The following is a 72089-nucleotide window of genomic DNA, read 5'->3' as shown; positions in this document are numbered from 1 at the left end:
GGTTAGTAAAAACCATGAATTAATGCTTTGTCTGTCTGCAGACAGACGGCAGGCGAAAAACCTTTTAAAATTCGTGTTTTTCTAGATGGAGATTGGCTAAGCTAACGCAGTATATGCCCCGACCGTCCACACTCACAACAACGGCCTATACAGACATAAATTAAGCAGCGACTGTATTCACCATGACACAGGCAGTCTGTGGTGTGTACTTGTTTAACTTTTGTCGAGTTTCTGAACATATATAAGGAGCTGTGAGCTCTGAGTGCTCACAGCTAACGGCTGTGTTGTGTTTCTGGATTTCTCATTGAAGATGACGTCACGGCTCCGCCTACACTGCGTTACTACCCAGTTCCTAAACTGTAATGGAAGCGCAGCATGAAGTGAGTCGGCCCTGTTAAGGCCCAACGCGGCCAAGCCGTACCGAGCCGTACCGAGTGTGGCCGAGGCCGACCGTGTAGTGGAAATGCGCCATTAGTGGGGCACAGCAGCATCAGATCTGCGGCTCGGATGAACGGCGGGGTGGTGATATTTGTGGACACCGAAGAGAAAGCGAACAAGGTGGTGGAGACCGGGATCGTTGTTAACGACACGTTCATTTCCGTGTCTCCACTAACCACTCCTGCTACAAAGATAACAATCTCAAATATCCCGCCGTTCATACGGGATGACTTCCTGGTGAGAGAGCTGTCTAAGCACGGGAAGATAGTGTCCTCCATCAGGAAGCTGTCCTCGGGCTGCAGATCTCCACTGCTAAAACATGTTGTGTCTCACAGGAGAAGTGTCCTCATGATCCTCAATAAGAGAGACGAGGAACTCAATCTGGTGCTAAGCCTGAGAATGGATGATTTTAATTATGTTTTGTTTGTAAACTCGGGGACTGCCAAGTGCTTCGGATGCGGGGAGGAGGGGCACTTGGCCAGAGCGTGTCCGGGGAAAAATAAAAAACAGGGGGAGGAGGAAAAAAATGAAAAACAGGGGGAGGCGAAAAAAAATAAAGAACAGGAGAAAACTCCAGAAGAGACTCCTGATGAAATGACAGCAGCGGGAAACCCCACTGAGGGGCCCCCGGAGCAGGGTGAGGGTTCCTCAAAGCCCCCAAAGCGGGCTGAGAGTCCCTCAAAGCCCCCAAAGCAGGGTGAGGGTTCCTCAAAGCCCCCAAAGCGGGCTGAGAGTCCCTCAAAGCCCCCGAAGCAGGTTGAGGAAAACTCTGGGGAAAAAAAGACTAATGGGGAAAATAATGAAAAAAGCGACCTTTGTGTTGATGTGGGACAAAAGGTCGTCCCTAAAGAAACAGTGGAGACGGCAGAACTCTCTGCATCTGCTGCATTCAAAGAAAACATAGAAGCTCAAGTTTCTACAAAAAAAAGAAAACAAAAACAAAAAGAGAAAGAGAATAGCTCTCAGGCCAAGAAAGTGGCAGTGAGTGAGGAGGGGGAGAGAGAGGAGGGGAGAGAGAGGAGGAAATGGTGGTGGAGGAAGAGGAGGTGAAGGAGGCAGAGGAGGAGGAAAGTGAGGAAGATTTGATGGAGGAGGACGAGGAGGATGAAGAAGATGAGGAGGAAGAGGGCTGTGCTGAGGCCAGCCAGCCTCTCACCGACTCACAATTAAAGACTTTCTTAGAAAAACTAAAAACAAGAGAGGAGTAAAAATAGAAGAGTTTTTTACAGACAAGAGCTTGTTTGTATAGTCTGTAAAAGCTCAGATGCATCTCTTCACTGACAAGGAATGTTTCCGTTTGAAGGTCCTGAAAATGAAGATACAGAAAGAGATTTTAAATGAAGAGGAAAATAACATGTACGGCACTTAGTATGCTGGGTTTTACATACGTGTTGTTTTTAAGCGGTGTGTCTCTCCTCACATCCTTTTTAATGAGTGATTTTAAAGTCTGCACTTTAAATGTCAATGGAGCTAGGGATGTGGGGAAGAGGGCTTGTGTTTATGAGCTTTTAAAAATAAAAAAGGTCAATGTAGCAATGCTACAAGAAACGCACAGCGACACTTTAAACGGGACAGACTGGAGGAGGGAGTGGGATGGGGAGGTGGTTTTAAGTGGTCTTAGCAGCACCAGTGCAGGAGTGGCAGTCCTGTTTGCTAAAGATTTTATCCCCAAGTCCCACACAGTGGAGGAAAGAATAAAGGGCAGACTGTTGGTGGTGAGAGCTAACTTTGAGCTTTTTAATCTGGTTTTTATCAATGTATACGCTCCTAATTCAGGTCCTGCCAGAGTTCAGTTTTTAAACGAGCTCAGCGCTGTTTTAAGTGAGTGTGAACCAGAAGAGTTTTTATTTTTAGGGGGAGATTTTAACTGCACACAGAACGACGAGTTAGATAGGAACCATAGGGAACCTCATGCTGCATCCAAAAGAGCCATGACACAGTTAATAGCAACACATAGCGTATCAGACATATGGAGAGAGCATCACACACATCACAGACAGTACACATGGGTCCACTCTAGGGAGAACCTTTTATCAATGGCTAGGCTAGACAGGTTTTACTGTTTTAAGCACCATTTGAATGTTTTTAAAAAGTGTGCTATATTGCCTGTTGGTTTCTCTGACCACTCCCTTGTATTGTGTGATGTTTTTATTGCCAACATAAAAAGCAAATCTGCGTAATGGCATTTTAACACTGCTCTGCTTTTAGATACACATTTTAGAGAGGTTTTTATTTATTTTTGGAAAGGTTTTAGAGAAAGGAAGGGGGAGTTTAACTCATTGAAGCAGTGGTGGGATTGTGGGAAAGCCGACATCAAGCAGCTTTGTCTTCAGTACACTCTCAATGTTTCTCGTGACATCACCAAGTCTATGAGAGATCTGGAGATGGAAATAGTGGAACTGCAGAGCTATGCAGAGTCCACAGGAAATCCAGGTTGTATTGAAGACCTAAAATCTAAAAAAGCCATTTTGGCAGACCTGCTGGGTTCCAGAGCACAGGGGGCGCTGGTCCGGTCCCGATTCCAGAGCGCTTCCCTGATGGATTCACCAACAAAGTACTTCTTCAGTCTGGAGAAGAAGAACGGGCAGGGCAGGCTGATCCATGCTCTGAAGTCAGCAGGAGGGCAGCAGCTGACAGGAAACAGCCAGATCCGGCAGAGAGCGGTGGACTTCTACTGCGACCTCTTCACCAGTCAGTACACCGAAGATGAGGGAGGTTTTAATCTGTTCTGCAGGGGCCTACTAACAGTCTCTGAAGAGACAAAAAAAGAGCTGGACGGGCCCCTGACTGAGGAGGAACTGTGTGCAGCACTCAAGAGCATGCAGGGGGGAAGGCCCCTGGAATAGATGGCCTCCCCCCAGAGTTTTACAAGACATTTTGGGACTTTTTAAAAGAGGATCTAATGGACCTTTTTAATGAAAGTTTTAATGACTCTTTCCTCCCTCTGAGCTGCAGAAGAGCTGTTTTAACCCTCCTTCCGAAAAAAGGTGACCTACAGGAAATAAAGAACTGGAGGCCCGTCTCTCTGCTGTGCACCGACGACAAGCTGTTGTCCAGGGCCCTGTCCTCCAGGCTGAGGAAGGTGATGGACCAGGTGGTAGACCGGACCCAGACCTACTGTGTGCCCGGCAGGTCAATTGTTGACAATGTGTCACTAATTCGAGATATTTTGGAAGTCTCTGGTTCATTGGGTTTCGACACTGGTCTGGTTTCATTGGACCAGGAAAAGGCTTTCGACCGGGTTGAGCACCGTTACCTGTGGAAGGTGTTGGAGAGGTTCGGCCTCAGCCCGGGCTTCATCGCCATGATAAAGGTGATGTATGTGAACATTGAGAGTGTGCTTAAGATAAATGGCGGTCTGTCTAGACCTTTTAATGTGACCAGGGGGATAAGACAAGGCTGCTCGATGTCAGGTATGTTGTACACACTGGCAATAGAGCCCATGCTACACAATATCCGCTCTTTTAATGAGGGCCTGTTTTTACCTGGTTTTGATACACGTTTTATTTTATCGGCCTATGCAGACGACATCATTGTGTTTATAAAAAATCAACAGGATGTTTTAAAGCTAGGGCAGGTAGTGGATACTTTTCAAAAGCTCTCCTCTGCAAAAGTCAACTGGGCCAAAAGTGAGGCCCTAGCAGTGGGGGAGTGGACTGGTGGCCTCCCTCAACTCCCAGGTGGGTTGACTTGGAAGAGGGGTGGCATCAAGTATTTGGGGGTCCATCTTGGAGATGAGGGCACACTGGGGAAAAACTGGGAAGGAGTTTTAGAAAAGGTGGAGGGGAAACTAAACAAGTGGCGCTGGTTACTTCCCCACATGTCCTACAGAGGCAGGGTGTTGGTCATCAACAACCTGATAGCATCCAGCCTCTGGCATAAGCTCAAGTGTGTGGACCCCCCCGCTGGTCTTTTAAAAAAGTTGCAAATTATTATTTTAAATTTCTTTTGGGACAAGTTGCACTGGGTTCCTCAGTGCACGCTGTACCTACCAAAGGAAGAGGGGGGGCAAGGGTTGGTGCACCTAGAGAGTCGAGCAGCTGCTTTTAAACTACAGTTTTTACAAAGATACCTGACAGGAAACGATGATGTCGTCTGGAGGCCGGTAGCCAGCACCATTTTAAGGGGGGTAGCAGGCCTGGGTTTGGATGCGTCATTGTTTTTAACAAACTGTGATTTTACTCGTGTGTGTGTTTTGCCTCCGTTTTACTTAAGGACTTTTTAAAGTATGGACACTTTTTAAATGGGCCAGAGTGGGTCCCGCAGCATCTCTGTTCTGGCTCCTGGAAGAGCCTCTGGTGTGGGGGGCCCGGCTGGACGTCCAGGACAGCAGCACACCTGCACTCACTGAGAGACTTCGGTCCGTTGGGGTCGTGAAGCTGAGGAACATCGTGGATGCTGCAGGTCCTGGACTCCACAACACCGAGGCCGTGGCCTCTCTGCTCGGCCTGAAGTCGGCCCGCCACACCAGAACCATCCTGAACGAGTGGACTAAAAGGCTAACTGATGATGAGATGGAGATGCTGCGGGAGTATTCTAACAGGAAGGAAACCCCTGACGAAGGGGACCCTTTTCCAGACATTGGGATTTTAGCAGACCAGGATGGACTAGAACCCAGAACTCATTCAGACATTCACATGCAGAATGGAAAAGGTTTTTATAGACTCTGCACTCTGGCCCTGAACAAACAGAAACTAAGTGAGAGGAGAGACACGGTGTGGAAACAGAGGCTTAACGTCCCGGGGGGCTGTGAACCTGTATGGAGGCTCTTCTACAAACCTCCACTGAACAAGCGGTCTGGAGACCTGCAGTGGAGGATCCTCCACGGGGCCCTGGGCGTTAGCGCCTTTGTGTCGAAAATAAACCCCACCGTGTCCTCCGAGTGTCCGTTCTGCACCGACAGAGAGACGATCACTCACTGCTACCTGGACTGTCACAGACTGAAGCCTCTTTTTAATGTTTTAAAAACTGTGTTTTTAGACTGTGGGGAGGTTTTTACAGAGACTGCTTTTATTTTTGGTGCTGGCTACAAGAAACAGAATGCAGGGAAGTGGGAACTGTTGAATTTTATTGTGGGGCAGGCAAAAATATCAATTTACAAAAGCAGGAAGAACAAAGTGAACAGTACAGCAGGTCAGCAACTCACTAACATGTTTTTATCTTTGGTAAAGGCACGAGTGAGAGTAGATTTTAGATTTCACTGTCTGATGAGAAGTATGGAAGAGTTTTTAAACCGGTGGTGTTTCACTACAGCTGTGTGCTCTGTGGTGGGGGAGGAGCTCGCTTTTAACTCTGTTTTTGTGTGAGGAAAAAAGGGGAATTCTTCTCTCAATGTATACAAGAAAATAGTTTTAATTGTTTGTTGAAAATCTAAATAAAAGTGTTTTTTAAAAATAAAATAAAAATCTCTCTCTCTCTCTCTCTCTCTGTGCTCGGGAACAGCTGATTGCTGCACAGCGATCAGCTGTCCCTCCCTCCCTCAAGGTGTGTGTGGGTGTGTCTGGGTGTTTCTCAATCGCGAGTAAAGCTGCTTCAGAGCCACTATTTCAAGCATACTATGTCATCGAGTGCCGCCGAAGTACTGTTCCAATCTCCAGCATACTTGGAAATCTACCGAGCCCGGCGTACTCCGTTTGGAGAAATATCGAGGCTGCACATGTGTAGACTCCGCGGTCTTAAAATCCCCACAATGCTTTGCGCACGGACCAATTTCCCCAAATCTGTGGCGGAAGATGTAAGGCGGGGCCTCTCATATGACGCACACCTGCACACTTGCTAGCCTGTTCCACCGTTTGTTTTCCAAATGTCAGGAAGTATTCTTGACTCGCTTCTGAAGCAAGATGCTCTGCAGACATGTGCTACCAAGCAAGCGTACTCGCGATTGAGAAACACCCTCTGTGTCTCATTCACTGTCCCTCAGGTTGTAGCAGATGCGGTGACTGCAGGCCAAATCAATTAATGCGGCATATATTGAAGGTGTTCAAAGTTGCACCGGTATGAAGCGCAGTGAGAACGACGCACCTGTCAGACCAGACCTTTATAGTCTATGTGTCAGACTAGCGAATGGGCACATTTAAATTTCAGGAGAATAATGAAGATGTTGTTCCACTCTCCGTTTCTCACGAGACCAGCGCGCTGCTGTTTACATTAGTGTGGACTGGACCGACTGAAACTGACGGCAAGGTTAATTATTGTGGAAGGATGGACCCCCATCCTGCAAAAAAAGGCAGCGAAATGTGCTAAAATCACTGATTTATTCAGAACCCCCTATGGTATAGAATGACGAAGCAGAAAGTAAGTGAGCGAACATTATGAGCCACATTTCTTTCTATATTGTAGCCTGTGTGACTGGAGACTATAAGGCTACACAAAACCCATGTTCTCCTTATTCAGTTCCACTATCAGATGATGCTGATGGCCCTGAGGGAGAGATGCAGGCAGAGCTCAGTGGACAGAACTGGCAGGTGCAGAGGAAACTGTTTCAATAGGCTATGTCTATGAAAACACTGAACAAAACAAAGGAAATGTAATGACAACAGTATAAGCAAGCTATGTTCATGTTCTCTCAATAAGTTACTATAGTTATTGATCAGAGTTTAATCCATTTGAGGTCCACCCCCAAATAAAACATGTTCACATGGAAAGGTTCCCAAATACATATGCACACCTTTTTTAACAATATCCTATGTCCATATGTTTCTATTTAAGTAGTAGATTCAAACTGTAGGGCTATCACTAAGGGCAGCAACGTTGTAAATATTGACGATACATCCAGCAAAACGCCCCCAAACAAAACTAGTAGTGGCCTGGCTGGGTGTATGATTCCAGGCCTGACCTATGGTCCCAGTCCGGCCCTGCTGACACATCACACACCCGTACACTACACACATTACTGATGAACTGATATCACAATTGAGTTACTCTCTTTAAATAAATATACTGTAATTGGAAAATAATCATGTGTGGTGTCCTTGTTTTGTCCGTCCTTGAGCCAGGGCTCCCTATTGTTGTATGTAGGTTATTCTTGGTTTTAGAATGAATTCAGTAATGGTGTGTGTGTAACACAAACATAATAAATCATTGGATAGTGTTTCTATATAATAGAAATAAAGTAATGTATTAAGACTCAGTGCAAGTTATTACTTTCTTCCTTTACTTGGCATTCTTCAAAAATACACAGACATTGCAGCACATCGTTTCACGTCTTTGTACAGCCTTTCTCAGTAGTAGAGTAATGTGTTGGCGAACCTTTGTTTCCTCCTGACAGCTCACTTAAAGGTATACTCAATTCAATTCAATAGCTTTATTAGCATGACCTCAGTTATAACATATAGTATTGCCAAAGCTCTGTATAGTTGCAACATCTATACAATATATATATATATATACAATATATATATACTCCCCCTTGTGGCCAAAGGGGGACACAACTCTTGTCTTCAGATATGCTTGAGTGCAGCAAAATGTAGCACAGTGACTATTTTGTCAACTAAACATCATAAAACAATACATATTTTAGTAAACGGGACATTATTATCTCCGCACATTAACTCTATATTTGCTAGAAAGACAGTCGAACCCGGTGCATTTCTCCTTCTGAATGTGGTGCACTTTTGCAAGATGTTTAGACAAATTGCTCGTGTTACCGCCCTTACATGCTAAACTCTTATTGCACTTTTGGTAACGAGCATTGTCAACATGGAGACGGGTAAAGTTTAACCACACCTCGGAGCGCGTTCTCTCCGCCACCTCCGCCGTGTGTGTGTGTTGCTGCATGTAGCAGCCGCGTGTGTGTATACTGGCCCGCCCCCTCGCACACAGACGGGGGAGAGAGATCTCTCGTCTGGATTGTAAAGATCGAAAATACTAAAAATAATCATAGACGCATTTTGCTGTCTTTTTGCATATTAGAAACGGAGTTGGCGACACTAAAACTGCAATATAATGTTTGTGTAGCAATAATACATATGACATATATTTTTTACATGTCTCTCTCCAGTACCGACCGATAACGTCGGAGCTTAATGGTACCACGGTCTTTAATAATTCAGCCCTGGGGCCCGTTTAATACCGGGGCTCAGTACCCATCCCTACACATGACTGGCTCGGCGGCCACAGGTTGTTTATCCTTGACAGTCGCACAGTGGGCACACACTGAGAGTCTTTAATATTCAGCAAATGTGTAACCCTAACCCTAACCCACTGCAGACCTCAAGAAGAAATAAGACTTTCATTCACTCACGGCAAAACTTACTTTACTTACTCATTTACTCACGGTAAGAAAATGCACTCCCTATTCCATTGGCATGAAGGTGGAATCTTAACTATATCCAGAATAAGTTTGATTGGATCCAGGCTAGAAACATGTTTATTTCTGCTGTAAAGTTGGGCATTTTAACATGGGGGTCTATGGAAATTGCTCCTTTCTGCATCCATCCCCTGTTGGCCACTAGAGGAACTGCAGTTTGTGGCACTTCCTTCTGGGCTTCCCGGCTCTGCGCTATAACGCACTGATTGGCTGTGGGTGGGCCAGACGTGCATGTGCCCACCATGGATGTATAATAAGAACTGGATACAGCGTGGGAGGCGGGGCCTCATTCATTCCTATGAGAGTTGCTCAATCGCGCATGATGACAAAATGGCCCAACTTTTGAGAGAGCGAAACGTCACAGATTACCCGGCATGCCTGAGAAGTACCCGTATGTGCGCTCATAGCGCATGCGCAACTTTAAACATGCCCCCCAAAATGCTCGTTCACATCAAGCACGTCAATTTGCGTACACGTAACAGCACCGCGCGTTCATGACAGCATGGTAATGGGTTGTTATGATGGATTTGATATTAACGACGAGGCGGCAGTTAGCAGCTAGCGGCTAGCTAGTAATTATGCTAATTTACACATCAGTCGTTATGTACTTTTATATTACGCTGATGTAACAGGATCTAGTGATATCCAAGCAACAGAGCTTAATTTAGCATGATACTTGTGTGGGTTGTAGCCTACATGAAACCACTTGGTAATATATAAAAATATATGTATTTTGAGTTATGATCAATTGTGATTTAAATCTTTATCATTGTTCATTGTATATGTAAGTTATTTATATGTATGTAAGTTTTGTCTCGTGTGTATGTACTGTTTGTGATCGTTGTTGTGTCCTCACTCGTGGCCTGCACCTTGACGTGGTGAGTGGGCTTTAAACTAAGACAGGCCATTTATGTTTGAAATATCATGCTAACAAACCTGCAATTACAGAATTGAATGATAGTGGTTATATATGTTCATGTCTTGCTGACATTATTTGTTATCCTTTTCCGCATAGCCTCTCAGATGGATTCCTGTTTCATCTGTTGGTGTGCCACTGTCCAGTGTCTGCCGGCTGGCTCCCTCTCAGAAAAGTGCCATCTTCTGTCAACAGGAAGAACTGAGCCTCCCAACCAGCATTCTGACCATGAGTCTGACTCACTAAATGAAGCTCAGCGCAAGTTCTTTCAGGAAGACTGGGTATGTATACATTCACTCCGCAGCTGCTTATAATCAGCTCATCACAGGCGTTCTCTTTAACCTATTACATTCACCTCATTCTCCAGCAGCCAATCACCGAGCTGCAGCCAAACTTTAAAATGGTTCTCCTCTCTCCTGCAGTCAGCTGTGATTTCAGGTGTTCATGCTGCCGCCCGCCTCCTCCCCATCCACCTCCTCCCCATCCACCTCTTCTCCACCCACCTCCGTTCATCATATCCAGAGCCAGGAGAGCTAATCCAAAGACCTCATCACACCTCCTCTTCATCCCATCTCCTCATCAAATCCAGATCTTCATCATCATCACCAGTGTCTAGACCCCGGGGAGGTTCCCTATATGCTCACGGCTGCATTTCCCCCTTTAGATATAAGATTTCAGGATCGGGGTCTAATCGCCAAAGACTTAACATTTATCATATGACATGTGTCAATAAATGTTCTTTAAACAAAATGAAGTCTCTCCTGATTTAACTGTCTGGACCCCATCCTCAACTTTTTTTCAAACCACAACATGCCTTCAGAGGGCTTTCCTGTTGATCATAATTGGTGGATCTTTTAATCTAATAATTGCAATCAATATTATATATATTACCTTTTGATCTATATAAATTGTATTTACATTTGTTGTCACTATTTTTTCCACCTAGTTCTACAATGCCAGCCATAAGAGGTATACATTTCTTATTTTTGTGAATTTCTATATAAAATGCTGATTTTCTACCTGAAAATGCTTATGTATTTTTAATTACATTTTCGTAGAGCTTTGACTTTTTCAGCTGAATAAATATTATAACTAGATGGTTTTGTTCAGCATTGCCAGCTTCACTTTTGAGCTTTATGTTGTGCCCAGCATTCTCCTGTGCTCTGAAATCAAAATGTGGATAAGCATAACACAACACTAAAATAAACACTACAATACAACTTGTTATTTGACACACACAAGGTTGTTCATTTGTGTGTATAAATATAAAACACAGGCTATATATATATATATATATATATATATATATATATATATATACATATACAAGTATAATTAATACAACTGTTAATTTGATTAGAGCTTTGACACATATATCTTTATTTATATATGTATAAGTATGACGACTTCCTCGGGCGATATCATGGTATAGCTAATTAATCTGGGTCAAAACGTGTTGTGCCCACATGCAAAGGTTGTAAACTCTGGTTTATCCCTGCGTGGTATTATAGTAATAGCAAACAGCAACGTTCAACTCCTTTAATGGTATATTGCAAGTGCAATAAGAAGCTACAGGGACGTTAATCTACGTCGGTAATATTAACTTTATTTAATACAAGATTTACATCATACAGCCCATGTAGTATAATATTTTACAAATGATGAATTACAGCAAACATGTGCAATATATCCATTATTACAGCTCCGTGGGCTGGCAGTAAGGCGATATGGGTCCGTTCTTATCCATGGGTAAAGATAAACTCATGTGGTGCTGAACACGTCACATCACATGAACGTGCCGGGCGGCGCGGTCCCGTGGGTTAGATGCGCGTTCATAATACAGAGGGAAATAACTCTCAGAATAACGTTATTAGCACATTTTTACAACTTGAGGAACGAATGTTTTTAATAAGGGCTATACAAGTGTTCATACTGGGTAGTTTATTTAGTTTAAAAAAAATTATCCAACGAGTTACAGACCACTCTTTCCCCATGTAAGTCAATGGGAAAAAGTGTTTCCGGGCCTGGCAACCAAAAGGAAGTGTAGTACCGCCGTTTGGCCAGCACGAATATTTTCATCAGAGTCCGGCGCACTTCCTGGGGGCTTGGTGCCCACCCACAGCTACGCCACTGCTACGCGGAAGTGTTTTCACTACTCGCGTATAAAAGCCCCGCCCCCACCTTCACAGCTGGTCGATTTCAACAGAGGAAAAGCGTCACATAAATGTAAGTGCTCACAGCTCCGTGGGAATTATTAGGCTTGTTTGAGACAAGCGAGACCTGCGCAGACCTGCGCAATTGCGATCAACTTGCTAGTGCGTTGCATGATGGTTAGTCATTTTGTCCGACTTGCTCTGGAGGCTCGCCTATATGAGACGTTGAAATCTCGCGGGACAAAGACGCCCGCAGACTTGAGAGCGAGGCGCGGCGAGGCGGCGCAGTTTCTCTCCACGGGCTGCGGAAGCGAGATGCTTGATGGGAAACGACTCGCTGGTATCTCGAGCTGAGCGCTCATTGGTGGTTTTTACCCCGTGCTGGTGATGAAACTCTCTATTGGCTCTTCACTGTTTATTCATCATTCAATTCATTCTATATTTTATTCTGTAGATTGTGTACATTACTTTCCACTTTACTGCTTTTTGCACTCCTGGTTAGAAGCTAAACTGCATTTCGTTGTCTCAGTACCTGTAATATGTGCAATAACAATAAAGTTGAATCTAATCTTGAGCAGGAACAAATGTATTTACTTAGTACATATAACACATTTGTGCATTCTTTATAAATGCAAACCGAGTCAAGCCGACTCCGGAGGTGGAGGTATGCACCTTAAAGTTGTCGTTGTCGTTTCCCTGCGACTAGTCCCTCCCACCAGGGAAGCATGGAGAGACGCAAGGAAACCACGAGAAGCAGGGAAATTAGTTTTAAGAGCAATGGGACGTCCTTTCCTCCGGAGCGTCACGTGAAGCGACGTCCGTTTGTGATGACACCGCACAGCTGATGTCTGACAGCAGCTCTGTCCCCGTTGTTTTCACACACACCCCCACCTCTGTTAGTACACATTTACTGACATAAACATTTGTATCATCTGTTGTAGAACCAAATACTGTATATTAAATAAAATAAGAACTCATTCTCAAAAAAGATAAACGCCATTCTTAAAATGTATAAACGAACAATAGTTTGATTAATATTGATTAGAGAGAAGAAAAATAGATATGTTATCTATCAAAACCCAGTTAGATTAACATTCATTGGATTGCACACTGTGTTTGTTTGTGTGGATATGTAGCAAATGAACATGTTAAATAGCACTTAATGACTGACTGAATGGAAATGACAATAAATGAAAATGTAAAACGAAAAAAGCGATCATGAAAATGTTTCCAATAAATGAATAAAATTATTTTTGACCACTTTGTTGTTCAGATATATCACATATTTGTAACTAAATGATACATTAATTGAAACAAAACACAGTATGAACTGAGGAGTGAGTCCCGTGAGTTTCATGTGTTTTCTTCACTCCGCTGGGAAACTCTGCTCTCATGTCAAGAAGCATCAGATCAGTGCATGCGCTGCATCGTCCAATCAGTGAGCGATACACAGTAAGGGGGCGGGGCGAGTGGCTGAGGATTTCACTGGAGGATGGTCCGGTGGTTCCTCGGTTATCTCTCCTCCGTTATCGCTCCTCGCTCCGCGATCCTCGCGCCTCGATCCTCGCTCCTCGATCCTCGCTCCTCGCTCCTCGGTCCTCCGGAACAAATAAGCACCGCCTCAAGATGGCGCAGAAAAATGAACTTCTGGTGAGACCGAGGAGCGAGGAAATGACAAATAAGTAACTTGAGATCGACCTTTAGTCCCTCCCACCAGGGATTCATGTAGAGAAGCAAGGAAACCACGAGAAGGGAGAGGAAGCGACGTCCATTTGTGATGACGCCGGCACAGCTGATCGTCTGACACACACAAACACCCCCCCCCCCCCCCCCCCCCCACCTGCTGTTTTAGACCCAAATAAAATAAAATAACTACTCATTTTCAAAAACAGATAAAAGCAATTCTTAAAATGTATAAACAAACACTATAGTTTAATATTTCTTTGAGAATAGAAAGAAAATAATTGAGAGAAGAGAAAGCACAACAGAAATATTGTGGTTTACATAAATGTGAACAGATGTTGCATTATCGTAACGGTATTGTTGTAGGCATAAACATAACATTAAGTAACGCCGGGTTACGTATTGTCACCCTTGTTATATTAACCGAGACAAAAATGTCCACTGCAAAAGACTTTGATAAAAACATTATATTAAAAGGTTTTTTTCACAACTTTTTTGGGTTCAATCTTTAAAGCAACTTCCGCCCTAATAGAAAATAAGGATTTTAACCCTTTAAATGAGAGATCAGTTCATCCAGCAGAACCTGCAGCAGGGGATTTGGTGCTCTCTGCAGGTGAACTTTTCACACCTGATGCACTTTTCTTTTTTTTCCCAGTGCACATCCAGTGCAAATGTGATGATTCAGGCTGTGCAAATCTAGAATAGGTCTGAATTCCCCTGTTTTCCTGAGAACCAGGAAATACACGGAATAAAGACCCTTCTCTCTGTGCTGAGGCTGCACAACAGACACAGCCTGTTTCTGCACCAGAGCCTGAATCTCTGCTGAGAGGAAACCCATCTCCTCCTGGGAAGACAGATTTACCTCTCGCATGCCCATAAAAGGAGGTGGGATGCTGCAAAACTGGAGTGAATAGCCCCGTTTCAGCGTCCTGTCCATCCACCTTGTCAGTACACAGCTGAGGTTCCATTCCCCATAACATTGTGTTAATGGGCAAGCCCTCAGCTGTGGGGCCGCAGCTATAAAGCTGTGATACTCTCTGATGACCCGCTCCGCCGCAAAACTCCCCGTAAAGGGGAGATTCGCCCGTGGGGGGTCGAAGCAGAAAGGGCCGATTATTTATTGAGGACCCTGAACGCACCGCCGCACGCTCCCTCGTAATGCTATTTTCCTCACTATGGAAAACAGTATTAACCGGAGCTTTTACAGGCGTAGTGTGTTTTACTAAGGCCACTGAACGCACCGCCACGCGCCTCTTTACAAGTGCGGGCGTTGCTATCATGCAGTTTCCACTCAGAGAAAAAAACGGCAGATTTTCCACTGAGGTACCTGAACGCACCACGGCACGCTCCCGTGAGAGCGCGCGCTCCGCCATAATGCTGCTTCCTCTTAGGCCCCGGCTCCACGAGGACAAATACGGGTTGAATCCGCATATTTCTCATGCGTATAGCCCTCTAAGCTCGACGACGCCGTAAGGGAAACGTAGAAACAGACCCCGCAAACGACAACGGGTCCAAAGGTGGATAGATCTGGGAACGGAGCGCTCTGGGGGGTCCAACGGGGCCGTGGAGTCGCCTATACGGTCATTCGTTTTCATAGCCCCGCCTCTCCCCGCCTCTCCCCACCAGATTCAGATTCAGATTATTTATCTTTATCTCGATATGAACATAAACGCGAGTGAAGTCTAATCTGACAGGACGGAGACACGCAGCTCCTCCGGCTGTGAAGCAGCACACACTTCAAATCAGATCACCACCCTTAGCTATTTTAATTACCTCTCAAACTACCTAAACTAGTTATAAATATGTTTATTTTTACTGTCGGGTTTACTTACTGGATCAGCTGCTGCATGAGGAAGCATGAAGATTTAAACTTTAACACACATTGACCGGCGAAAAACTCTGCGCGGTTCCCTCCGCCCCCACCGCGGAGAAAAAACAGAAGTGCAGCCATGACAACCATTCTTCTTCGCTGCTTTTGTGGAGGAAGTTGCTGCTTTTGTGGAGGAAGTTACAGCGCCACGTACAGGTTCGGCATATGTACTGCAGCTTTTCCAGCGTTTGGATGTAAACGGAGCCGTCTCGTGGAGCTTGACACAACCCGGTGTATATTGCGTGGGGACGGAAGGTTTTTTGCGGTTGCATTGGCGTTACTCCGATGCGTTTTGCCGTATTTGTTCTCGTGGAGCCGGGGCCTTAGAGAGAAAGAGGCATTTAATCGGAGCTTCTTCTGTCCATGAACGCACCGTGGCCCGCTCTCGAGGGGGGGCCGTCATAATGCTATTTCCCTCACTATGGAAAACAGCATTTAACCGGAGTTCTTACAGGTGTAGTGTGTTTTACTAAGGCCCCTGAACGCACCGCCACGCGCCTCTTTACGAGTGCGGGCGTTGCTATAATGCAGCCCCTATCACTATAGTGAACAGCATTATTTGGAGTCTTAGCCTCAGGCATAGAATGTTTTCTAACAGAAAAACGTTGGTCATAATGTCCCTGTACCCGCACCGCACTATAACAGTGCTGTCTGCGGTTTATCACTCACCTGCGCACTCCCACTAGCCTCCTCCCTAACGGGAGCTATAGCTGGGGCGGCGAATGGGGAATTTGTACAGTCATCAACATGTGCAAGTGTATTGTGGAAACAAAGGACACTCAGACTTGGATACAGATCAACACCATCTTTATTTTAAAAGTTTTGACAGAGATCTGGGCATTAAATAGGCAGTTAACTCCGCGAAGATGGAGCTCCCCACCCGGGTGCTCTGCTGTAGCGGAGCCTGCCTCGGTTGGGCAGCCCCTCCCCGTGATTGCCGGTATGCCGGTTCCACGGGGTGGGCCGTAGAGGTGGAGGGTGCTGCAGCTACGGGACCCCCGTGCCGGCGCCTCTCCCTCCGCTTCACTGTCGTACTACGCTCCCTCCTCTGCATGGCATGCGAGGCGGGCTCGTAGCGGAGCCTGAGGAGGAGCCAGTGATAGCATGCGGCTAAGCTGGACTCTCTCCTCCTCTAGGCGGCTGACTGGGTGACCGAGGAGACCGACCCAAAGAGCCCCTCCGTGGACACGGGGGCTCCGAGGAGATCTTCTCGGTCCTTCTTAGATAGGGCCGTGAGCCCTGGCCACACGTGACGAGACGCCACTGTGGCCAGGGAAATCATCCGCCCTGCTGCGGTGGCCACGCCATAAAGCAGATTACTCATCTGACTAACAGCGTGGTCCGTATAATCGCTCTCGTCCTGAGACGGGAGGGCGGGGGCGTCTGCCTGAGGGTGATCAGGAAGACGCCAACACGCCAAGATTATCGAGGCCTTCGTTTTAAATGGCTGCTGCCATGTCGCCTCCACACACCGCCATACCCCTGGCAGCTGGGGCGAAACAAAGGTCGGCTGCACCGGATGCACCGGGCCATAAACCCCCGATCTCAGGCGGTTTACAGGCCTCGGTGGCAGCGGTGGGGGGAGCGGTAAACCTACACGCTCCGTCGCCAGAGTCATCACCGCTGGGAAATCCATCCGTGCAGAGCTGAGAGTTGGACCTCCGGAACCGGGGCCGTCTGGCCCCACGGCAGGGAGAACCGGAACGATGTTACCTCGCTTCCCGAATCGCCCATGTCCACGACGTCGAGATCCAGCTCCTCCGACTCCTCCTGCGGGGCAATCTTCTCCAGGAAGTGCTGCCCACGATGCTCCCTCGTGCGCCGCGGGATCGCCTGGCAGGCCGAGCACGCCGGCGTTGAGCCCATACCGTTCATCGCGTGGTCGGGCCCCAAACACGTGAAGCAGAGGGGGTGCGGATCGACTCCTGAAATCAGGTTCGGACAATTCGGGCAGGTCCTATGGTCCACCATACTCTCTCTCTATTACTTTCACTTCAATACGTCTTACGTCTTCTGTGGAATCACTTCCGCTTAGCTGAAGAGAGAAAGGATAGCAGTCAGGAGGCGAGGCCTCCTTTTATACGGTGTGATGCGCGCGCATTCAGGTAGGCCCGCCCTGGGCCGGCTACGTCTATAGAAGTCTCAGTGGGAGAATGCACGCGGGATAAGGTAGTACCCATAGAGTCCAGTAGAGGGCGGAGCCTGTGAGAGATATAACTGGCTTGAGCGCAGTGGCGTTTTCTCCCGGAGGCCAAGGGAAGACAGGCTTCCCCTGTTTTTTCGGATTGTAGTTATAATTTAAATAAATAAATAAAAACACTTTGTTTTGTTTCGATAATTCTCCTTTGCTGTGTGTTGCTGCCGGCCCGTCTCTCCCCCACTCTCATTGAGTATTTTACAAAGAGTGAAACAATCAGCGCCCCTCTAGATGTTATGGTGAAACAGTAGATTGCATTCACTGTTGCGAGAGGAGGCCAGTCAGATTGAGTTTCCCTTGGTGAAAAAAATTGAGGGATTGACCAATCAGATGAGGCCCACGTGATGCCCCTGCCAACCTGTGATTGGTCAGGGCCATGCCAAGGGAAGCCAGCTTTCTCTGGTTTCCCTTCAGAAGCGGCTGGCGATTTCACCTGAATAGATGAGATTGTTTATATTTTTTAGTTACTTTTGGACTACGGACTGAGCTAATTACAGAGACGAGGACTGTTGCTGCACTTGCCGTGTGTTAGAAAGGGAAGGGAAGAGAAGGTGGACTATCGCATGCAAATGTTTCTGTACATAATTGTTTTTGAATTCATGTGTTTCATACACGCCTACTGATACTTTGATGTGTACATAAAACTTTAAAGGTCTCCTGATTTACTTTGTGAATGAATGCTTCTTTTTTATTCATTACCGAATCTGCACTGCGCATTGAGCGGCTGGTATTGCATTTGGGGGGGGGTGTGTCTGCATAAATTAATAAGAAAATGCTTAAATTAATAAAACGAGAGTTTCGGCTGGAGAGTGCGTGCGGACCTGTCGGTTAGATAACAGGCGTGTGCAAGTCCTGCATCTGTGTGATAGAAATGTGTGTAAAATGATACCGGGCGCTGTAATCACTCATCTGGTTACGTTATTGACCACCCCCCCCCCCCAACCAACCCAAAAAAATGGGCTTCCCCTAAATTTATCCCCACGCCACGCTACTGCTTGAGCGCGCTCACAAAATAAGTGCCCGCGCTAAATTAGTGTCCGTGCTCCAGCCAGTTACTGTGGGCTTACGTGAGGCAGAGCACGTCCCTGCCTCACTTCTCATCGCTCCCCGTAGTTGTAGCGGAGCTCGGCAAATTAGCTGATTTTGACATGTCGCTGTTAGAAACGGAGTTGGCGACACTAAAACTGCAATATAATGTTTGTGTAGCAATAATACATATGACATGTGTTTTTTACATGTCTCCAGTAGCTACCGACCGATAACGTCGGAGCTTAATGGTACCACGCAGGGCCGTTTCTAGCTTTTTAGGGGCCCTATGCAAGATGCTGTTTGGGGGCCCTAGTTTTGACAGTTTTTTAACTACAATGGGGGGGATTCCAAAGCCTTTAAGACAGGGGTGGGGAACCTCCGGCCCCCGGGCCGTATACAGCCCGCGAGACCATTTGGAACGGCCCGCGAGACCATTTGGAACGGCCCTCGAGGTAATTTATAAACACACGCAAAAAAGAAAAAAAGAAATCTAGACCGCAAAAAAATTGAAAAAGCGAGTGTCTATTTTTCCTGGCCAAGGTCAGGGTCCTTGAACACAACACTAGCCTAACGTGTCATCACGTGGTATATGTCTGGTCTGACAGGGGTGCAGTTCTGCAGGAGAGCACCAGAACGCCGCTCCGCCACTTCCAAAAATTGCAGTAACCATAAGGAGCCGTACACATGCCGCAGTTTCTGCGTGGCTGTGTCTTTAGTTGAAAGCCCAGTGGCGATCTGTTCATCTGTCATACTGATCATACAGTCAATAACTTTGTTGTTATTAGCATCTGGTTAGCTAGCTATGCTAACGAATATAAGAAGCTTTTTCTCCAAGCAGTGAGGCAAAAGCACATCTTTATATGATCATTATAGTTATAAAAAAACAAGAGAATAAATTAAACAGGTATAAAATACTATATGACAGTAAAACAAAGTTGTTATTAATAAACAAGAATACAGTTTGAAAGGAGAGTGATTTATAAAATATCCATAAAGAAAAAGAAATCTGCTTACAGTTCTGTTTCATATGGGTGTTGAGAGATGTAGTGCACCAGATTGATGCTTTTAACTTCAACATTTAAAAAAAAAATCTTCCCGGGGAAGCATGCCCCCCGGACCCCCCTAGAGGAGGTGAGGACCCCCCCCCCCCACTTAAATCATGTTCACATGGAAAGGAAACTAAATACATTTGCACACATCTTGTGTCCATATCTTTCTGTTGTGGTGGTCATGCCACACCGTGCACGTGCATGCATGCGCGAGTCATGGTAAGATATCTGGATTAAGAGGTTGCTTTTTCTTTGCACAGCATGAAAGAAAGGCGAAATGAATGGGCTGTGATTTTAGTATTTTTTAGCAGAGGTCAATAATTTGTACGGCCCTCGGAGGATGTTGAACAAATTGAAATGGCCCTTGAGAGGAAAAAGGTTCCCCACCCTTGCTTTAAGATGATCTGTGGAGATGCATCAATCTGTTACACTTTAATAGGAAAACAGGCTAATTTCACGAAAACCAAGCAATTGAAAATTACAAAAAATGATATTAAAAAGGTAAACAATAAGGCTCCTCTATGTCAATAAATGCAAGAGATGCAGCATTTTCTCAACAATGTTTAATTTACATTTTTCATCTTCCTCAGACGTCACTCATTGGGCTGTCAGCCCAACGATGATTTGGACTTTATTACCCCAAAAACACAAGCCACAGCTTTGCTATCATTGCAGTTTAGTCGTGTTTATATCCTACATTGGATTTGTAAGCATATAATGCTTCACCGAACACAGGAGGGGCTTGGCTGTCTACAAATAAAGACGGCTCATTTTAATTCTCCCCAAATATATTGAGGCTGAACCTGAACTTTGAATTCTCTGCTCCCATCATAATCTTGGCGATCTTGTTAAAATTGTGAATGCAGAATTAGAAATACTATCTAACTGGTTTGCAGTTAATAAATTATCCCTTAATGTGGCCAAAACAAATGACATGTTATTCAATACAAAGTCTGAGAGTAGAAATGACTGCATTATACAGATTTGTAATACCGAGATTACATTTTTAGGACTGCTTGTTGACGAAAAACTCAATTGGAAGCACCATATAAATTATGTACAGACTAAACTGTCAAAAACAATATGTATTTTGTATCATACTAAGAACATTCTTGAAGAAAAGATACTCTTTATAACAGTCTATTTCTCCCTTACCTTTACTACTGCTCCGAAATATGGGGAAACACGTACTCAACAAATCTACAAAAAATAATAACATCCCAAAAAAAAGTATTACAAATAGTCTGTGGTGTTGGTAAATATGAACACATAACTCCCATATTTAAAAAAACTCAATCTATTAAAATGTGTTGACATAGTACAGCTTAAAACAGTACTGATTATGCACAACATTTTCCATAACAAAATGCCTAATAACATTCAAAAGCAGTTCCAAACCACAGCGTGAACATATGAATGTAAAAAAAGTCACTTGAAAATAAGTGTTCACAATGTTTATATGCAATTATGCATATATTATTATTCATTTGCCAAGTACATGTGTACATATGTATATATTTATATATAGTATTTTCATTTCCAAAAAAAGATAGTTGAAACTGCTATTGACATGTGCAGAAAATGACCCTATATCTAGTTTTCGTATATATATATGCATTTATTGTTTTCCTGCCCTAACTTTTATTGAATTTTTTCTCCTGTTTTCTTTATTTCTTTGTACTCCTTCATTTCTATACGTTTTTGACGCAATAATGCCGCTGTATTAGGATGATGCACGGGAGGGCTACTTTCCACAAGCTATGCTTCAGCCCTCCCGCTTCTACTAATTGTGTTCATCTTTGTGTGTATGAATTATACTTTTTTTGTTTTTTGGATGAATAGAAAAAAAATAAAAATAATAATAACTTTCAGCTTGGGGGCCCTAGTGGCCACGGGGGCCCTATGCCCCCGCATAGTCCGCCTATAGGAAGAAACGGCCCTGGTACCACGGTCTTTAATAATTCAGCCCTGGGGCTCGGTAACAATCCCTACACATGACTGGCTCGGCGGCCACAGGTTGTTTATCCTTGACAGTCGTACAGTGGGCACACACTGAGAGTCTTTTCATATTCAGCAAATGTGTACACGCTTCACTGCAGACCTCAAGAAGAAATAAGACTTTCCTTAACTCACGGCAAAACTTACTTTACTTACTAATTTACTCACGGTAAAAAAATGCACTCCCTACTGTATTCCATTGTCATGAAGGTGGAATCTAACTATATCCAGAATAAGTTTGATTGGATCCAGGCTAGAAACATGTTTATTTCTGCTGTAAAGTTGGGCATTTTAACATGGGGGTCTATGGAAATTGCTCCTTTCTGCATCCATCCCCTGTCGGCCACTAGATGAACTGCAGTTTGTGGCACTTCCTTCTGGGCTTCGCGGCTCTGCGCTATAACGCTGTGGGTGGGCCAGACGTGCATGTGGGTGGGCCCACCCACAGCTACGCCGCTGGGTGAGATATTGCTGACGTTGGTGGATATGAGCCAAGCAGTAAACTTACATAGACTCAATAACTTCTGTTAGGTCACCACTGATTGGCTTCCGCGAGAACGCGTCACGTGAATTTGACGCTCGAGTTGAAAAAATTGAACTCTCGCGTTTAACGCGGCACCGTTCAATCGCCTCAATCGCGTGATTCGCGCCGCGTCCACCGCTTCATGCTCGCCGTCGGAGCGAATTTGCGTCTGTCCGCGTCTCTGCATTGACTTTACCTGTAATCGCGCCGCCCCCAAACATCGCATCGCGTCCGGTGTGAACGCAGCATAACAGCAACCTGAAAGGCACTGTTTACCTTTCTGAGTGAAACTGGGGTGGGAAAAATTATTTAACATTAGGTCAGAAAATATCATAGATTTTTGTTTTGTTTTATTTATTTTATGTTTTTTGTTTATTTTTTTATTAGATCATAGATATATACGTCCATGGGCGTAATTTCCACTGGGGACAGGGGGGACATGTCCCCCCCACTTTTCAAAATCCCATTTGTGTCCCCCCCACTTTTTAAATGTGTTTATTATTATTTTTTTACGCAAGCGGTCATCGTCACGGAGGAGCGTCTGTGTGTGTGTGGCACGAGCGCATCTTGTGAGAGAGAGATAGAAAGAGAGAGAGAGAGAGAGAGAGAGAGAGAGAGAGAGAGAGAGAGAGAGAGACATAGAGAGTTACGGGGGTTGTTGTTAGCATTTGGTGCTAGCTCGGAGCTAACGGAGATTAGTAGCTGTTTCAACAATAAGGAGAGGGAGAGCTCTTTCCTGTCGGACTTTGAGAGACTGAGAGAGAGAGAGAAAGAGAGACAGAGAGAGAGAATGAGAGAGTTACGGGGGTTGTTGTTAGCATGTTTAGCAAAAATCCATAAAAAAATGTCATCTGTGGAAGGCGTAGTACCGTAGTACCAATCATTTTAGCCGGCCCGGCTAAAATAACTGGATGGCCTACCTGCCTGTCAGCCTTCCATCTGTGCACAAACTTATCTCGTGCCCTCATTGGTCATGTGCGCATTCGTGTGTGTTGGAGGGGGGGCTCTGTAAGGAAGTGGCAGATTTTTTCCAGCTGTGTATTTTCAAATTCTAGCGCACTCGAGCTGGTTTCTCCAAAATTACCTACCCCACCTTTAAGAAATCCTTCCAATGTGTACTATAGGTCAGTACAAAATAAAAAACACAGTTTGAAAGGGGAGTGATTAGTCAAATATGCATAAATAAAAAGAAAGAATGCAGACTAGGTAAGATAAAGATAGGAGAGAGGAGTTTATCAATGATGTGTTATTGGTTGTGATCATATTCTAATGGTTTTTTGATTATTGAAATATATACAGTTCTGTTTCATATGAGTGTTGAGAGCTGTATCCATAAATCTCTTAATGTTGCCCTCAAAGTGCACCAGATTGATGCATTTAACTTCAATTTAAAGAAAAAATCTTCCCGGGGTGCATGCCCCCGGACCCCCCTAGAGGATGTGAGGTCATCACAAATAAAACAGGTTCACATGGATAGGATACTAGATAAGTGTGCACACTCATTATATACACTACACATTTTTCTTGGATTTGTTCACCCCCTGTTTTGTGTCCCCCCCCACTTTTCAAACCAAAGTTACACCCTTGTATACGTCCATGAGTTAAGAGATGGAATGATATGATGATTCACACTCATGTACAATAGGTGGCGGTATGCACATTAAAGTTGTTTGCAATCCGTCAAAAACCGAGAGAAGAAGAAGAAGAAGAGGCGGAGGGTATCACTACCCGATCTGTCCCCCTGCCCGATCTGCAGTGCGCATGTGCGAGATGGTCCGCCATATTGGACAACTACATACGGCAACTCTACTCGGACACTTGACACAGTGGCTTTTGGCAAAGCAGAAAAAGAACAGAGAGAGATGAGTTATTGTTATTACAACGTGACTTCACTATTATTTAACAACTCTTTTTATTGGGTTCTTTTATTTGGGGTTAAATTGTCAGAATGAGTGAGAAATGGATTTAACTTCTGTTAGACAGCTATCATACTGAATAAATATTTACTGTGAATGTATGCAAAAATGTATGGCATATAGCTGTCTAACAGAAGTTAAATCCATGTCTCACTTATTCTGACAATGTACTTAACCCCAAATAAAAGAACCCAATAAAAAGAGTTGTTAAATAATAGTGAAGTCACGTTGTAATAACAATAACTCATCTCTCTCGGTTCTTTTTCTGCTTTGTCAAAAGCCACTGTGTCAAGTGTCCTATTAGAGTTGCTGTATGTAGTTGTCAAATATGGCGGACCATCTCGCACATGCGCACTGCAGATAGGGCAGGGCTGCAGATCGGGGGTCCTTCTCAGGTCGACTATTTTCATTTCCTCTGTCCTCGGTCCTCGGTATCACCGGAAGTTGATTTGTCTGCGCCATCTTGAGTAGCGTCCCATGGCTCTTATTTCTGCTGGAGGACCGAGGAGCGAGGAGCGAGGAGCGATAATGGACGAGCGATAACCGAGGAACCACCAGACCATCCTCCGGTGAAATCCTCAGATACTCTCCCCGCCCCCTTACTGTGTATCGCTCACTGATTGGACGATGCAGCGCATGCACTGATCTGATGCTTCTTGACATGAGAAACTCACGGGACTCACTCCTCAGTTTATATTGTGTTTTGTTTCAAATAATGCATCATTCAGTTACAAATATGTGATATATCTGAACAACAAAGTGGTCAAAAATTATTTTATTCATTTATTGGAAACATTTTCATGATCGCTTTTTCGTTTTACATTTTCATTTATTGTCATTTCCATTCAGTCAGTCATTAAGTGCTATTTAACATGTTCATTTGCTACATATCCACACAAACAGACAAAGTGTGCAATCCAATGAATGTTAATCTAACTGGGTTTTGATAGATAACATATCTATTTTTCTTCTCTCAATTATTTTATTTCTATTGTGCACTCTAATCAATATTAATCCAACTATTGTTCGTTTATACATTTTAAGAATGGCGTTTATCTTTTTTGAGAATGAGCTCTTATTTTATTTAATGTATTTGGTTCTAGAACAGATGATACAAATGTTTGTGTCAGTAAATGTGTACTAACAGAGGCGGGGGTGTTTGTGAAAATAACGGGGACAGAGCTGCTGTCAGACGAACAGCTGTGCAGTGTCATCACAAACGGACGCCGCTTCACGTGACGCTCCGGAGGAAAGGACGTCCCATTGCTCTTAAAACTCATTTCCCTGCTTCTCGTGGTTTCCTTGCGTCTCTCCATGCTTCCCTGGTGAGAGGGACTAAACGCAGGGAAACGACGCAAGTGAGGGACGCAAGGATTCAATTTAATCGACCTGAGAAGGACCCCGGGTAGTGACAGCTGTCAAGGGCCCTTTCTCATGTCATCAAATGTCCCTCCTCGACTCCTCGGTCCTCCGGTAGTGACCCGGAAATGAATTTTGGCGCGCCATGTTGAAGGACATCTCATTTCTCGAAATGCACATCGAGGACCGAGCATCGAGCGTCGAGGAGGCTCTCTGGAGGAGCTATAACCGAGGATACACTGATGGGTCCTCCACGGTCCTCCACGGCTCCTTCGTGGATGCATTTCCGGCAACAGAGATGTTTCAAAGAGTCGAGACGCACGGCCGGACTGATCTCAGCCAATGACAGCTCTGCATGCATCCCCTGGATATTATTTTATTAACTGCTTTCATCGCGACGCGATGTTTACAGTGAGAACAGCTGTGAGGTCCGTGCAGAAAGCAGAGCAGTGTGTATAATATATATCATATCACTCAGTATAACAGGCCTACTCTCTTTATTTGCTTTAGTTTAGTAGATATCTACAAACAAAGTCGATATTTTTCTAAAACCATTTAGTGCTTCACATAATAAAATACACAACGGCTGTAGGCTGATGATATGCTTTAGGAGCTGTAGGTGCGTGTGTGTGTAGGTGTGTGTGGTGCAGTGTGTGCGTAGATGCAGCGGACAGACAGGTCTCAGTTGGTTTGGTGTCCTCTGCTTACTTGTAATACTTGTAAATAAAACTTTTGGCCCGTCATTTATTTCCCTCATTGTAGCGACCAGAGAGGGGAGAGGGGGGGGGGGGGATATATCCAGTCTCTGATAGTGTTATGTTATTATGAGAGTGCTCTGTTTGATTCTGAAATTGTATATATTTATATAAATATATACATATATGTGTGTGTGTGTCTGTGTGTATGTCCGCATCTGTAGCCTGTTATTGTCTCATTATACCGCACTGTGAATGAATTAAAAGTAAATATATAAGTGGTCATGAACACATCTGTCCATCAGACAGAGGGCTGCTGTGCCTCCTGTCATCATTATTGGACGTCTCTTTAAAATGACCGCCCAGAGGAGAGGAGTTCTCATTTCTCTAACCGCCTGCTGCTTCCCCTCCTCTCTCCTCGGTTCCCCTCCTCGGCTCCTCCGCTCGCATCTCCTGTGGGCGGGACTAGGTCTCGAGGATTGGAGTCGAGGAGGGGAGTCGAGGAGGGACATTTGAAGACATGAGAACGGGCCAAGGATCCGTCTTGTGTAAAACTCTCGCGAGAGTTTGCAAGTCACGTGGCTGAATGTTTACGTTTGGCAGGCAGCCTTTCAGTTACGATCGTTAACATCAGTGGGCCACAGCAAATGATGGTGAGAAGCTAAACTATCTATTAATTATGTCAATTACAGGGAGTGTGATTGTTGAAATAGGGTGTTAGCGGTCTTGCTGTTCAAAGAAGACAACACTGTAGATCACCAACACTATGGTTTATTTTGTATTCACAGGCAAGTCAACGTTGTCGCAGTAAAAGTCCCAAGATAGCTCCTGGTGCAATAAAATGTTCCCTTTCAGTGTTTTACTATTATGTCTGATGTTTCTCTATTAATATTGCTGCTGCATTAATGTGTATGTTGCATGTTACTGCTGTAGATGTGTTTCCGAGCCGCTCCAACGAGAGTTACTACGAGAACGTGACGTCATATTTACACAAGACGGATCCTTTCTAGCCATAACCGAGGCGGAGGGCGGAGCTGAAGTAAAGATGGCGAGTCTTCAACAACTGAGCTGCCGTTACAGCTGGATGTGGTGAGTGTGTGTGTGTGTGTGTGTGTGTGTGTGTGTGTGTGTGTGTGTGTGTGTGTGTGTGTGTGTGTGTGTGTGTGTGTGTGTGTGTGTGTGTGTGTGTGTGTGTGTGTGTGTGTGTGTGTGTGTGTGTGTGTGTGTGTGTGTGTGTGTGTGTGTGTGTGTGTGTGTGTGTGTGTGTGTGTGTTTTAAAGGGCCCATGTCATGGCCATTTCCACTGATCATAATTACATTGTTGAGGTATACTAAAATAGATTTATACTGTGCAATTTTCCAAACTCACATTGGTTTCGCATACAGCATCTCTGTCAAGCATGTGTATTCAGCAGTATTCACTTTCTCCACTAAACGACTCGTTGGAGCTCTTGCCCCCCCCCTCCCTGTGAGCCTAGTGTGCTCCGATTGGTCAGCTCGGCCACTCTGTTCTGATTAGTCAACCACCAGAGAGGCTGCGCCCATGTCTAAACGGCTGCTCTCAGCCGAACATCAGTCTTATCATGGCGTCGGTACAGCCGTATATTTTATATACATATATATATTTTTAACTGTTATAGAAGAGTGTGACGGCCCCAGGGCCTTTGTCTTACGATGGGGTGGAGCTGAAGAGGCTAATCAGCGCGATCACGGACACCTGGCCGGAGCCGAGGTGCTAGCCAGCTGCCGGGAGTCACACGGCAGCCTCTCTCTCCCTCCAAGCAGCACAGCAATCCTCTTCCCTGACCACGTATCTCTGCATTTACCACAATAAATGTGCCGTGGTTTTGTAAACTCGTGTATCTCCTTGTCTTTCCGTTGTGGCCTACGAGCCGGTCATAACAAAGAGTAAGTTATTTTTACCCGTTATAAACTACTACTGTTTGATGAGAAATCAAATCATGGTTTGCTATATATAGTATTTCCATTAAACTTTATTTTTAGAAATGTACAAAATGAACGTAAATATACATATATACACGGTATATCGTCAATCACTCCCCGTTGTCGGCATCTTGCCTATAGCAGCCGGGGCTTTTTAGGACGAGGCCTCAGTGTGGTAGTCCGGTCCCCGTCATGTATTGTCCGGCAGGATCTGGCTGGACGAAATCAAATGCAAATCACAAAATATTAGAGAAACTTAGTTGTTTTAGATTCGTTAGTAGTAGTTGTGGTAGGAGTGTGGATCTATCTAATCAATCTAATGAACAGCTTGCCAGCTAATATGCTAACCTAGCTTTGTTTACCTTGGTAGCTAACGTTAGCTCGGAGGAACGGCAACTATAATGTAGAGTAATAAAACTACTATGAACAAAAGCTAGTGGTTCATATTAGGCTAGCAATAACGTGTTTATAATTGCAATGTTATACGGATAGTCTGCTACGTTCGGTCATACATTGTAACGGTCATGAATACATTGTTTTGCGCTAGCATACAGCTAGCCTCGAGCTATACATGCAGTATATGTACTGTCACAATGTACGGTAAATCACCCGGAGTATACTGTATGAGTATTCCGTGTGTGTGACTGCAGACATTCTCCTGCCATGACAAACATGTAAGGCCATCTGCTGACATTGTAGTTGATATATTTAAACGCTAGCAACGTAGCATCACAAAAATGTTTTTCCGACCAAACCTAGCTCTAGCTCTAGCTCCGTGTGTTAGATCGGTTGCATACACGCTACGCCAGCTATAATGTAATTACGTTTCGCGACTGACCGCACGGCAAATCACCCGGAGTATACTGTCAATAGGTATTTTGTGTGTGAATGCAGACATTCTCCTGCTATGAGATACATGTATGCAAGGCCATCTGCTGATATTAGAGTTGATATATGGAAACTCTAGCAACTTAGTTAGCACAGTTAGCACTGTGTCAATGGCTTAGCAGTCCAACACAGTTTACACATTTAAACAGTCTTGTTTGATAAAAACACAAATAACAATGCAAACTTACAGGTTGTGTACCCGGATCTTCCCCTGCTCTAAACGGTCCAAACAAGCTGTGCATATCCGGCCTCAAACTGGGCAATGTTTTGGAAGCTTTCGTCTGTGAAATGCCAGTTCTTCGAACCTCTGGAGGAACACGCCGCTGCTGGTGTGGCCATAGCTCTTCGGGATTGGTCCATTTCGTTCCGGGTACCGCATGACATCAGGCGGTACCCGGAACTAAATGGAAGACTCAAATGGGCAGTGACGTATCTCCAACGAGGCGTTTTGGGGAGGTATTTTCTGTGTTAGAGTTTTACTCGCTACAGGGTGTACTTTCAGGGTTTGTGACTCTGCACACCGTTTACATGCATAAAAACCTTCATAACACACAAGGGGACGGGTAATAACCGGAAAAGCATGACATGGGAGCTTTAAGCATGTTGTCTTTCAATATTCTGTTATTTATTAATTGAGGAGATATGTTGGCTGTGGGGTTGTCTCTCGTTATAGATATGTGTGTAACAAGGAGCATAAGGAGGAAGATGTTAGCAGATGTGCTTCCCTCCTGAGTCACAGTGCTCCTCCTGGACTCCGCCCTGCAACATGACACTGGACACAAATCGGCTGTTCCTTCAAGGTGCATGCATTAAACTACAAAATAAAGCAACAAATAAAAACTTTTTTTAAGGTTTTAGGTGGATTTATTACCTCAGTTGACAGGACCTTCCTACAGTTCCTCTGTCCAATGGAAGCTAATGGGTGCAGCCAGAGGTGGGGGGTGCTTCTCCCAGAGTATGAACAGAGCAGGAGAGGCTCCAGTCCTTCTTCACCACACACACGTGTTACTGTGGCTGCAGACAGACAGTATGTCAGGAGGACGCCACTGTTCTCTGCACATCAACATCCGTCCATCCTAAAGAAGCACACAGACAAGGTGGAGTACACACTTCATCTATCCCTTTAGTGAAGCTGCATCTAACTAAAGACCTATGCTTATTATGAGGACTATAAATGTCATGTGATCTCCTGTATATATCTAAAAGTCATACCTACAATTTCCCTAACAATGGTCAGGTCAAATGAAGAGTTTTAAATACACAGACTTGTTGTATATACACTGTACTGTGAGCTTTATACAGAGGGCTGAGAGTTTTCTTATGATTTTACTCCCAGTGTCCCATATACGTTGTAATATCGTCTGTTAATATTAGACACTTAACCGTCTCTAATGAATGATGACATTGAGGATTCACTGTGAGGCAAAGCCAGCTCAAAAGTGTGAAGAGTGTGAATACAGCTGTTACAGAACTTCTCTAACGGAGTGACTGCTTTAAAGCCTTCCCTGTAACAGATGACGGCTGTCTGTGCCTTTAGGAGAACCCGTTGGCTGTCAGCAGACCAGAAGAACAGCTCACTGACAGGACCTCCTGCAGCAGAGTGAAGGAGGAGCTCAGCCCAGACAGCTTCAGCCTATCTTACAGGGACATGTCCCCTCCTTCACCCTGGAGGAGAGACCTTGCCTCACCCATGGTTGTTTCAGATCTCAGGGACCGGCTGTCCACTCTCCCTGGCAGCAGATCCGCTCAGCAGAGCCTCTCCAGCTCCAACCTGAAAGTCCAGAGACTGAACCACCCAGTGCGCCTGCAGCTGACCTCTGCCTTCCTGCATCCGACGAGGAGTCGTCGGGGGGGGGGCAAACTGGGCCCTTCTGGAGGACATCCTGTGTCTCCCTTTCAGGCCGAGTACTGGGCCTGTGCCATCCCCCCAGCTCTGCCTCTATCTCCGGACAGACAGACCGCGAGCTGGGATCCTAACAGGGAGTACCAAGCGCTGTTGGACTACAGCTACCCTCTGAGAGCGAGACAGCCGCTCTGTGCGGGGGACAGCCCTGAGCACCAGGAACACACTCTCAACCCGCAGGACTCAGGGATAGAGCAGGACCTCCTATGTAGCTCTGCCAGTCTGTCTCTCAGTGGGGGGCACAGGTCTCCTAGCCTACGGGGGCTCAAAGCCTCTGGTACCTCGCTCTCCCTTGCAGACTTGTACTGCAGTCCCCATCAGCAATGTGCACTGTCCAGGTGTGCATTTGAGGAGCTGGACGAGGTATTCTGTCCTCTTCCAGAGCAGCTGGAGGGGCTGCAGCTGCTGCCCAGACAGGTGGGCACACTGTGAGACCACTGACCTGCATCTGGTTCAAACGGCTGCTTCCTCATATTCAAGATTCTAGATTCAAAGGCTTTATTATCATACGCACAGTAGCTACAGTGTAGTTATGGCAATGAAAATCTGAAGTCCAGGCTCCACTAACAATGGAACATTATATATACAGAGGAGGAAATAATAATTTGATCCTTTGCAGATTTTGTAAGTTTGCCCACTTACAAAGAAATTAACAGTCTATAATTGTAATGTTAGGTTTATTTTACTAATGAGAGAAAGAATATTAAAAAGAAAATCGAGAAATTGACATTATATAAAAGATTTGCATTTAACCATGGGAAATAAATATTTGACCCCCTTGTAAACATGTGTTAGTACTTGGTAGAGAAACTCTTGTTGGACGCACAGAGGTCAGACGCTTCTTGTAGCTGGTCTCCAGGTGTGTGCACATCTCAGGAAGGATTTTGGTCCACTCCTTTTCTGAAGACCCTCTCTAAATCCTGAAGGTTTTGAGGCTGATGCTTAGCATCTGGAAGCTTCAGCTCCCTCCACAGATTTTCTATGGGATTAAGGTCCGGAGACTGGCTAGGCCCCTCCCTCACCTAAATGTGCTTCTTCTTTAGCCACTCCTGTGTTGCCTTGGCCGTATGTTCAGGGTCATTGTCCTGCTGGAAGACCCCTCCATGACCCATGTTCAGTGCCATGGCTGAGGGAAGGAGGCTATCGGCCAAGATTTCACGGTATACAGCCCCGCACATCCTCTCCTCGATGCAGTAAGTCCTCCTGTCCCCTTAGCAGAGAAACACCCTCAAAGCATAATGTTTCCACCTCCATGCTTGATGTTGGGGATGGTGTTCAGCATTTTTCTTCCTCCAAACACGGCGTGTCGAGTTGATGCCAAAGATCTCGATGTTGGTCTCATCTGACCACATCACCTTCTCCCAAGCCTTCTCTGAATCATTCAGATGTTCATTGTCAAACTTCAGATGGGCCCTTACATGTTCTTCTTGAGCAGGGGGTGTCGGCCTTAAGGCGCTGCAGGATTTGATCCATTATGGTGTGGTGTGTTACCAATAGTTTTCTTGGTGGCTGTGGTCCCAGCTGCCTTGAGATCATTAACAAGTTCCTCCCGTGTAGTTCTTGGCTGATACCTCACCTTTCTCATGATCATAAATACCCCACGGGGGGAGGGGATCCTGTGTGGAGCCCCATACCAAGGGCGATTGATTGTTGATTGATGCTCATTTTGTGTTTCTTCTATTTCTGAATAATCACACCAACAGTTGTCTCCTCCTCACCAAGCTGCTTTCTGATGGTCTTGTAGCCAATCCCAGCCTGGTGCAGGTCTACAATCCTGTCCCTGAGGTCCTTAGACAGCTCTTTAGTCTTGCCCATGGTGGAGAGGTTGGAATCTGATTGATTGATTCTGTGGATAGGTGGCTTTTATACAGGTAACAAGTTGATATTAGGACTACTTTTTTAAAGGAAGAGAAGTTATGCTACCGGTCTGTGGGAGCCAGAATTCGTGTTGGTTGCAAGGGGATCAAATATGTATTTCCCACAGTTAAATGCAAATCAATTTTTATCTTTTATATAATGTCAAATTCTGGATTTTCTTTTATATATGCTTACTCTCACTGTTAAAATAAAACTACCATTAAAATTATAGATCGTTAATTTCTTTGTAAGTGGGCAAACTTTAAAAAAATGCAAGGGATCAAATACTTATTTCCTCCACTGTATATAAGACATAAACAATTGAACAAAAGAAATAGTGTGAAAAGAAGAAACAGAATAGATATACAATTGTGACCAATGTGCAAGTTATGCAGAACTAATGAACTATATTAATGTAATAGAATAAGTTGAGCTAAAACCAAAATTTTAAATAAAATAAAATAAATATAGTAAGAGTATAAATATGTAACAACAGTCCTATATTGCAACAGCAAATAATACTGTGATCATGGATGACTGGAGGGTAAATCTTTGTTAAGGCCTCTGAACATGGCCAAAGTCAAATGGTCCTTTCATGAGGTGCAGACTCTGCACCTTATTCAGAGACTGCAGGATGTTTTTAAATGGTCTTTCTGGTCAACTAATATGCAGGCTATATATCCAGTAGAATAAAGATAACATTGGCCAACATTGAGCTTTAAATACACCTGGGGAAAAACTATTGAACTGCATGAAACTCATCACATACAGAGCTAATACGGCTACATATTTTTTGATCAGATACCAACTTTTGACTATTTTACAGATTCATTGTTGATACATCTGATCTAATCAGTTACAGCTCTTTCAAATGAAGTGGTGTTTTCCAGCTTTAATCTGCAGTTATCAGCTAAAGATTCAATGTTTTGCTGGTGTGTGTGAAGGTGAGGGAGGTCACAGCCAGCTGGGAGTCTGTGCAGTGGGGGGGCTCCAACCTCTCCCCCGTCCCCCTGCCTGAGACACAGGAAGCACTGCAGGACACACCAGAAGAAGAAGAGGAGAAGAGAGCCTCAGGTAGTCTGCTGTCTATCTGTCCGTCTTCTGTCTGTCTCGGTAGTTCAGATCAAAATAAAGATTTAGTTGAAAATTGCCGTTTTCTGAGTCATTAAGCCTGCCCCCCCCCCACACACACACACACACACAACATCTATGACCACTAGTATGATCCCATGCAAGATTGAATCCAGTTTGTCTCTAAGATTTGTGTCTCTATCCCAAAAATCCTGTCCATCAGCAGCTGACTACAGGGACTCTGCAACAGTGAAGAGCCCTTCTGGAGCCTGGGTAGAGCCTGCAGGGGGGGGTGGGGGAGCCTGTCCACCCAGTATCAGGGGGCTGCCTGGCAGCCAGGAGAAGCAGGAGCAGCACAGTGACTCCCTGATGCAGCACATCCAGGTAGAGACACTGGCTGTTTAAGAGTGCCACTGCAGTATTCCTGAAAACCTTGCCTTGGTGTTTGGATTCAGTGTTTTGAGTGGCTTCGAAATCAAATTGTGTTTATCCATTTTTTATGTTTCAGGTCTTCTGCTCGCAGCTGGAGCAGCTCATTCAGCAGCTGCATGCCGTGTCAGAGCAGATGGAGCTGCAGACTGTGCCCATTGTGGATATTGCCGGTGTCAAATCCTCTCTTGCTGAGTACCAGGTGAGCCTGCTCCACAATGCGCACTTCTGTGGCTGTCTGTATAGGTGGGCACATATCTGTGGGGAAGAACAGATCTTCTCTTTGACTCTGCTCTTTGCCCTTCAATAGATAAGAAGATAAAATAGGAAAACCCACATTCATTTTCCACGCAAGTGATCAAACTAAATATTGTATTGGTTTTTGTGTGTGTGTGTGTGTGTGTGTGTGTGTGTGTGTGTGTGTGTGTGTGTGTGTGTGTGTGTGTGTGTGTGTGTGTGTGTGTGTGTGTGTGTGTGTGTGTGTGTGTGTGTGTGTGTGTGTGTGTGTGTGTGTGTGTGTGTGTGTGTGTGTGTGTGTGTGTGTGTGTGTGTGTGTGTGTGTGTGTGTGTTTTTCAGAGAGCAGTGAGGGTCCAGCAGCCCCTGACCTCTGTGACCTCCAGCGTGCTGCTCAGCGGTCAGCTCCTCCTCCGCTGCATTGACCACATGTCTCCATGTACGTCTGTCAGCTGGTACCATGCAACACTCTGAACTCACATTTCCTCTCAGCATTTCATCACTCACTAAGTCTCTCTGTTTCCAGTTTTAAGAGACACCCTGCAGCTGATAAAGAGTCACTGTGGAGCTCTTGAGAGCCGCACACAGCACCTCCTCTGCTCCATCCTGTCTGCCATGGAAAGCCTTAGCCATCAGAACCAGCAGAACACCCAGACCAGAGTAGAGAAGGCTGCCTCCTCTCTGTCATAGGATTTGTTACACTTATTTTTGTACTATCTAACTTTGTTCCAACAATTCACATACTGTATAATGCACAGCTCTCATTTGAACATGTTGGCATCTTGTGTATTGGCTTGGTATGTGAAAAAGAGTGTCTCAACCCAACTGATCACATTGAATATTACATAAAAACAATATTCTATTAGGTTTTTTCTTAATCATATAGATGTTCACCATGGTATTGATTTGTCGCTTGTAATGTAAATGTAATTGACCTTTTTCAACTGTTTTGAGATTTAATCATCATTCAAAGACAACACAACATCATGGAATCTATCCAGTGTATGAGTTCAATGTTTACTAATTCAAAGTAACACTTTCTAACACCTAATTACTGCTGAGTCAGCCCTGATTTTTAGTTTTGGAGAAGCAAAGCTGTGTGTATGATCAATTGACTTCGTAATGTTTTATTATCAGCTAGTCCAACATTTCACACAGCCGTATGGTCTGTTGTCACTCTTTTCAGTCCTGTGTGTTCTAATGTTAAATAATCACGTTTAAGCCTGAGTCAAAAGCTCTGTTCTATCAAGGAACACAGCCTGTTTCTGTGGTCTACGTGTAATAAGTCACGGAATGTTTTTAAATAATTCTTAATTTCACAATATTGATTAAAACACGAGCAGTCAAATGTGACATATCTGTCCCAACGTGCAGGACTCAATTCCTTAATTTCAGAACCAAGCACCACCTTTTAATATATGTAAATACATTATCATAAATACTGCTAATTTCCTCTCCTAGCTGGGCCAAAAGACTCAATTGCTGGAGAGTCAGTGGAGGGGCCTCTGCACCCCAACCTGAGGTTTAAAAAAAAAAAAGGGAAAGAGGTTGTTGCACACAATTAAGTGTTTTTGTTATGATTGATATTCACCACAGAGGTACATTATTTTGTATTTGTCCTTCAAAAAGAAACAATTGTTGGAGTTTCCATACTGCTGGATGTTATTGTCTTTTCTCCACAAAACATTCTTTAAATTGTAAAATACATGTTTACTGAGGAAGACCCTCTACGTCTCACACAGTTACATGTGTGTGTCAAATATTTACTTCAGGCTACAGGGCTAAAAACAGTAAATTCCTAATAAAACAGATATTAAATGAGTTGCACTAATGACAGCTATTACAATAATACTGACAATAATATTTTAAGATCATTTATTAGAAAAACTATTACATTGATCACATTTATTGTGGTAATTTATGTTCAGTAATAAATAAACATAAATCTATGTGATGTAATGAACAGGGAAGTGAAGCCTGCAGGGAACTAGATGCAAACTGAAGGACCGGAAATGGTAATAACATCGTTGTCTGTTTTGGTTTAAATGCTGAACATGGATGTAGGGTCTGACCGGAAGTTGTGTTCAGTCAGACACCGCAGCCAGGCACTAGCTGACTGCACTTTGCCACGTTTCACTAATGACGTAATCCCTCCCGGTGACAGCTCTGTTGCGGTAACGACACACAGATAGAGACAGACAGCTGGTTACCGTTCGATGTACGGCTGTACACTGAGTTAAAAGCCCCAGACACACACGGCATCTTAAAACCACCTGACAGATCTGTGATATTCCGTACTCGGCTCATCAGCTGGCTGATGGTAGCTGTTTCCTGGTTGGAGTTGCAGCCATTTTGGATTTTTAACAAGAAACAACTATACAACCGGCTGTGTTTCTGGAGCAGTGTGAGCTAGCTGTTTATCTGCAGACAGGGATACACTATACACCGCATCCACAATGAATCCCGAATAGTAAGTATCAGCCTGAAGAACACTGTGTGAGAGCTTAGCTCTGTGATAACAAACTACCGTGTGAAAAGAACTTCATATTAGCAGCTAACTAAGTTAGCGGCTAACATCAGCTGACATTAGCCTTCATATCTACTTGTGCCAGTCTGAGATACTTTTAACATTACTATGGATATGGTGGGATATTCATGTTAACACCTATCAGTGGATAGCTATGTGTAACGTTCAGGCTACAGGATATTAAAGCGCAGGACATATTAAAGAGACTCTATTGTCAGGGACAATCTAAACTAAGCTAGAATGAGCTGATTGAATGTATCCTAGCCTAGTGAAAATTCCCTTTTGCCGATGTTAGTAATGGTGCGTGTGTCACAGAGTTTCCTGCTGCTACACACTCACGTACAGCTGCAGCAGTCATCCGCTGTTTACGCCCAGCAGGGCATAGCATTAGAAACCAGCCAAATGCTAAAATGTGCAAGTGGCTAGTAAATTGTTTCACGTACTAGCCAAAATGATAATGGTAATCTATTGAGTGTCTGGTAACACGTGAACTTGCACTAGCCATTTGAAGAAGTAAGGTAAGTGTTTCTGTGCTGAGCATGACTCAGTGAAAGTCATGTGCTCTGTGCTGAGGCAGCTCTCAGTCATGTGTAGCTCACATGCTATAGAGTGCATGGATGTATAATAAGAACTGGATACAGCGTGGGAGGCGGGGCCTCATTCATTCCTTTGAGAGCTGCTCATAGAGAACCGCAGTGACGCGTCCTAAAACCCGGAAGTAAGTTAGCATTTTTACCACGTCCGGTTCCTTCGACAAAAAGCAATGCAATTTCTCCATAGGATTTTGGAAAATAGCTCGAAATAAGGTCTGTGTTTGACACAAATTAAAGAGACAGATCACGTTTTGTTCTACGACATTAAATACATCAGCAGTGACCCCGCTGGTGATTTTTGAAGAGTTTACGAGTCTGAAAAACGATGGTTGTTAACATGTGGCTGAATAGGACTACAGAAGTTGTCCAGGCCGTTTTACGTCATTACACCGAACACGTAAAACACTCCCGCTTAGTTTGTTTGCCCTGTTCTGCTTGAAAGCAAGTACCTGCCTCCTGCAAACTGTTCAAACAAACGCTTCAACTTGTACCATTTAGAATCTGTAAGTGTCAGAAAACACAACCCTCTCTATTTTCCTCCATACCCAAATCTCTAAAAACGGGGCTGCAATGGATCTGATAAAAACTGATCCAGATTTGAACACGTTCCTGATGTCAGGACGGTGGCGCTACGGCTATTGGGCCAACTCTCCACCTAATCAGGGGAATGTGGGGTTGGGCCACGGCCGGCCATTGCCGCTCGAAAGCGCTGGAGACGCTGTAGTACATATGCCAGGCCTGTAAGTGGCGCTGTAGTCTGCCACAAAAGCAGCGAAGAAGACTTCCCGTGCATGGTTGCCATGGTTTCCCTTCTGTTTATTCTCTGCTGTGGCTTTTTTTCTCCCTCCCAGAGTTTGCTCCTGCTGCTGTAATTCAATGCAATCCCTCCCCGTCGAGGCAAGCACTGTAATTCTCTCCGGTTAGTCCACCAGCAGATGACAAACACCCACCTCTCCACCTCTTCCAAGGAATGAGGGGACCGTGCGGCAGAGTTTCAGTTAGGTTTTCTTTCGCCGGTCAAGATGTCCGTTAAAGTTTAAATCTTCCGGACAAAATTAGAAAAGTGCCGGTCAAAGGTCTTCTTTGTTATTTATTGAGCTTTAAAACAAATGAATAACGACTGTATATAATAAAACACGGAGGACGGAGATCTATTTTTCTCCCCCTCTTCTGACTTGATCAGAGCACGCTCCCCTCTCCTGCAGGTGGGTGTGGTCAGCTGCAGCTCACAGAATCAGCCCCCTGCAAAAACAGGGCTGGAGAACAGCAAATAGAGCGAAATGTGGCATGGCTAAAATGCATGATCTGCTTGGTATTTTGAAAACAGAAACGTATAAATATACCTTATATAGGTATGGCCCTACAATATATCATTTAAATATAGCATGATTTAAGTTGGCGTGACGTTGAAGCAGCGACCCTGCTGTAGTTCGTTTATAGCATAACGTTAGCATTTTGCTTCAGGCGACTAGATTTATGATTAGAAAATTATAAAAGTAGGGTAGACATGTGGATATTATCCCGCTGAACAAAACGTGATCCGTCTCTTAAATGTGTGTCAACCACAGACCTTATTTTGAGCTATTTCTGGATATCCTTTGACTAAAGTTATTTTTTACCTTTCCTCACAGTGACTATTTATTTAAGCTGCTCCTGATTGGTGACTCTGGTGTTGGAAAGTCTTGCCTTCTTCTTCGATTTGCAGTAAGTTTCACCAAAATGCCACAAACTGTTTTTTTTGTTTTTTTTTAAATGCATTTTCCATTTGCAGTCTTACAATATTTTAAAATATGCATTTACTATATGCTACTGTTGAAAGCGGTTTTCAGTTTGACAACAATACATACAAAGAGGACAGTGTGCAGAATTTAGGAGGCTGTAATGTTATATTCATAACTATGTTTTCATCTTTGTATAATTACCTGAAACTGGTCTTGTCATATCTTCATATATAAATGTACATAAGGATGGGGGCCTCTCCAGTTCTCCATGGTTCACTGCCATGTTTCTTTATAGAGGGGCCTTTTGTGTTTTACATTACCTTAAAGTGGACCTATCATGCTATATTTAAATGATATATTGTAGGGCCATATCTATATAAGGTATATTTATACGTTTCTGTTTTCAAAATACCAAGCAGATCATGCATTTTAGCCATGCCTCATTTCGCTCTATTTGCTGTTCTCCAGACCTGTTTTTGCAAGGGGGCTGATTCTGTGAGCTGCAGCTGACCACGCCCCCCTGCAGGAGAGGGGAGCGTTCTGATCAAGTCAGAAGAGGGGGAGAAAAATAGATCTCCGTCCTCCGTGTTTTATTATAGCCTATTATTATATAGAGTCGTTATTCATTTGTTTTAAAGCTCAATAAATAACAAAGAAGACCTTTGACCGGCACTTTTCTAATTTTGTCCGGAAGATTTAAACTTTAACGGACATCTTGACCGGCGAAAGAAAACCTAACTGAAACTCTGCCGCACGGTCCCCTCGTTCCTTGGAAGAGGTGGAGAGGTGTTTGTCATCTGCTGGTGGACTAACCGGAGAGAATTACAGTGCTTGCCTCGACGGGGAGGGATTGCATTGAATTAAAGCAGCAGGAGCAAACGCTTGCCTCGGGGAGGGAGAAAAAAAGCCACAGCGGAGAATAAACAGAAAGGTAACCATGGCAACCATGCGCGGGAAGTCTTCTTCGCTGCTTTTGTGGCAGACTACAGCGCCAATTACAGGCCTGGCATATGTACTACAGCGTCTCCAGCGCTTTCGAGCGGCAATGGCCGGCCGTGGCCCAACCCCACATTCCCCTGATAGGTGGAGAGTTGGCCCAATAGCCGTAGCGCCACCGTCCTGACGTCAGGACAGTGTTCAAATCTGGATCAGTTTTTATCAGATCCGTTGCAGCCCCTTTTTTAGAGATTTGGGTATGGAGGAAAATAGAGAGGGTTGTGTTTTCTGACACTTGGTGAGTTCCCTGGAACACCGGGGACACATATTCATGTATAAAAGACGTACAAAAGTGCATTTTGCATGATAGGTCCCCTTTAAGGCCACCATAGTTGTGACAGGCTTGTAAAACTTGGATAATTGAATCTGTTGCAACTGTAACTCTAGTTGTCTCCCAGTCCTACACACTGTCCCTTTAACTGTGATTCTCATTAACATAATAAGAGTAATTGATATGATGGTTACATGTGCAAACTCAAACATGAACTTGCCCTTAAGTAGTTTGTCCACTGTGTATCCGGCTGCTCTTTCACTTTATCCACACCTTGGCCACTTATTTGAGTGTGCGTGTATGTGTTGGGGCTGCACCATATCAGAAAACATGCAATATGCAATAACATTGTTGAATATTGCTATGACGATATCACTTGCAATATTTAAACAAACACTTAAATATATATTGTTTCTGCTTTGGGTTCACACCATAGACTGTATATATAAATGGACGTAGTGTCCGTGACGTCAGTCAGAGTTGCTGAGAAGTCCTTAGTAGGCGGATTCGGCCGCTGCCGTCTCGACAGTGACGTCAGAGTCTAACTCCAGCACGCTCCAGCCTGATCCAAATAAGGGCAAAGAGGCGGAGCCGAGGCGGCATAAGATAAGTCCGATATTTAAATGAAGAATACTCCACCAGGCACCAACACAACAAACATGTCCGAGTTAAAGTTGTGTTTCCCGGATCAGCCTCGCATCTGAGCCCCTGTAGCATCCTGGAGCTAACGGAGCTAACGGAGCTAGAAGAGGGACAGAAAGCTAGAAGCAGCAGTCACCGTAGAGACCTGTCCATCAAAGTGACCACGCCCTAATTTATGCAAAAACTTTAAGACCTAATATAACTAAAAGGGGTGCGTTATAAAAAAATGCACTCCCCAATCCATTGTCATGAAGGTGAAATCTAACTATATCCAGAATAATTTGTATTGCATCCAGGGGTAGTTTATTTCTGCTGTAAAGTTGGGCATTTTAGCATGGGGGTCTATGGAAATTGCTCCTTTCTGCAGCCTGCTTCTACCGGCCAATAGATGAACTGCAGTTTGTGGCACTTCCTTATGGGCTTCCCAGCTCTGCCCCAGAGTTTTCCGCTTGGTTCACACAAATCACATAGTGATAAGCCTATGCAGAAAAAAATGAAATGAATTATTTACATTCCAACAACATGATTTTATTGTTTATTACTTTATGATCACTAAGACATAACGACAACCATTTCTGGTACTATAAACAAAAAGATACATACTTCCTGGATTATTGAAATACATCTATAAATATATCTGAAAACAAGAGAAATTATTTCATTTTAAACAAATGTGACTATAATTATTTTAATACAACTGAAAGTTGTTGGGGCAGGGTTGGACTGGCCAGCTGTTCTAAATAATCACAGAATAGTCTGCACGCATTCATTTATCATGTCATTTAAGTTGCACACTCACAGAGGACGAAAGTGCTAAAAACATGTAGTTCTTATTTGCCAGGTATATCCGATAATATCATGATTTAGGATTCAGCATTGTCACACGTCTGCTGCTCGCTGTGTTACCTTGTGTGGTGCTGCCTGAGCAAACCGGAACCTCAATCCTTTTTTTTTTTTTTAGGAAAAACAATATTTGCAGTTCACTTAAGGAGTCATACAGACAGGTTTTTGTACTTGCTCAAGTCAACTGTTGTCATTGTACACGCACAAATTGTTCAGATCACAACCAGGGTGACCGGACGTCTCCTTCATCAGAAAATATCCGAGCATCTGTGGCCTGTACTACGAAGCAGGATTTGCGGTTAGAGAGGTAACTTCAGGGTTAACTCTGGGTTAGAGAGGTAACTTCAGGGTTAACTCTGGGTTTCCGGTCCTATGACGCTGGTTCACTTCTTACCGGGGTAGATCTCCATGGTAACTTATGCTGAACACCTAACCTGCTCCGGAGGAGGTTATAAGAGATCAACTCAGTGAAAGCACCGCCTGCTGACCAATCAGAGCTCAGTGTGGGGAGTTTAAAGCTATCGAGTCATATTACAGGATACAGGGTTCTTACACCTTTTCAAAAGTCAAATTGAAGCACTTTTCAAGCATTTTCAAGGTGCATTTTTAAGCTTTTCAAGCATCTTACAGCTGTTGTAAATTACATATTTATATACACATACTTGTACTCAAATGATTATTTCCCTACCTCACATTAAATCAGATGTTCTTTATGCTATAAACAACCAAATGTGTGTTTCGTGATAGCATTCTACATGAGGATGAAACATTTAAGAAAAGAAAACTAAGTTTAATATTTCAAAATTAGTGATCTGTACGTAGACTGGGCATCCCATATAACCTGGCTGAGCCAACATAAAACAATCAGCCAAATAACTTTTCAATACATTATTTTATTTTTTTCAATACATTATTAATTACTATTTTTGAGGTACTTTTAGGTTGGCAGTAAACATAAGTCAGAGGTAAATTGTGTACTTTTATTCCACTACATGTATTTCATACCTTTAGTTACTTTACAGATGTGGATGAATGATGTGAAATATAACCAAGTGTTAAATCAGACTTTAGTTCCACCTGGAGTAAATTCACAAGCTGCAGTATACAAAGTCATTCAAACTAGCTGCACCTTTACCAGCTTTGAGAACACTTTAATGATCAATCATTATAAAACGTATCATATATATTATTCTGAAATGGATCAATCTGCACAATGACTACTTTTACTGTCGCTACTTTAACTATATTTTGATGATAATACTTTTCTACTTTTACTTGAGGAACATTTTGAATGCAGGACTTTTACTGAAACAGAGTATTCCTACACTCTGGTACTTCTACTTTTACTCAAGTACAAGATCTGAGTACTTCTACTTTTACTCAAGTACAATATCTGAGTACTTCTTCTACCTCTGGTAGTATATTAGCCTGAATTGTAGCCACAAAATCACGCAGAGCTGCATAAAAATAGACTCACAATGGTAACAAGTGGAAAATAATAGTTACAAATGTGTACAATGATTTGTAGGTAATTTTGACTACTCAAGACACCTGACTTATACATCTTCAAAGGAAGACTGTTCATTCTACAATTACATGGGATTAAAGCAACATGTAGTTTTACTTGTATAATACTTCAATTTTATATAAAAGACAGTTTGTTTTCATCTGTTTTCAAATAAACAAAGTATTGGCTTTCAGAATATTAAACTTGTTTCGGCAAATTCAGATGATAAATACAACTTTGAAGCTTGTAACGGCATAATTACAAGCAGAGAACGGAGTAATTTAACATCACAGCAAGCATAACAACAGCCAGTGTTTCCCCGGTACACAAACTCAAAATTACACAAACACAAACACACTCGCGAGCTTCCCCCAGACCAGTAATACAAACAAAAATGTGTCTTCGGGTCAATGTGACTGATTTCGATAGAGAAAGTCACATTTGGTTTAGGCACGAAACATACTACCAGTAGAAATACATTGCTTTTAAAATCGCTCTGTGTCAAATCAATAGATTATATTTCGTGACTATAACACAAAATGCCGTGAGTGCTTGATCCGCTGAACACCACAGGATGGCGACTGACATAACATAGGTACGCTCCTCTGAAATGATTGTCCCCTGCAATTATTATTATCCCTCATCGAGTTCGCTATTCAGCTTGCTAACGTTAGCTTAAACAAACGTAACAAGCAACGTTAGCCTAATCTAAAATGCTCTACTACGGCGTACCTTTCATGTGGCTCGTCAGCGCAGACTCTCGCATTGTTATTTTTGCAAACTTTGCAGGAGGCTACTCGTGGGCTTGACCCTCGTCTTAGCCATGGCTTGTATTTGTCTTCTGCTAGCCAACGCTCGTTGAAAACGGCAACCTCCTGGCATAGTGTCATCTATCACTCATCAGAATGCCCAGGTCATATGTTACAAAAACACTTGCCGGTCACGCGCATAGCGCGGCAAGGCCGGAGCGGAGCTGTTTTATGTAAAGCGAAGCAATTAAGCGCGCTCCGACTTCGCTTTTTAGATTAAAAGAAAATAAAGAAGTAAAGCATTTACAATTTCAAGCACTTTATCCCAAATTCAAGCACCATTCCCAAAATTCAAGCACTTTTCAAACCTTGAAAACACCTCGTACAATATCAAGCATTTTCAAGGATTTCCAGCACCCGTACGAACCCTGAGGATAACATAAATACAGTTTTAACTGCTGTATGCAGGAAAAAGGTCCGGCAAAAATCACAGACTGTGTGCACATGAAAATTAATAGAATATCACCTCCCGTCTTCAGAGCAATCTGACTATTATTACATTAGCGTTAAGAAAGCTTACTTATGTTACCGGATTAAAGTAACATTACGTAACTTTTTTTACCAACTGTTCTTCCTTCCAGGTGCAATTATGTTGCTTTTATCCTGGATTAAGTGTTTAACCTGTTGAACCCCTTCGACCCGCCCCCGGGCGGAAAAACGCATAATCTGCAGGAAACAGCGTCTGAGGGCTTCTTAATATTTAATAAACTATGAATGTTTCATATCCATGTAACGGGAAGTAACTCAGCTAACTGATATGAACAATTTTTAGCAAAAAAAAACACAAGGCTAACACTGAGCCTCTGAATTAGTCCTGAGCGAAAAAATTCTAACGCCGTTAGCACAGAAAACACGGTATAACACCCTTATTACTTATCGTAAATGCAAATGCAACCCATCGATTAGCATCGTGAGAGTACACAGAATCGATAGGTATATATATCATCACTCCATGATAAGAACTCGCGACTTTATAAACAAAAACAGACATCAAAACTAGGGCTGTCAAGTTAACGCGTTAACGCAAAAAAAAATTAACGCCACTAATTATTTTAACGCGATTAACGCATGTGTATTTTTTTGTCCTCGGCCGCCCCGTAGTTTCAGAGCGCATCGAGTTTAAAATACCATCTACAAGCTGATGCTGACAGCCCCGCTCCTGCCGCCCGCTTGTGGCAGACCACACTTCCACGCTCACCGGCAGGCCCGGACTGGCCATCGGGAGGACCGGGAGGGTGTGTGTATGTGTGGCGCGGCTCGCGAGCGAGGCACACCTTACGTGTTGTTGTTGTTGTTAGCATCTGGTGCTAGCTAGCTGCGCTAACGGATATAAGGAGCTGTTTCTATGAAAACAGAGGAGCGACATTTCACCGACAATTGCGCCGAGCACTTGACTTTATGCTGGTAGCCAGACAGTGGGACATTGTACGAAAAGTCAGCACACTCAGCACGGATAGTGCGCGCAACATGATTGCAGCGTCCAGGCAGCTCCCGTTCGAGCAGCTATGCCTTGAGCTGCACATAGCTCCAACGATCCATCACAGTACACACACACACACACACACACACACACACACACACACACACACACACTGTATTATTGTATGAGAGAGGTTCCAGGTTGAATTAAGGCGAATATTTGTAATGTTCAGAGGTTGTTGTGTTTAATATTCATGAGAATATTTGTCATTGTTCAAATGATAATAAACAAACATATAAAGCATATTTGTCCACTCATATGTTGATAAGAGTATTTAAAAACTTGAAAAATATCCCTCTAAGGTACATTTAGAACAGATAAAAAATGTGCGATTAATCGCGATTAACTATGGACAATCATGCGATTAATCGCGATTAAATATTTTAATCGACTGACAGCCCTAATCAAAACACGTGGCGCTTGGTAGCCAAAACGAGAATAGGTCTTACCTTGGTCGTTGTCTGATCAAAAGTTGTCTTCAATGGCATTAAAACGATAAAAAACGCTGCTGAAGGTTAATCCATACGTTAATCTAATATGTCTGTGTCACTTTGAAATGATTTCTGATAATCTATAAGCAATATACCTACATTTCAGATTTCAGAGCGTGAGACAGGTTTTGATTTGGGGAAACTGCATGCGCATAGCCCCCACTTTTTTTTGGTAACGTTGGTGTGTATGTGGAAATTCCCCTTCGATTCTATTGGCTCTAACGGTTAAAAAGAGATGTCAATCATCAAAATCGACCAATGGGTTCCAGAGAAATGGCAAAAACACCCATTTCCACCCAAATCACCCCAGAGGTGGAGTTTTTTTTGCTAATCCTCTCTTAAAAAGGTCAAATGTCACTTGTTTTGCATCAATCTTGATACAGGGTTCTTATTATATGTTGTACTTTGGATTCCTAAAGCTTTTAGTCTACCATCCCATCATTCAAGGGTGGTTTTCACTAAAGTAAAAAAGAATTTTTGGACGGACACTATAATTTACAGTTTTTTACTATGTTCAATCTGAATTTTCTTTAAAATAAAAAAACATCTATATTGATTCTGACTTTTCTACATCCAACTCGCAGGTTTATCATTAACAAAGATTATTAATTTTCCCCTTTTAGAAGTGTAGTTATGGTCTTTTGTTCTGGAAATGTCATTTTCGAGTCTGAGACCTGAAAAACAGGCTCGGGGCTTAACAGGTTAAGTCATGGATGTTTAACTTCTTCATATTTGTCTAACATCATAGTTTACTATTCATTCATGAAGTATGACGCTGCGCTGTCAGTACGCTTCTCCATGTTTGTGATTGGTCAAATGTTGCTAACGCCGCCCCTTTCACGTGAACGTGCTCTCAGCCGGACAGAGAAACCCTGGGTTGATTTACCGAGTTGATAACCAGCGTCGTAGGATCGCTTAGCGAGATCTCGTTTGTTAGGGTTAGCTAAGCCAGATAACTCAAAGATATCCAGGGTCTGTTGAACTGGCTTCGTCGTACAGGCCACTGATGTGTGGGCGGTGGTGGCGAAGTCGATAGGGACTTGGCTTGGCAACTGGAAGGTCACCAGTTCGAGTACTACCGAGGTGTCCCTGAGCAAGGCACCGTTCCCTACACTGCTCCCCGGGCGCCGGACATAATGGCAGCACACTACTCCTAACACTAGCATGGGTCAAATGCAGAGAAACAATTTCGTTACATAGTACCTGTACTGTGAAATGACAAAAAAGAGCAATTTAATTTAATTAATTAGTTAGGGATGGTTATACTATGGCAGCACCTGTAGTTTTTAACAGATATAAGGAAGGTAAACAGTGGCCGACTGCACGCTGCCACTGCAAGTCTCGGATCATGCAAGCAGGCTACGTGTTCTGTCTGCTGCCGTCTGGCAGGCGGTACCGCAGCATCAGGACAAAAACCACAAGACTGAGGGACAGTTTCATCCCACACCTGAGCTTGCACTTTTTATATTTGTATTTGGTGTTATTTATTAATATAAATAACACCAAATAAAAATATAAAAAGTGCAATATTAATAAATAACACCAAAGGAACCTGCTATCTAAGTTTTTCATACATGACCTCACTTCACCATAGTTGTGTATATGTTATGACAACACACCTTTGAATCTTGACATCTAGAGCAGGAGGCCTTCATCTGATTTGCCACGTATTTTAACATGCAGAGCATGAATACATCGCACATGAAATAGGCTATCATTGATCGCAGTACCAGCAACCTTTGCGTATACTGCAAATGTTGATATTGCAAAAACAATAGATTTTCTGTACATTGTGCAGTCCGTGTGTGTGTGTGCGTGCACCATCTAACTCTGACTGTTTCTCTCTGCAGGATGACACATACACAGAGAGTTACATTAGCACTATTGGTGTGGACTTCAAAATACGAACCATAGAACTAGATGGAAAGACCATTAAACTTCAGATTGTAAGTATCCTGCTGATCTCTCTTCTCTTTGTTCTTCCATGAGTCGCTCAGAGATGAGAATCATTGTTAGGACATGGGCATTAGATCACATGTGTCAAACTCAAGGCCCGGGGGCCAAATCAGGCCCTTGGTGGATTTAATTTCGGCCCGCAGGATAATTTTGAATTACTATTAGATCTGGCCCGCCGGTATATTGCACGCACACCTTCACTCCATCCTGAGGATTTCCTCAGCTCAGAGCCTGACCCCAAACATTGATGAACTTGCACCCAAGATGAGATGCCAAGTATCTGGCTTAAACTAGCATCACAGAGCAGCACACTGAGTTTACATGGATGTTTCCTTCTGCACGTTTTTTCTTGCGACAACAGGGCTGGTTTGTTTTTTTCTTTGAGGGAAATAGTTTTTTTGAAGCTGTTGTTGGCCTGTGGAAAAATGAATAATCATAAGAAACGACTCCGGAAAAGCTGCAGATAGAGCCATAAGAAATTAATGCAACTGATTATCATGCTATGATAGGCAATCATTTAAGCTTTGTTAGTTCCAGGTTTAATATGTGCAATAAGTTCATTTCAATAAGTTTTGCAATAAACATTGAACCAGTCCGGCCCTCGACTAGTACCCATTTTTTAATTTTGGCCCACTGTGTATTTGAGTTTGACACCCCTGCATTAGATGATCCACATCAAGTGTTCTAGTGAGTATTTGGCAGCAGCACAGTATGTATGTGCAGGAGTTTTTGTAGCAATGCATTTAAAGAGTGAATACATGAGATGAACTATGAATGCTACGTTGAGTTGCTATAAGGGCTTCAAGTGGAGAAGCTAAATGTGCCAGGAGCAGCAGAGAGCCTGTTTTACCGATAAGATGATGAATATTAAACAAAAAATGAAAATGCTGGGTAGTGAGAACAATTGTATTGCTTTGGTCTTTGTCTCCTGTCAAAGCTGTACTTATGTTTTCCTTTTAAAGTGGGACACGGCGGGTCAGGAAAGGTTTCGCACCATTACCTCCAGCTACTACAGAGGGGCTCATGGGATCATCGTAGTGTACGATGTCACAGACCAGGTCAGTACGCCAACTCCTCATACTCTATCCATCTAGTCCGTTTATGTATTCAATTATCAGCCATCACATATCTGCCATGCAAAATGAAAACATCCATACATACAGTGATGATCATGAGAAAGGTGAGGTATCAGCCAAGAACTACACGGGAGGAACTTGTTAATGATCTCAAGGCAGCTGTGACCACAGTCACCAAGAAAACTATTGGTAACACACCACACCATAATGGATCAAACCCTGCAGCCCCCCCCCCCCCCCCCCCCCCCCCCCCCCCCTGCTCAAGAAGAACATGAAAGGCCTTCTGAAGTTTGACAATGAACATCTGAATGATTCAGAGGAGGCTTGGGAGGTGATGTGGTCAGATGAGACCAACATAGAGATCTTTGGCATCAACTCGACACGCCGTGTTTGGAGGAAGAGAGATGCTGACTATAACTCCAAGAACACCATCCCCACCGTCAAGCATGGAGGTGGAAACATTATGCTTTGAGGGTGTTTCTCTGCTAAGGGGACAGGAGGACTTACTGCATCGAGGAGAGGATGTGCGGGGCTGTATACCCTGAAATCTTGGCCGATAGCCTCCTTCCCTCAGCCATGGCACTGAAAATGGGTCATGGAGGGGTCTTCCAGCAGGACAATGACCCTGAACATACGGCCAAGGCAAAACAGGAGTGGCTAAAGAAGAAGCACATTTAGGTGATGGAGGGGCCAAGCCAGTCTCCAGACCTTAAACCCAGAGAAAATCTGTGGAGGGAGCTGAAGCTTCCAGATGCTAAGCATCAGCCTCAAAACCTTCAGGATTTAGAGAGGGTCTTCAGAAAAGGAGTGGACCAAAATCCTTCCTGAGATGTGCACACACCTGGAGACCAGCTACAAGAAGCGTCTGACCTCTGTGCGTCCAACAAGAGTTTCTCTACCAAGTACTAACACATGTTTACAAGGGGGTCAAATATTTATTTCCCATGGTTAAATGTAAATCAATTTGTATCTTTTATTTAATGTCAATTTCTGGATTTTCTTTTTGATATTCTTACTCTCACTGTTAAAATAAACCTACCATTACAAATATAGACTGGTCATTTCTTTGTAAGTGGGCACACTTACACAATTTGCAAGGGATCAAATAATTATTTCCTCCACTGTATACTTATATACTAACCGAGTGAAAAGCTGAATTGTCCTTAAGACACTTCCTTAATGAAGTGTCTTCTTCATCTTACTATTTGAGAATTAAGCTTCTGTTCACTTCCCTCAAAACATTGATCCTATCCTCATTCTGCACAAAGGTTGTTATTACTGTCCACACAATGCAGCCTTGTGGTGGCTCATAGAGCCACAAACAGTCCTGCCACATCTGGTTGCTCAGTTCTAATGTTTAACTGATCCCTGTTTTAGGAGTCCTTCAACAACGTCAAACAGTGGCTGCAGGAGATCGATCGCTATGCCAGTGAAAATGTCAACAAGCTATTGGTTGGGAATAAGTGTGACCTGACAACAAAGAAGGTGGTGGACTACACAACAGCCAAGGTAAAGCTGGTGTACAAAAACCTTCTCACTCCTCTCTTGTAGGGAGTCCGTGTCTCTGCTTTAGTTTGACATTTTGGAAGATGTCTTGTGAAAGTTAGCCAAGAAGAGGGGCAGAGCAGAGGGTTTGGAAGTACACGCTGCTCTCTACTTCAGCCAAAGGGGATACATACAGTGGCAAAAAAAAGTATGGGAACCCCTTGGAATTTCCTGGTTTTATGCATGAATTTGTCATGAAATGTGACCTGATATTCATGTACGTCACAGTTAACGACAAACACAATGAGCTTAAAGGTCATGCAATATGCACTTTTTGATGTCTTTTATACATAGTGTCCCCAGTGTGTAGGAGACTCACAAAGTGTCAGAAAATAAAACCCTCTCTCTTTTCCTACTTACCCACATCTCTAAAAACGGAGGTATCCAGATTTGATGTGGTCATGACGACATTACAAAATGTTGGGCTGGCTTTACACCCACGGCCCTATCAGAAATGTCGCTATCCGTCGCGGTCTGTGTTTACACTAGCAAGCATCGCTAACAGTCAGAGCTAACACAGGGTGAACTATAGGCCAAGTCTAAAGGCTGAGTCTAAAGCTTAGGTGTTCCTACCTGTTTTTGCTATCATGCAGGGTCATGTCGTGTTTAAATGTGTTATTACTGTTCACTAATTAAATAATATAAAGTAAAAGCCTAATTTATATCCACAATCTGTGCTCTGTGCTCCTCTGCTATGTGCAGGAGTTTGCAGACTCTTTGGGCATCCCCTTTTTGGAAACTAGCGCCAAGAACGCCACCAATGTGGAGCAGGCCTTCATGACCATGGCTGCTGAAATCAAGAAGAGGATGGGCCCCGGGGCCACAGCCGGAGGAGGGGACAAACCAAACGTAAAGCTTACCCCCGGCACTACTGTCAAACCATCGTCAGGAGGATGCTGCTGAGAGGGAAACCACTTTCACTTGGCCCCCCCCCTTGTCCTCCTGTATTTGCAGGCCTGTCAGACTGTCTGCCATGTCCTCAAACTCCACTGTGTCCCCCCCCCCCTCCAATAGACAGGACAGGGACGATTGACATGTCTCTGTGAGCAGAACAAGAGGAAGTTTCCCATATTTGTACTGTACATAGTAGAGCCGCACTACCAAAAATAAATAAAGCATCATTCTTATTGTCACACTGTCCTGTTATTGATTACTAAAAATGTATTACCCCCCCCCCCCCGAGACTACTTTTTTGTTTGGCCCCCTTCATGCAGGCTTATGAGAACAGTGTGTTTATCTGCATTCCTCATACGGATGGTAATGAATCAGCTAATTAGCTCTCTTTTTTTTCTATGATTATGTTGCCGTGTCTATCAATGTGTCCTTCAGTCTGCACAGCAGCGTCTCACTGTCCACCATCTGAAGTCTAGTGCAGCAGTGTGTGTGTGTGTGTGTGTGTGTGTGTGTGTACATATATACATATATGTGTGTATACATATGTATTTGATCTGATTTGCCAGTCCTGTAGTGTTTGTTGCATTATTGAATCTTAATTTTGGTGGCTAAAGACAACCTGAAGTTTGTAGCTCAACTTTTAACTCTTCAACTGAAATAAATATTGTACTACCAAACTGTATGAAATGTGAGGACCTGTCTGCAATTTCTGGTCAGGTGTATAGAAAACCTGTTTGAATTATTTATTCTACATTCTTTTGGCATATGTTTTGCCAATTACACAGGGTCTGTTTGCAAATGGCTGTAGGCATATATAAAATACAATGTTCTCTTCTTTTCATAATAAAGGCAAATGAATTCAATTTGAAAGGAACTCTTGGGATAGTGTTTCCTGTATGAAGAACAATTTGAAACGGTGCTGTAATGTGTGGCTCTAAATCAGGGTCAGGTCACCACAACATGGCCAAGGATGTGTTCGTGTGGACATGCATGAGAATCTTAAGCTCACAGTGGTCCAGCTTCTGAACACCAGCTTTTCTCTAAACTTAAGCATCATTCACAGCTACAGTCAAATATTGTACCTTCAACTACATTTTTATCAAAGCTTTAGGTTCTAGCTACTTCTATTTAGATTATGTATACAACATGTAAATCAAGTTCATGTGGTTAAGGTACACAGCAGTATATGAAGTAATAAAAAAGGTCCACCTTATTAATAATTATTATCCAGGTTCAGATGTATATATGACGAACATTAAACAGATGAGTACTTCTTCCACCAGTGCATGGAACTTACCCAACAGAGATTCAGCTGCTGGAAGCAAAGCCTGAGATGATTGCAATAATTCCTGCACTGGAACAGACGTTTAGTGAAACAGGAACTACAATTTATGCTGACAAGGATGTTTTATCTTTACAAAAATCTGAGGCAGGATTATGACTAGTGCTTGCAGCACAGCTTCCTTGATCCCTGGGGAAATGGCAGCTATTTTGCAGTAGTCACAGGAAGACATGTAAAATGGTAAGAAGTGGGGAAGAAACCTGTGATAACTCAAGCCCTTCCTCGTCATGTTTTACAGTATGAGCTGTGCTTACAGGACATCATAGTGAAGTTTAGTCTGTTTACCTTTATTGACATATAGCAGCAGAATGAGCTGAGCTCAGAGGAAGATCCAGTTTAACATATGAAACCATGTGGATCTAAAGTGTTGTTGTGCCAATCAATTGCAATTCATTATGAGCCTAGTCAGAGTAGACAACACATTTGATAGTTGATTAAGTTGGGAATAGGGTATTCAATGTTTTTATTGAGTAAACATGTATGTTTTAATATGTTGTGATATTAAGGCTACAAAGTAAGGTGTGCGCTAATACACACTGTATAATACATAGTATTAGTTTATATATAGGGTTTTTTACACCCTTGGTGTGGTAGTGATGAACGATCAGCTGAATCCTCAGCTCCCTCAGCTCCCTCAGTTTTCACAGCTTTAAAACTAATTAATTTGTCCAACCCTCAACTTTTATAATCTGTTAAACTCTCAGCGTAGTCGTAGGCTGTAAAGAACTGTAATCTACAGACCTGCTCATAGCAAACAGCAGGCACTCACAGACACCAGCTGGGGAACAGAACAAAGCATTTAGCAGTTAAAAAGGGACAGATCATACATGTTCAGTCTCTTCCTGTCAGCAGCCGAGATGCTGCTGCCCCATATACAATTCACAAGTGGACCTTTAATAAAAAAGTTTGAGTACCCCTGGGGATGGAATAAAACCTCACAGCTCGCCTCCTGATCTGGCTTGGCTCTGTTCATTCCTGCCCTGTGTCTGACAGCATTACATTACATGTTAGTTGTTAGACGCTTTTATCCAAAGCGACTTACATACTGTGGACAATCCCCACAGGAGCAATTTGGAGTGAAGTGTCTCAGGGACACAACGACATGCTGACTGCAGTGGGACTCGAACTTGCTATCCCCTGCCCATTCTTTTTCTCCAGGCCGAAGAAGAAGCTAGAGGGAGCATCCATCTCATTTATGTTGAGAAACCGGGACCTGACCAGTGGGACCTGACCAGTGGGACCTGACCAGTGCACCCTGAACTGAATTTTTGTAATAATTTCAGCTGTTTACATCTTTTTTTGTTGACTATTACTCAAATTAAAACCTTGCACATCGCTGCTGTCAGACACACACTCATCCCCACTCTGCCCTTGCTCTCTTCCTTCCTTCCCTCACTCACTACTTTACTGTTTTTTGCAACGGTTGATAGATTTTTTTTTTTCCCGCTGCGTTTAGTAGCAGTCTTTTTTTTACTCATCATTTCTGTTGCCGCCTCCTCCTCCATCTCAGCAACCTCCACCTGCTCACCCCATGTTCTCTTCTCTTCTCCTCTCCTGTTTCTTCCATATGCGGTTCACTATCCATATCTTCCTCCTGTGTTTTACTGACTTCATCTGTCTCTACATTTTCTTTTGCCAAATCACCTTGTGGTCTTTCATTGATTATTTCAGGTTTTTTTTGTGTGTTTTGTTCACCATTTTTCTTTGTGTTTTTTTTCCCATCCTCTTCTACTCCACACCAAACCACCACCTCCCTTTCCTGAACATCATCACCACAGGGCCGTTTCTAGCTTTTTGGGGGCCCTATGCAAGATGCTGTTTGGGGGCCCTAGTTTTGACCGTTTTTTAACTACAATGGGGGGGATTCCAAAGCCTTTAAGACAGGGGTGGGGAACCTCCGGCCCCCGGGCCGTATACGGCCCGCGAGACCATTTGGAACGGCCCTCGAGGTAATTTATAAACACACGCAAAAAAGAAAAAAAGAAATCTAGACCGCAAAAAAATTAAAAAAGCGAGTGCCTATTTTTCCTGGCCAAGGTCAGGGTCCTTGAACACAACACGAGTCTAACGTGTCATCACGTGATATATGTCTCGTCTGACAGGGGTGCAGTTCTGCAGGAGAGCACCAGAACGCCGCTCCGCCACTTCCAAAAATTGCAGTAACCATAAGGAGCCGTACACATGCCGCAGTTTCTGCGTGGCTGTGTCTTTAGTTGAAAGCCCAATGGCGATCTGTTCATCTGTCATACTGATCATACAGTCAATAACTTTGTTGTTATTAGCATCTGGTTAGCTAGCTATGCTAACGAATATAAGAAGCTTTTTCTCCAAGCAGTGAGGTAAAGGCACATCTTTATATGATCATTATAGTTATAAAAAAATAAGAGAATACAGTAAACAGGTATAAAATACTATATGACAGTAAAAAAAAGTTGTTATTAATAAACAAGAATACAGTTTGAAAGGGGAGTGATTTGTAGAATATCCATAAAGAAAAAGAAATCTGCTTACAGTTCTGTTTCATATGGGTGTTGAGAGATGTAGTGCACCAGATTGATGCTTTTAACTTCAACATTTAAAAAAAAAATCTTCCCGGGGAAGCATGCCCCCCGGACCCCCCTAGAGGAGGTGAGGACCCCCCCCCCCACTTAAATCATGTTCACATGGAAAGGAAACTAAATACATTTGCACACATCTTGTGTCCATATCTTTCTGTTGTGGTGGTCATGCCACACCGTGCACGTGCATGCATGCGCGAGTCATGGTAAGATATCTGGATTAAGAGGTTGCTTTTTCTTTGCACAGCATGAAAGAAAGGCGAAATGAATGGGCTGTGATTTTAGTATTTTTTAGCAGAGGTCAATAATTTGTACGGCCCTCGGAGGATGTTGAACAAATTGAAATGGCCCTTGAGAGGAAAAAGGTTCCCCACCCCTGCTTTAAGATGATCTGTGGAGATGCATCAATCTGTTACACTTTAATAGGAAAACAGGCTAATTTCACGAAAACCAAGCAATTGAAAATTACAAAAAATGATATTAAAAAGGTAAACAATAAGGCTCCTCTATGTCAATAAATGCAAGATTGGCTGTCAGCCAATGAGTGATGGTTGGGCTGATTTGGAATTCATTACCCCAAAAACACAAGCCACAGCTTTGCTATCATTGCAGTTTAGTCGTGTTTATATCCTACATTGGATTTGTAAGCATATAATGCTTCACCGAACACAGGAGGGGCTTGGCTGTCTACAAATAAAGACGGCTCATTTGAATTCTCCCCAAATATATTGAGGCTGAACCTGAACTTTGAATTCTCTGCTCCCATCATAATCTTGGCGATCTTGTTAAAATTGTGAATGCAGAATTAGAAATACTATCTAACTGGTTTGCAGTTAATAAATTATCCCTTAATGTGGCCAAAACAAATGACATGTTATTCAATACAAAGTCTGAGAGTAGAAATGACTGCATTATACAGATTTGTAATACCGAGATAGAAAAAGTTGGTGCATGTACATTTTTAGGACTGCTTGTTGACGAAAAACTCAATTGGAAGCACCATATAAATTATGTACAGACTAAACTGTCAAAAACAATATGTATTTTGTATCATACTAAGAACATTCTTGAAGAAAAGATACTCTTTATAACAGTCTATTTCTCCCTTACCTTTACTACTGCTCCGAAATATGGGGAAACACGTACTCAACAAATCTACAAAAAATAATAACCAGTGGTGAGCCGTCAGGGCCCTCTAGGCCCTCTGTGAGGGCCTAAGATATTCTAAAAAATAATATTTAAAAACATTTAAAAAATATATATATTTTTTAAATATATATTTTTTTAATATTATTTTTGTTATATTTTTCATTAGTTTTACCGAAAAAAAACTTGATTTAATTGTATTTAAAATAACATTTCCAAAGAAATAAATCCTTCGAATCTGCCTGTTCAGTCTCTGTTGAATGTGAAGGGTTACATGAAAGAAGCTCGTCTGGCCCTCTGCGATTCACAGAGGGCCCGCTATAGTAACTGAACGAGAGAGTAATGTCAAATGACAGTACAATTGACCAATCATATCTTCCCTCTAAATCTGGGGTTACGTATTGTAACCCAGCTTCTATGAGTATAGGCGCAGCCCTCTAAGGCTATCGCTATTGGGTAATCCCACTGCACGTGTGCAGCACTGACAGACTTAATCCACGCCCACCTATGACGTGGGCCCCACCTACAGCCTCACTTCCGTATAAATAGGAAGTAGGCCCGACCATCTGCTCCCACGCCAACAGCTTTTCTTCAGCTATTCACGGAGCCAGTGGGGCCCGAACCTTAGAGGGCTGCGCCTATACTCATAGAAGCTGGGTTACAATACGTAACCCCAGTTCTATTTCGTATAAGGCTTCGCCCTCTAAGGCTATCGCTATTGGGTTAAGGGCGAAGCAGGATGTAGTCCACGCCCCACTGGTCCGTCCGTTACCAGGAGCACAAAAAACACACCTACTCAATTTAATAACCCATGTCCATTGCGCCATGCGTAATGGAGCATCACAGTCCCTGGAAATGTAGCATTTAAAATGAATATTCTCCATGAGGGAATGAAGGTGAATACCTGTCGTTATAAAAAGTAGAGACCAAAGTCCCACTTGTTACAACGAAAAAAGAGAGGAAACAGGGCAGCTCTCTGAGTGCCGATAGGCAGGAGAGAGGGCACACAGTTGTGTCCCCGACATTACTCACTCTGACAGGACATTCAGTACTGAGTGTGTCAGAGAGGAATGGGAGACATCCCTCAAATAAAAACGAATAAAAGAACAGGGGGAAGACCAAGATGCCGCAGTGCAAATGTCTTCCACTGTCGGTCCTCCGTGCAACACCATAGAGGTTGATACAATTCCTCTGGTGCCGTGCGCTTGATGTTCTCCGGAGGATCCGCCCCAGAGGAGACATACGCCTGTGACACAGCCTCACACAGCCAGTGTGACAGGCGTTGTGCAGACAGAGGCTGCCCCATTGAGCGCTCTCTGTAATGCACAAACAGACGCTGGAAACTGCGCAAAACAGCCGCGCATGCCGTATAGCATGACAGCGCGCGCACGGGACGGAGGAGATGAGATGTGGCTTCCTCCTCTGATGTGTGAGGAGGAGGAAAAAAAACCCTCCAAAGTTATCACTCTTGATCTAAAAAAGAGACCTGTGATAATTTTTGGCATAAAAACCAGGCTAGGGCGCAAAACAGCTAAGCTGCCATCTCCTTGGATCTGGAGACATGACGGAGCCACAGAGAGAGCAGACAAATCACTCACCGCTTTTAGCTGATGTCAGAGTGTTGGAGTAGAACACTTTTCTGGTGGCTGAATAGCCCCCCTCTCCGCGCCGTTCGTTGGATGAGGCTGGATCTCTATTAAATTAAGAAAGGAATTGAAAACACCGGAATCAAAGTTATAACAAATTATCTGAGTTTACTTCTAGTAGGAAACCAAACACATATACAAGTTATACAGAGTACTCGAGTACTCCGGGCTTCAGGTTTGTGACGCGGTTTACAGGTAGACAGACCAGCCTTCAGGAAACGAGAAGTACAGACTTCAGGTTTGGGATGCGGTTTACACGTCTCTAGACCAGCCTTCAGCAAACCAGAAGCATTTTTACACACACAAACATCAGTATTTCTATCTATTTTTGGGGCGGAGATTTGTCGAGTCTTCCTTCCCATTTTCCTCCCAAGCGAATTAGAGAGCCCCTGGGGAGGAGCTGTGTAAGCTGATCACCTCCCCCAAGTGTCCTGACTGGCTGGATTCGCTTCTGGCCGAGGTCAATCAGAGTTCCGAACAGAGAGTGAGATCCCAAGCCACACCAGGTCAAAAGTCAATGTTTATCTTTACCTTATCTTACTCTACATTCCTTTCCCAGGGGATCTTTTCACCTAAACTATCCTCCTTCAGACATTTAAACTCTTCTCCACCTATTTAACGATGTCTTTAATGACTTAACAACAGCATCTGGCTTTTATGGATGATAAGAAGCGATGTTGGTGTGTTGGAACACAGAATCTCTGGATCAGTGAGTTTGAAAGTAAGAATAACATTCCTATTCTAAGTGACTTATCAAAACCCGTTTGTGATTACCTAAAACAGTTCAAACAATACATGTTCACTAAAATACAATTCAAAATAATACATGTTTACTTCAATACAGTGTAGAATCATATATTTTTACTTCAAGAGCCAAGAGCAGAGCTACTTTGGCTGACAAGAACTTTTAGGGGGACCTGATCTAAAGGTTCAAATGGAGCTTCTCTCAGTGCGCGTAACACTAAAGCCAAATCCCATTGAGGCGCCAAAGCGCGTGACACAGGTCTGAGTCTCTGTACTCCCCGTAGAAAACGTTTTGTCAGAGGGTGACTAACACCGTGCTGACACCAAACCTACGTGGCAAGATGAAATGGCAGCAGCATATGTTTTGACCGTGCTATAAGCCAGTTCCTGTCCAGCAACAGCTGGAGGAACGACAGCACATGAGGCAGGGTGACCGTAACGGGGTCCAGGCTTTTCCCTACATGTCAAACGGAACGCTGTCCATTTGGCTGTGTATGATGCTCTGGTGTGTGAAGCAGCTGCGCTGATCGTACACGATTTATGTAGGCCGCCGCTGCTTTGTTGTCTGTTCGAATAAACACATGTTGATTGTACCGCAACGGGGCGAAAAAATGCTGGATTACTCTCCATACGGAGAGTAATTCCAGCACGTTTATATGGAGAGACATATGAACCGGCCACTGTCCCCCCCCTGCCTGCGACATGCACGTTCCTCAGCCTGCGAGAGATGCGTCTGTGAACACTGCGGTGTGTGACGTCACTCTGCTCAGGGGCACCCCCACTGACAAGACGTGGAGATTTTTCCAATAGGTTAAAACCAAACCCACGGAAGGAGGAATGTACACCATGCGTCTCCTTTGACGCACAGGGTCGATGCGCAGGCGAATAAACCACCTCTGGAGTCTCCTCAAGTGAAGGAGACCCAGGGCGATCACCACGTGACCAGCTGACATCATGTCTAAAAACTGTATCACGGAGAGGGCTGTCACCGCCCCGCGGGGTGTGACGCGCCGGAGGAGAGCTGTCACTTTCTCCCCTCTCCGCTGTGAGAGTCGCGCTCTCATGCGGGCTGAGTTCAATTCCACTCCCAGTTAAATGATAACCTGGGAGGGAAGAGGACAGCTCTTCTTCCATTTGATAATGAAAAACCCAGGCTTGACAGATGCTCCAGCACCTGTTTGATCGTCAGCATGGGAAAAGGCCATTCCCTTGTTGAACACTGACAGATCGAGGATGGGTCTCATTCCCCCCGCCCCGTCTCCTTCGGGACCAGAAAATAGCGAGAGTAAAAACCCCTGATTTTCTTCCCCTTGAGGAACCCTGGAAAAAGGCTTCCTTTAACAGAGTTCCTGCCGCTCTGCACGGAGCGCGAGACACTGTTCCTGGGATGACAGGGTTCCCTGTTATCCCGTAGAACTGCGGGGGGGAGAGGCGAACTGCAGAGACTACCCTCTGCCCATCCGCCTCTTATCCATCTGTCCATCAGACACACACGCCGCCACCCTGAGTAATACTCTGATAGCGCCGGGTGTACATTCTCTGGATGTGCTGTGGTTGGTGGCAAACCACGCCAGAGCCCTCCACACACTGCATTTCACACAGGCTCTCATTATGTCGCCGTTTTAGGAGAAGTCTCGTAAACCGCGCGTTCACGCTCAACACCACTAAGGGATGAGCGGAGGTGTGTGCAGTGCTGTCCCCACGAGGCGTAATAATGGCCCCTTTGATCCATTAATGGAGGGGGCGTAGTCATCCGACTTGTGCCCTCCACTCGGACCCAGGACTCAAGGCTTCGTCCACGGAGTAAACCTCCTGGACTGCCCAATCATCCTCGACCGCAGCAGCAGCAGCGAGAGCGTCCGCTCTCTGCTGTTTGAGGGCCAGAGGGAGATGGGTACCTAGTGAGCATGACACCTGGGGGGCGTGAGCTCATTACGACCGTGGATAGGAGGTACGTCTGAGACAGAGGAAAAATCCGTGCTGCCTAATAACCGTACGGTTTAAGGTAGACGAATTGAATAGTAAGCCCTGCTGTTTTATTAACTGATAAGTTAAAAAACCCAGCCAGCTTAAGCAGCGAGCCATGCTGCCAAGTAACCAATAGGATATTGGCAGCCGGCTTAACCGGGGAGCCTTGCTGCATATTACAGTACTTCCCTCTGTCCATCGAACACACGCGCCGTCCACTTGTCATGGTGACGAGCCACGCCAGAGTCCTCCAGACGCTGCATTTCACACAGACTCTCATTTATGTCACGTTTAGGAGAAAGCTCGTAAACCGGACCTTGAGGTGCGTTCACGCTCAACACCCCTAAGGGATGAGCGGAGGTGGGTGCAGTGCTGTCCACACTGTAATAATGGCACTCGTGGGCTTATTACAACCGTGTGTAGGAGGTAGGTCTGGGACAGAGGAGAAAAACCGAGCTGCCTAAAAACCAATAGGTTTTAAAGACAGCAGATTTATGCAGCGAGCCATGCTGCCTATAACCGAAAGGTTAGGGGCAGCCGGCTTACCCGGTGGGCCTTGCTGCATAATATTAACCATCTGTCCACCGAACACACGCGCCGCCCTCTGAGTAATACTCTGAGGGCGCGCGACATGCTCTGGAAAGTGCTGTGGTTGTCATGGTGACGAGCCACGTCAGAGACGGAGGGGGCCTCCACACGCTGCATCTCACACCGGCTCTCACCCTGTCTCTGTTTAGGAGTGTTAAGGCTCGTAAACTGGACATTGAGGCGCGTTCCCGCTCAACCCTGCTGAGGAATGAGCGAGGTGTGTGCAGTGTTATTCACACAGTGCGTAATAACAGCCCTGGGCTCATTACGACCGTGTGTAGTAGGCACATCTGGGACAGAGGAAAAAACCGTGCTGCCTGCTAACCGACAGGTTAGGAGCATCAGGTTTAAACGTCAAGCCCTGCTATCTAATAACCGCCTGGTTAAATACAGCATGGCTTGTGCCGCGAGCCCTGCTGCCTGCTAACTGACAGGTTACAGCCGGCTCAAACGGCGAGCCCCGCTGTCTGTTAACCGACCGGTTAACCCCAGCTGGCTTATGCACCTCCACACGTTGTATTGCACAGCGGCTCTCATCATGTCTCCGTTTAAGAGAAGGCTCGTAAACCGGACATTGAGGCGCGTTCACGCTCAAACCCGCTTGAGGAATGAGCGGAGGTGTGTGGAGGCATATCTGTGACATAGGAAACAAGCCCGTGCTGTCTAATTAACCGACAGGTTTTAAAGACAGCCGGTTTGTGACAGAGGAAAAAACCGTGCTGCCTGCTAACCGACAGGTTAGGAGCATCAGGTTTAAACGTCAAGCCCTGCTATCTAATAACCGCCTGGTTAAATACAGCATGGCTTGTGCCGCCAGCCCTGCTGCCTGCTAACTGACAGGTTACAGCCGGCTCAAACGGCGAGCCCCGCTGTCTGTTAACCGACCGGTTTAACCCCAGCTGGCTTATGCACCTCCACACGTTGTATTGCACAGCGGCTCTCATCATGTCTCCGTTTAAGAGAAGGCTCGTAAACCGGACATTGAGACGCGTTCACGCTCAAACCCGCTTGAGGAATGAACGGAGGTGTGTGGAGGTATATCTGTGACATAGGAAACAAGCCCGTGCTGTCAGACAGCCGGTTTGTGCCGCGAGTCCTGCTGCCTAATAACCGATAGGCTATGAGGCCGCTTATACAGCTTTTTTATGTCATCCGGAGGAGAGCTCTCCTGAACCGGGGGAACGGGGAGATCTCATTAGGCGGCTGCCTTTCCGATGATCTCCGGGAGTTGTTGGAGCAGAACACCTCTGCTACGCGCCGTTCGTTGGATGAGGCTGGATCTCTATTAAATTAAGAAAGGAATTGAAAACACCGGAATCAAAGTTATAACAATTATCTGAGTTTACTGGTAGGAAATAGAACAAGTATACAAGTTATACAGAGTACTCCGGACTTCAGATTTGTGATGCGATGCGGATAAAGGTGTCAGGACCATCCACTCATCAAACCAAAAAGAAATTGGACTTCAGGTTTGTGATGCGATGCGGACACAGATATCAGGACCAACAAACTCACCAAACCAAAAAGCATTTTTACACTCAAAAACATCAGTATTCATATCTATTTTTGGGGCGGAGATCAGTCGACTCTTCCTTCCCATTTTCCTCCCAAGCGAATCAGAGTTCCGTGAGGAGGAGCTGTGTAAGCTGATCACCTCCCCCAAGTGTCCTGATTGGCTGGATTTGCTTCTGGCCGGGTTCAATCAGAGGTCTGCCCAGCACGTGAGATCCTAAGTTACACCAGGTCAAAAGTCAACGTTATCTCTCCCCCTATCTCCCCTCCCTATCTTTTCCAGGGGAGTTATCTCATAAACTTTTCTTTTTCAAACAATTAAACCTTTAGTGCCCCCATAAAAAGAGACCCAAATCTACCTTAAAAACAACATCTGGTGTGTTGAGGTGAAAGGGACAGGGTGTGTGTATGACCCAGGAGTGTGATTACTTAAAACAGTTCAAACAATACATGTTCACTAAAATACAATTCAAAATAATACATCTTTACTTCAATACAGTTTAGAATCATATCTTTTTACTTCAATCCCTCTTTTGATCTCACCTCACGAGATCAACATATAGCATTTGAAACATTACCACTGTCATTCTTTTTTCTTACTGTGTCTGTCCCAACATTTATATAAACCCATCAGAAGTTGGGATATAGAGCACTTTAAATCTTTAGGAACAGTCCATAACAACAACCTCTTATGACAGTGGAGGGAGAATAAAATATGTCTAAAAAGCAAAGTCCTTGTCAGCTGAGTCATCTTTACTCTTCCCTCAATGGTGGAACTGATGAGTCTAACACACAATGAGCAGATACAAGGCACACAACAACAACAACCACATGTCACTAAAATGGCAATAAAAGTAGCCACAGAAATTAGAAAAGACATTATCATACTTTTCCCTCTTTTGGTAACACATAGTTCTGTAGAATAAAAAATACCAATCCCTTAAATTGTGGGATATAAAAATAAAGTTGAAAGTTCCTCAAAAAAAATGGATTGTTCAGACAAAGTTCCACACCGGCTATATCAACCTGTTTCAGCGGGAAATGGAGTTCCCTGTGCCGTCTTGGTTTGCCATATCTTCGTCCCCCCAGCCCGCTGACGGCGGCTTCTGGGGTGCCTGCTAGAGAGATGTGGCCTGATTGTTCTCCCCCGGCCCGCTGATGGCGGCCTCCGGGTCGATGCTTGAGAGATGTCCCGATCCTCCTCCTCCGGCCCGCTGATGGCGGCTTCCGGGTCGACTGCTGGAGAGATGTCCTCCCGATCCTCCTCCTCTGGTCCGCTGATGGCGCCTCCTGGGTCGACTGCCTTGACGAGAGCCAGATCTGTTCTGATGTCGTCTAGGGTCCTCGCGACGAGGGCCAACTCTGTCCTGATGTCGTCTAGGGTCCTCGCAGGTGTTTTTCCCGACCGTACACTGGCTCCAGTGGTACCAGTTGTCTCCCTTTCCATCTAGGCGGACGGCATGGGAGGTCCCCTCCAACCAGACGCAATCTGCTGTGTTGGCCTTGTGTTTCTCGGGTCCCCCTTTTGGCGTCAGCAACCTGTGTGGAGAGGTCTCATACCAAGCCCTTAAGTTGCTGGAAATATGGTTTTGAAATCATCTCTTCTACTTCTTTAGTGTTTATTGGCGGCACCAACTAGACTGGAGTGTGGACAAGAGACTATGCAGAAAATAATAAACTAAAAATTAAATTAAAAACTAAAAATTAAAATTAAAAATAAAAAATAGAACAAAAATAAAACAAAAAAGGAACAAACTAACAAAACAAAAAATAACCAAATGGATTATTTTAAATGTATCAATTTCTCTTAAAAGCAACAAACAAAACAAAACAAAAAATACCAAAACTAGTATTTTAAATTGATAAATTTCTCCTAAAAACGTAATAATCTCACATACATATTGTCTGATGTATATCCTATCCTTTTCCCCCTTTTTCTGAAATAGAACGCCGTTAACGGTGTTCTTATTTTCAGAAATATCGAGCCTTATACATCAGTTATTTAATATCAGCTATATATTTATTATTACTATTACTTATATATCAGGCATTAAATGTCAGCCTTCTTCCATGATTGACCTCGTTTATATTATCTGACTTATGTTGATACGTGTTCGTTTGTATTTATTTAATATACTGGGCAATTATTGCTTTAATTCTAAATATTCAATACGTAATTGTTCAGAATGTTGTAGCACTCCCTGTTTTCTTAACAACTGGAGCTATGGCTATATTTGAAATCTGACTTGGTTAAGAGATGATTTGTTTATTGGTGAGAGGAACACTCTTCCTCCTCTCTGTGTTGAGGCCATAAAACCTTTTAATGGGCTCTGTGGTCTGTTCAGATTTAGATTTTCTTCCTCTCCAGAGGTCATGCCTGTCTTTGACCCTGTATGCTGCTGTGAGTCTGCAGCACCTCAGGAGCAGAGAAAGGGGGAGATCTCTTCCCAAAAGTGTAAGCTCCCTCATGAGCAACATAGCACCACATTAAACTCTCCCTGACTTGTTTGTAAAGCGTTCTTTAAGGCCTGAATTGAGTCTTCCGTTGTGTAACGGAAAATCCCATTTCCAAAAAGGGTCAGTTTAATAGTCCTTATCATATTATCGCTCTGTGCTTGCATGCTAGGACCTATTGTCTTTGCCAGAGCTGCTGCTATTCTTTCTACATGTATTAGCTCCATATTAGCAGGGTTCACTAACATGGTTGGTTGATCCAGTTTAAGATTTTCAATATCTGCCATTACTATTTCCAACATTCCTTTTCCCTGAATATCAGGTCTAACAATGTGTTTTCTTTTAGGAGTATTAGATGGGATACTCATAAGTGGCATTTGTGAGCTATCATCTCCGTAGGGTGGAGGTAGGGTCTCAGACATTATACCACCTGCTTGTTGCTCTCTGTCTCTATGTCTTCTGCAATTCTTTACCCACAGTTCTTTTTACTGGATTTTTCTCTCAAGTATTACACAGATTTGACTTAAAAAAATCACACAGAGCTTTTCATACCTTATCATATTACAGTCAGGCAAATTTTTATTGTGCGATGTTTATTTCAACAGATAGCGTGACTTCCAGAAGCAAGCTTCTACAATCCCCTCACGGCGATTGCGACTTCAGGCCAGGAGTTAAAACTCAGTCAACAAAATCTCTTTATCGTCACGTTTAATGAGCCTGATTATCCCCACAACAGTTTTGTGATGAGATTCGGTCGTTCCAAATAATTAGTTGGAGGTCGCGTCTCTCTCCTCCTCTATCACCCACCATATAACAATTACAGAAATGTTATACATTTAAAGCACCACGAAAGGTAACCGCATTAATCAATCTTATCATGATCTGCGGGGAATTTAACCCTTCTGTTTTTTACACCTTCGTAGTCTTTAATTAAAGCACTGTAAAGCAACCGTATTAATCAATGTTATTTTGACTTACGGGGAATTTAACCTATACTTCTTTTACAGCCTTACAGTCTTCGTATTTAGTGAGTGAAGGGCCGGGACTTATCTACCCGCCTCACTCAAACACTATTTTTGCTCTAGGTCCAGGACTGAATACCCTTCTCTAAGCACTTCCCCAATATCCCCAACTTGTAATATGTATTGTATTTCCCACCGTGACTAAGAACACTGAGAACGCTGCTGACAACTCTACATTTTTGTATAATCAATCACAGATTTTTGATAGTCAAAACAGGTGTCTGCTCACCCTTTGTATATGGCCATTGGTTTAGTTGTCACCAGTATCTCGGTGTCCTCCCCCTGGACTGGATTCTGTCCCCTGGCTATCGGTGTTCCTTTCTAGAGATCAGCACTCCACGTCGGGAAAGGCACCACTTGTTGGAGCAGAACACCTCTGCTACGCGCCGTTCGTTGGATGAGGCTGGATCTCTATTAAATTAAGAAAGGAATTGAAAACACCGGAATCAAAGTTATAACAATTATCTGAGTTTACTGGTAGGAAATAGAACAAGTATACAAGTTATACAGAGTACTCCGGACTTCAGATTTGTGATGCGATGCGGATAAAGGTGTCAGGACCATCCACTCATCAAACCAAAAAGAAATTGGACTTCAGGTTTGTGATGCGATGCGGACACAGATATCAGGACCAACAAACTCACCAAACCAAAAAGCATTTTTATACTCAAAAACATCAGTATTCATATCTATTTTTGGGGCGGAGATCAGTCGACTCTTCCTTCCCATTTTCCTCCCAAGCGAATCAGAGTTCCGTGAGGAGGAGCTGTGTAAGCTGATCACCTCCCCCAAGTGTCCTGATTGGCTGGATTCGCTTCTGGCCGGGTTCAATCAGAGGTCTGACCAGCACGTGAGATCCTAAGTTACACCAGGTCAAAAGTCAACGTTATCTCTCCCCCTATCTCCCCTCCCTATCTTTTCCAGGGGAGTTATCTCATAAACTTTTCTTTTTCAAACAATTAAACCTTTAGTGCCCCCATAAAAAGAGACCCAAATCTACCTTAAAAACAACATCTGGTGTGTTGAGGTGAAAGGGACAGGGTGTGTGTATGACCCAGGAGTGTGATTACTTAAAACAGTTCAAACAATACATGTTCACTAAAATACAATTCAAAATAATACATCTTTACTTCAATACAGTTTAGAATCATATCTTTTTACTTCAGAGTTCCTGGAGAATACCGCCTATACGGCAGATCCGAGATGGCGGATAGAGGGACCCGGTGACCCGGTGTCAGCCCGGCAGCCGAACCCATAGGCTCGGCTGTCGGGCTGACAGTCTCCCCCGTCCGGAGGAGAGGGAGGATGGGGCCGGGGGAACCACATGGTGATCCGTGACTGCTGCCCGCCACTCGGATCCAATAAATCAAGGGCTTGATCCACAGAGTAAGACTCCTGGACTAGCCAATCATCCTCAGCCGCGAGAGCGTCCGCTCTCTGCTGTCTGTGGGCCAGAGGGAGACGGACACAATGAGTGCACGACACCTGGGGAGTGAGAGCCGCGTTTGCGTGCTCCCATCCCCGGCAGTACTTACCTGTATCGTCTGTGTAAAGCCGCTTCCTTTCTCCCTGGAGCGAGCCAGCCACAGCCGGTCGTAACTCATATGTCGGGCTGACCCCGAGCCCCCGCCCTATCTCCCCCGTCAGGAGGAGAGGGAGGATGGGGCCGGGGGAACCCCATGGTGATCCGTGAATGGAGGGGAAGGAGTCGCCTGACTGCTGCCCGCCACTCGGATCCCATAAATCAAGGTCTTGGTCCACGGAGTAAGACTCCTGGACTAGCTAATCATCCTCGGCCGCAGCAGCGAGAGCGTCCTCTCTCCGCTGTCTGTGGGCCAGAGGGCCAGTGCTTCTGCAACGGAGTGCTGAAGAAAAATGGGAGCAGATGGTCGGGCCTACTTCCTATTTATACGGAAGTGAGGCCGTAGGTGGGGCCCACGTCATAGGTGGGCGTGGATTAAGTCTGTCAGTGCTGCACACGTGCAGTGGGATTACCCAATAGCGATAGCCTTAGAGGGCGAAGCCTTATACGAAATAGAAGGGTGGGTTTTATTATCGCTGACTTTATGACAAGTTCCGCCCGCTGTGAAACTTTTCTTGTTTCCATAGCAACAACAACTTCCTGTCAACAGCGTGAACTCGCCTTCAAAATAAAAGCATGCCAAATTACACTTAAGACATACAACTGCAACGAAAGTAACAAACACAATGCAATATCATTTTCAATGTCAAAGAACACAAATGGGGTTCACAGGTGTTGTTTTGTGTGGTAGAGGGTCGCTGTCATTGATGCGTTTTGCACCCTGGGCCGTTGTTTTGATATTCCGCTGAAGTATACGCTGTGACGTAATAACTCTTTTTTTTCCTTTTTTTCGAGGGAATTGGTGGGGGTCAGAGGGCCTAGGTATAAAGCTCACGGCTCGCCACTGATAATAACATCCCAAAAAAAAGTATTACGAATAGTCTGTGGTGTTGGTAAATATGTACACATAACTCCCATATTTAAAAAAACTCAATCTATTCAAATGTGTTGACATAGTACAGCTTAAAACAGTACTGATTATGCACAACATTTTCCATAACAAAATGCCTAATAACATTCAAAAGCAGTTCCAAACCACAGCGTGAACATATGAATGTAAAAAAAGTCACTTGAAAATAAGTGTTCACAATGTTTATATGCAATTATGCATATATTATTATTCATTTGCCAAGTACATGTGTACATATGTATATATTTATATATAGTATTTTCATTTCCAAAAAAAGATAGTTGAAACTGCTATTGACATGTGCAGAAAATGACCCTATATCTAGTTTTCGTATATATATATGCATTTGTTGTTTTCCTGCCCTAACTTTTATTGAATTTTTTCTCCTGTTTTCTTTATTTCTTTGTACTCCTTCATTTCTATACGTTTTTGACGCAATAATGCCGCTGTATTAGGATGATGCACAGGAGGGCTACTTTCCACAAGCTATGCTTCAGCCCTCCCGCTTCTACTAATTGTGTTCATCTTTGTGTGTATGAATTATACTTTTTTTGTTTTTTGGATGAATTAAAAAAAAAATTGTGGGGGGACAAGGGGAACTGACTACCAGGGTAGGAATTTCACGGCGGCCGTGAATTTTTAATTTTTAATTTTGAAGTTAAAACCATCAATCTGGTGCACTTTGAGAGCAAAATGAAGAGATCTATGGATACTCAACACCCATATGAAAGAGAACAGTAAGCAGATTTTCTTTTCTTTATGGATATTTTACAAATCACTCCCCTTTCAAACTGTATTGTTGTTTATTAATAACAACTCATATAGTATTTTATACCTGTTTACTTTATTCTCTTGTTTTTTTATAACTATAATGATCATATAAAGATGTGCCTTTACCTCACTGGTTCTAGAAAAAGCTTCTTATATTCGTTAGCATAGAACGATGCTAACCAGATGCTAATAACAACAAAGTTATTGACTGTATGATCAGTATGATCAGTATGTCAGATGAACAGATCGCAAAAACTGGGGTATGTGTACCGCTCCTTATGGGTACTGCAATTTTTGAAGTGCCGGAGTGGCGTTCTGGTGCTCTCCGTCAGAACTACACCCCTGTCAGACGAGACAATTAGGCGCTTTCACACCAAGTACTTTGCCGTACTTAGTTCCTAGTACTTAGTTCATCAGAAGTCTTTAATCCATTTATTTTATTATATTGTTAATATTTAAAATTAATTATAAAATTAAAATATATTTATATTTTATATATAAAAATCGGTCTCATGTTGCCACTCTGTAAGCCAAGAGTTGTTAATTTAGCAATGCCTTAGCTTGAAGAACAGGGACACAACTAATGATAATAGCATATGGTGGTATATTATTTAGATATTCACACCTTTATCAGAAGAACCAAACCAAAATAAAATTATCTCACAGACAGTAGGTCCTGGCCAGTTCTGTCTCATTAATCACAATTATTTTGACATGAAATCTTCATACCGTCCCAGTTTTGTAAAAACCTAAAAACCTTTGAAATACGTTACCACTTCACAGCACGGTGCGCTGAGTTCTTGGAGTCGAAAAAAGCCCAAGAGGAACAACTTGGTGTGTGATGTAGGAAGCAGGAGCAGGTGGGGAGAGATGGGGCTTCAAGGTTATTTTATTTTTGTTTTAAATGTGTCTTGGAGACAAGGACCAGCTGCACACAATACAATACAGTACAACACAAAACCAATAAGACACACGGTGACACATGTACAACCAACCCAGTCTCACATCTAAACGTTGTTGGAGTAGAATACCTCTGCTACGCGCCGTTCGTTGGATGAGGCTGGATCTCTATTAAATTAAGAAAGGAATTTAAAACACCGGAATCAAAGTTATAACAAATTATCTGAGTTTACTTCTAGTAGGAAACCAAACACATATACAAGTTATACAGAATACTCGAGTACTCCGGGCTTCAGGCCTGATGATGCGGTTTTACAGGTAGACAGACCAGCTTTCAGAAAACGAGAAGTATGGACTCCAGGTTTGTGATGCGGTTTACCGTCTTCTAGCACCAGCTTTCAACAGACCAGAAGCATTTTACACTCAAAATCATCAGTATTTCTGTCTGTCTTTGGGGCGGAGATTTGTCGATTCTTCCTTCCCACTTTTCTCCCAAGCGAATCAGAGAACCCCTGGGGAGGAGCTGTTTAAACTGCTAACCTCCCCCAAGTGTCCTGATTGGCTGGATTCGCTTCTGGCCGGGTTCAATCAGAGGTCTGCCCAGCATGTGAGATCCCAAGCCACCCCAGGTCAAAAGTCAATGTTTATCTTTACCTTATCTTACTCTACATTCCTTTCCCAGGGGATCTTTTCCTATTTTACGATGTCTTTAACGACTTAGAAACAGCATCTGGCTCTTAGAGATGATAACAGCCAATGTTGGTGTGTGAAACACAGAATCTCTGGATCAGTGAGTTTAAAAGTGAGAATAACATTCTTTTTCTAAGTGATTATCAAAACCCGTTCAAACAATACATGTTTACTTCAATACAGTGTAGAATCATATCTTCTTCCTTCAATCCCTCTTTTGATCTCACCTCACGAGATCAACATATAGCATTTGAAACATTACCACTGTCAATTTTCTTCTTACTGTGTCTGTCCCAACATTTATATAAACCCATCAGAAGTTGGGATATAGAGCACTTTAAACCTTTAGGAACAGTCCACAACAACAACTTATTATGACAGTGGAGGGAGAATAAAATATGTCTAAAAAGCAAAGTCCTTGTCAGCTGAGTCATCTTTACTCTT

The 72089-nt window shown here is 43.8% G+C and overlaps 2 protein-coding genes across 8 annotated transcripts; both read left to right on the top strand.

The window, feature by feature from the left end:
• The first annotated feature begins 26603 nt into the window (after window positions 1–26603).
• On the top strand, window positions 26604–35828 carry cep68 (centrosomal protein 68). 6 transcript variants are annotated; one of them, XM_034131955.1, is made up of 10 exons: window positions 26605–26787; window positions 26923–26965; window positions 27068–27223; window positions 29640–30063; window positions 30504–31286; window positions 33671–33800; window positions 34021–34181; window positions 34306–34428; window positions 34804–34900; window positions 34988–35828. In XM_034131955.1, the coding sequence occupies exons 4-10, from the start codon at window positions 29875–29877 to the stop codon at window positions 35149–35151; spliced, it is 1647 nt and encodes a 548-aa protein (XP_033987846.1). In that variant the 5' UTR covers window positions 26605–26787; window positions 26923–26965; window positions 27068–27223; window positions 29640–29874; the 3' UTR covers window positions 35152–35828. The 6 variants fall into 6 exon arrangements, with proteins under 6 accessions (XP_033987849.1, XP_033987846.1, XP_033987848.1 ...); XM_034131957.1 differs by lacking the exon at window positions 26923–26965 and having other exon boundaries at window positions 34024–34181; XM_034131953.1 differs by lacking the exon at window positions 26923–26965.
• A 717-nt stretch (window positions 35829–36545) lies between these two features.
• LOC117483582 (ras-related protein ORAB-1-like) lies at window positions 36546–52682 on the top strand. Of its 2 annotated transcripts, XM_034131951.1 has the most exons (6): window positions 36547–36931; window positions 39213–39285; window positions 48192–48287; window positions 49260–49355; window positions 50751–50882; window positions 51621–52682. In XM_034131951.1, exons 1-6 carry the CDS (start codon window positions 36918–36920, stop codon window positions 51819–51821), a joined length of 612 nt encoding a protein of 203 aa, XP_033987842.1. In that variant the 5' UTR covers window positions 36547–36917; the 3' UTR covers window positions 51822–52682. The 2 variants fall into 2 exon arrangements, with proteins under 2 accessions (XP_033987843.1, XP_033987842.1); XM_034131952.1 differs by lacking the exon at window positions 48192–48287 and having other exon boundaries at window positions 36546–36931.
• Window positions 52683–72089: the final 19407 nt, after the last annotated feature.

The sequence above is a fragment of the Trematomus bernacchii genome, unplaced genomic scaffold (genome assembly GCF_902827165.1).
Source record: "Trematomus bernacchii unplaced genomic scaffold, fTreBer1.1, whole genome shotgun sequence".
In the NCBI taxonomy this organism is placed as follows: Eukaryota; Metazoa; Chordata; class Actinopteri; order Perciformes; family Nototheniidae; genus Trematomus; species Trematomus bernacchii.
Note: the sequence above shows the minus strand (reverse complement) of the source record. Positions and strands in the feature narration are given on the sequence as shown.

Coding starts and splice junctions, on each gene's coding strand:
- cep68 (XM_034131953.1), top strand. CDS start 29,875: ATGGAAGCTAATGGGTGCAGCCAGAGGTGGGGGGTGCTTCTCCCAGAG. Junction 30,064..30,503: donor TAAAGAAGCACACAGACAAG/GTGGAGTACACA, acceptor CTGTGCCTTTAG/GAGAACCCGTTGGCTGTCAG. Junction 33,801..34,020: donor AGAGGAGAAGAGAGCCTCAG/GTAGTCTGCTGT, acceptor CCTGTCCATCAG/CAGCTGACTACAGGGACTCT.
- LOC117483582 (XM_034131951.1), top strand. Junction 39,286..48,191: donor GCCTTCTTCTTCGATTTGCA/GTAAGTTTCACC, acceptor TTCTCTCTGCAG/GATGACACATACACAGAGAG. Junction 49,356..50,750: donor TGTACGATGTCACAGACCAG/GTCAGTACGCCA, acceptor TCCCTGTTTTAG/GAGTCCTTCAACAACGTCAA.